The sequence below is a fragment of the Ambystoma mexicanum genome, chromosome 6q (assembly GCF_040938575.1).
Source record: "Ambystoma mexicanum isolate Mex_15411 chromosome 6q, UKY_AmexF1_1, whole genome shotgun sequence".
NCBI classification, from domain to species: domain Eukaryota; kingdom Metazoa; phylum Chordata; class Amphibia; order Caudata; family Ambystomatidae; genus Ambystoma; species Ambystoma mexicanum.
Genome location: NC_090937.1, coordinates 194048457 through 194120545, shown reverse-complemented (window position 1 = coordinate 194120545; position 72089 = coordinate 194048457).

Here is a 72089-nt window from a genome sequence, read left to right as displayed (position 1 = left end):
GCTGCACCGGGGCAATGAGGGTGTGCTGACACTCCTCCATGCGTCTGAGAGGTGCATTAATTTCCCTGACAGAGGGGTAGGGCGAAGGCTGTGGGCTTGTGGCTGAATGGCTCCTCGACATCCAGGGTGTGATTAGTGTCACCCCCTCCCCCCCTTCTCCAGCTGCATGCCCATCACTGGTGTCAGTGCCATGGTAGTCAGGCTGCTGGGGTGGTGCTCGTCCCCATGCCTTTCCCCTTGTGTGTGCTTGTGCGAAAGAGGCTACTACCTGGTGGTCCGTGGCAGCTGGGGTGTCCTCCACAGGGGATACCTGTTGCACAGTGGCAGCTGGGGTATCCTCCACAGGGGCTGCCTGTTGCACAGTGGCAGCTCTGCTGTACAAACTCCCTCAATCCCCTCCATATGCAGCACACTGCTGCACTTCTCCTCCCAGGGCAGCAGCTTGATGGGGGAGAATGGTCCGCCACCTGTACCCGTGCAGTGCCTGCGGTGTGCAGCAAGGAGGTTGCGCACCCTCAGGTGCAGGTCGTCCCAGCGCTTGTGACAGTCCTTGACACTGCATAGTGTCACCCCTACAGCAGTCACCTTCCAGGCAACTTCCTCCCAGATTCCCTTCCTCCAGAGCTGCGCGCTGAGGCGCTGGTGGCAGAAAGTAGCTCCCCTGTATGCGCCACAATGATGTCAACAAGCATGTTGAGCTCAGCCTCACCAAATCTTGGCTTGCGCCGGCGGGTTTTCGGGATCCTTGCTGTCATGTTCCTTGATTGTTTCAGGCACTCTGAAGGGGTGGATGGCTTCCAGTACAAGCAGATTGCAGTGGATTGTGATTTTTGTAATGGCCGCCGGCCTCTTTCCGGTTCCGGAGATCACGTTATTTCCGGTTCTGGTGTTTCCGGCTACGTTTTCATGGTGCCACTGTGTCCGGCATGCACGCGGCAGAAGTGGATGCACCACCCACCTTGGTGGCACTGCACCCATCTCCGCCGGTGTTACCGTGATGGAGGTGCCACCGGTTCTGTATATATGGAATGCGCACGACCGACAAGGCGTAATACTACCTTGTTTCCATTGGAGCGCGTTGGCTAAACCGCCATCACCGTAAAAACACAGTTTTTCTGCCGAACTCGTAATGAGACCCACTGTTTCTTGGGACTTTAGACTTGGCCCCCTCTTCATCAGTATCCCTCCGCCAGGTTCACTCTGGCCAACTTTCACCACACCGTTCACTATGGGACTTTTAGACTACGTCCCTTTTCATTAGCATCCCTCTGCCGGGTTCACTCTTGCAACTTCACATTCACATTTGCTTTCAATGTTTGCGGGATTCACTTCCCTTGCTTTCTCTCGATGCAGGATTTACTTCCCTTGCTTTCTTAACAGTTTGTAGGATTTTGCTAGACCGCCTGTATGACCACTTTGACCTTTCTTGGTGCTTCTTCTACCGCCTTCTGGTATCTGTAGTTTCATCAATATGGGATAAACCCGGGTTTCTCGAGACAGCACCCATGCGCTGCCGGTCCCGTCTTCAGCTGGTCTTCCTTTAACAATTTTACAGTTCTTTGAACTTCTCTCAATATGCCACTTTGCGACTTTCATTCCACATTGCCCGGTTCTTATTGATTCTCCCTTCGACTCACCGGCTTTGATGAACTGCTTAGCTTTCCTTCTATCTGGAGTCAAGGCCAGTACCATGGTAGAATGAGTCTCCCTCATTCCGGCTTATCGGCATAGGCATGCTCTGTGTACCATTGTCATCTGCTGAAAGACAGTATAGCTATTGTTCTTGGGCTTATGTTTTCTTCCTGGAAGGTTTCGCGGGTTTGGGGCGGAAAGGCCAAGGTCGTTTCTCTCCTTGCCACCCTCTCGATTCTCGCCGCCTTTCTCCTTCGCTTGAACTGCCAGGCTTTCTCAGCTGTGTTTTGAATTTTTTTTTATTTGTTTATACCGCGCCGTAAGCCCACAGGCATTGGGGTGCTAACATAAAGACATAACACAGATGACAGACAGACCACAGGACAACATTGTTTATAGATATACTGTCAGAGGGGTCATAGGACTAACTCAAAGAGAACATTATCTGAAAACGTGGGTCTTGAGTTTTTTAAGAAAAGTGGTGTATGAAGATTCCAGTCTTATCTGTAGAGGAAGGTTATTCCATTTGGTGGCGCTTTAATATGAAAAGCTTTTCCCAGTCCATTAGTTTTCTTGAACTTGGCTATCTCCAGTTGGTCCTATGATTCTGATCTGAGAGTGTGACCTGGCACATACGGGACCAGTTTATTTTTAAGGTAAGAAGGAGCTTTCCCATGCAGGCACCTATGTGCCATAGTCAGCACCTTAAACTGGATTCTATCCTCCACGGATAACCAGTGCAGATTTCTTCTATCTTCGCTATGTTTTCTTTTTTTTTTTTCTTTTTATAATTCTCACTGCGCTGTTCTATATTATTTGACACTTGGCAATATGACACTAACAGAGCACATTCTCGTAATCCAATCTGGACAGTATGGTTGCTATTGCAATTGTAGAGCAATTTTCCTTACTCGGGTAAGGACAAATTCTCCTGAGCAGCCGTAGAGAGTAGGAGCAATTCTTGTTTAGTTGCATAACAAGCGCCTCAGCACTTAGGGATGCTTCCATATAAATCCCCAGTGTTTTAACTTTATTTACAACTTTTATTTGGGAGTCATTGATGTGTAAGGATTCATATTGGTGGTTTAATTTGGCCCTAGCATGGTTCGTTCCGAAGACCATTAACTGTCTTCATGGCAGTTAAGCACAACCAATTATTGTCCATCCAGATCTCAATTAATTTGTAGAATTTCTCAACATTAGCACTGTCCTGGTTACTGGGAATATTTTCCACTTAGTTCAACCACATTTGGCAAGGACCAGACAAAGGAACCTGATGTATAGGTTAAAAAGGAGCAGTGATAGGCTTGCCCCTTGTGGTACTCCACAGCTGATGGTCTCTTCAAACGAGAAATTGTCCCCCCAGTGAACCTTCGATTTTCTATCTGAGAGGAAGGAAGTTAGCCAATTAATTACCTCTTTAGAACAATTTGCACCCTTCTCAAGTGTCAGTTTGAGCTGATTGTGATCAAGAAGATCAAACGCAGCACTGAGGTTGAGTAGTATGAGTAGCCCAGTTCTCCCCTTTTCCACTATGCTTAACATGTGAGACTGTAAATCAAGCATTGCCGTTTCGATACTATGTGCCACACGAAAGCCTGACTGTTGGCTATGTAGGATCCCATTGTCTTCTACAAATGTCTGAAATTGAGAGGTGGCGATCTTATCAAGAACCTTTAATATGAAATTGCAATTTGTGATTGGTCTTAGATTTCCCGGGTGCCTTTGATCTAGTTTTTTTTTACCAAAGGTTTGATGGTAACCGTTTTGATGTTAGCCAGGACACATCCGTCACGAAAAGACACATTCATCATCTTGGTAAGTAGTGGGGCAAAGATGTTTACATTCTCTAGGATGAGTTTTGGGGAAAGATGTTTTCAGCATATGTGGTCGGTTTCATCGAGTTTAGGCTTCTTGTCATTTCTTCTATGGTGATTTTATGGAAGTTGAAAGGTGCCTGAATAATTGAAGTCTCAACTCCTAAGGATAGATCTGCTTGGCCTGATGGTACTATTTGAGCTTCCCTTAGTATGTCCCTAGCTTTCCTAGTTTTTTCCGTGAATGCTGTTTGTACTTTGTCACAGTCTTACCCGGAAAGTGAGAAGGAGGGACTAAAGCTTTGGGCTTTTCAATTGCTTTAAGAATTTCAAACAGTCTACTGGTCAAATATTCTGCTGACTTTATTTGTTCATTAAATTGTTCATTTTTGTATCACAAATGCATTTTCTATAGATTTTTTCACTATCTTTCCAACTGTCTTTATTACACTGTGATGGGTCCTTTAGCCATCAGTCCTCTCTTCTCCTTTTTTCTTTTTTCAACTTAAATAGGGTCGAGTTGAGCTATTTCGGGTGATTGCTATTAGGTCTTAGGAACTTAGGGCTTTTAGCTCCACCAGTTGTTTGGTGTGTGATAGAAATGTGCGACCAGTTCATTGCAAGAGTCTTCCTCTTTTGAGTCTTTTTATATTCTGTCTATGCATTGCTCCAGGTGTACTGGCTATATTCTTTTTATAATTCCTACTGCTGATGTTTTTGGCTCATTACCCTTATTCTTAGTGGGAGTTTGTATGGTCAGTGTAAATGTCACTTTGGAATGATCAGACCAGATAAAAGGCTTGGTTACAAATCCATTGGTCTCAAAATGATTTGTAATTACCTAATCCAGTTGATTACCATTTTCTATAGTGTTGTCAAAGTTCATAACCCTAAAATCGATGTTGTTTAATGTCTTCTCTAGGTGAATAGCCTCCTTGTCCTTTGTGTTCCCATACCATCGATTGAAGTCTCCTAATACTAGTGTAGTGGTGTTAGTACCTTTCAACGAGTTTAGTTGCTGGGTGATATCCTCATTGAACTCTTAAATGAGAAATGGGGGTCTGTATAGTAGTATGATATTAATACAGCTATTTTCTGTAGGGGTGTGTTTCAGATGTAGTATTCACAACCTATACTTGTGGTGGTAGATGGGAACATGTGAATAGTGTCTCTGACTATCATGACAACCCCCCACCCTATGCCTGTCTTTGTGTTAGATCACATAACCATCTGGGACTGACATGGAGCATGTGGGTCCTATAGGTTCCTGATGCCATGTTTCAGTGATACAGGTGATGTCTACAGCTTCTTCTAATATTAGATCATGCACATCTTGCGCATTTTTATTTAAAGATCGAGTGTTCAGTGCGCAAACTTTAAGTTGTCTTGATTTGCCACCGCTATCTATCCAAGAGATTTTACTGGCTCTCGGCCTTCTCCTTAAGAGTGTTTCGATGGTGACCATACTTCTTGTGAGAGCTTACTCGGGGGTGTTGTTCCTGCAATGATAAGTTGTAAATCTTTTCCCTTTCTAGTTTATCTCCTTCCATTGCCCGTAGCACGAAATTTTGTGCTATTTCCATATGAATGTGATGTACAGGATCAAACCCCAGGGAGTTTAAATATTTTTTCCCCATTCTTACCTCCTTACCAGGAGATTTCAGTCAGGAAGAAAAGAAAACCAAGGTATGTAGCCATGTGACGCCGTGGACTCGTCATGCGGGCTGCCTTGCTTGTACTGTGCTCTCTTGCTCCACCTTTTATCCCTATGGGGAAAGAAGAGGGCCGTCAGGTGTGTGTGATTTTGGTAAATTGCCTGACTTTGCCTGACTCCTGTGTCGGGACATGTCAGGTAACTAGGTTTCACATTAGTCCGTTATCTTTGGTGTGCAAAAGTGGGGTAGTGGGGTTGGAGTGTCAAAGTATCCTACGGGGTAGGATGGGGAAGAGGCATTATAGGGAATGACAACCCTCATATCAGGAAGGTTGATGACCTTAGAAGGGGAAGATTGGTAGGGTTTGTGAAACAGATGGGAATGATCAGGATTATTATCTTGAGACGGTTAGGGGGTTTTGTGGGGATGGTAGTGTCTGGTTATGGTAGACTGGGTGTTTGAAAAAGAATCATCAGAGGGATGTGGAAAAGAAAGATCGGGAGTATTGGGTATGTAACAGAAAGACAGGGATTCTGGGAGATGTAGTTTCCCATTGCACCATGGTTTGGGTTCTTACAGGGTTTACGGAAGACGGATGGGTTATTGGCTTTGGATAAAGGAGATCCATTGGGAGGAGACGTTTTAGAATTGGAGTATCCTACAAAGGTCTCAGGGATCTCATCCTCCTCTTCTTCTTTTCTTCTTCCCCCGGTAAAATACTGCGTCTCACCTGGGGCATTTCCCAGAGCACAACCCCGGATCCCCTACCCAGGTGACCTTCCCTCACTCGTCTGCCCCCTGGGTTGGGATCTGAGAGCGTCAGCCCTTCCCCGGCCCCCTGAATAAGGAATTCTTGAGGTCGGTCTGGGAGAATACCCTCAGGTTTCTCAAAGTTGCCTCTAGACTTATGTTTTGGTATATCCACAGATGGACCAGACAGCGTGAACTACACCATGTATGGGAAGCCGCTCAAAGGCCAACTAGAACAAGCCCCTCAGCTCACCCAGGCTGCTGCAGAGATGACTGTGGAAGGACACAAATGCTGCTATGATGCCACGGTCAAGTTCCATGCTCTTCAGCCTGGCGATTCTGTATTGATCCACAGCCTGAGACAGAGAGGACGGAACAAGCTGAGCGATACGTGGGAGTCACAAACATTAATTATAGAGGATTAGTTAGGAGAGCTCTCTGTCTTATGACTGTGAGAGGAAGGACGGCCAAGGAAAATCAATATTTTTCACAAGGACCAACTGCTCCCAGTTGGGGATGAGGTCGAGTAAATAACTGCAGAGATGGAAGAGGTATCATCCAAAGCAACTTCTTGCTGAAAGGTCAGAAGAGTAAGACCCTTTGTTGGCTCAATCCCTGGAAGCTCCTCAAGCTACTGCGACTGTGAGATCAGCAGAAGGCCAATCGGAAGCAACTGATGATGCGCACACTGAGGGCGATCAGCTTGGCATCTACCTCATCCTTTTTGTGGCTCAGACATTACTGTGGGTTCCTACACCCATGCGTCCAGATCCCACTCCTAGAGAACTTGATCCCTAACCGGAAAGTGTTCCTCCTGAGATGGATCCTGATCCTCCTCTCATCACTTCAGCTATGGTGGACGTGACAGAGGAACCCTTACCCGTTCCACCACTGGTAGATAGGGGCTCTGACTCGGTAAAGTGTAAACAGCTGGGTCAGGGGGAAACTCTAGATGAGGCCCAGCCACTCTTTGTCGTTCCACTAGGTAGAGCAGGGCTGTTATGAAATTAACATATAATTTACTAGGGGTCCCGTGTGAGTTTCCCATTGGCTGTTCCTCACAGCTTTCCATTCCTCCTTCCTTAGAACAGATTCCTGTGAGGTCAGGGGTACTGTGGGAGGTGCCTGAGATTCAGGGTTGCGGGTGGCAAATGATGGCCTTCAGATCAAAATCATGACTAAATCGAATCATTGACCAGGCCAAGGCTATCCTCAGGAGGAGGACACTCATAAGGGAGTGAAACATGTAACCCATGTATGAAAAAAAATGGAAGAGTCCCACTGTGTGCATGCCTCGCAAGAGACCCTTCAAACAACAATAGAGACTATTGGGGTGGAATGAGCAGACTGCCATTAAAACAGTTTGAAAATGCTGACCCTCACACCACCGGGTCGAGTTGGCACTCCGCTCTGTGCCTCCAAAAATGCCTATTCCTCCCCCCTGCCTATTGCTGCTATCGTGCCTGGCTGACCCTGGGATGTGCAGCCCATCTTAAACCCCTCTACACACTGCTTCTGCCCCTGCCTTTTATAAGACATAGGAGCACCAGACATAACCTGCTGCAGCAGAAAGGACTTTGAGACAGCCCGGTTCAGGCTTTCACCCAAGTAAGACTTTCTGCATATAGTTTGAGAATATAAAGGGCACTTTATAAGGGCTTTTTTTTCAGTAAGAGGCAGGTTAAATATTTTAGAAGTTAAAAAAGTGTATTGCCTTGCCTGCCTATATCTATCTCCCACCAAGTGTGTTTGATCCATTCCCACCGATATACAATGGGCCTCATTATGAGTCTGGCGGCACCCCGCCGGTAGTTACCGCCAAATTCGTAACACTGTTTCTGCCACCTGAGATACCGGTGCCACCGGGATATTATAAGTCCTGGCAGCCCAGGGTATAAGGCGGCGGAAAGTGTAAGTCCCATTCCCATGGAGCCCCATAGGACTCCATGGGAATGGGACACGGAAGCACCAGGACCGCTGCTAATGGTGCAGGTGTTTCCGTGACAACTCTGCCTACTGGGGCCGTTGCGCCCGGCAGGCCAGACATGCCGGGCGCAACGGCCCAGGAAGGCAGAGTTGCAGTTGTAGGAAGGCAACGGGTGCTGGAATGGTGCTACAGGCGCCCTTATTTCCAGACTCCCACACTTGTAATGAGGTCCAATGATTCCAGCCAAAGCATTGCCGGAACGACATCACAAAGAGAAAACACATCACGCATGCACCAATGGGTAAAATGAGGTTGCTGCATATAACGCCTGCTCCCAATGAGAAATGAGAAGCCATAGTAAGCACAGCTATGCGTCTTCCATCCAGCCTGTGCACCCAAGCAATGTACCAGAGTCGTAGCAGTGCCAATATTGCAGGGAAAAGAGGCAGTTGAATAGCGACAGCCTCCTAACACTGCCTGAGCTCCGATCTGAGAAAGCGCTCCTGTGTAAACTGCAGCTACGTTAACGGTTGGGTACAAGCCAAGTCGAAGTTAGGTACTGAAATACTAGGGAAACAAGTTAGCTACTGAAACGCGAGTAAGACACAGATAGACTTAACTTGGCTTTGGCCGCAGCAGCAGAGGAACGGAAGTAGCTAGGTAAGCTGGTATTTATAGTCTAGTCATTCTAGACAAATGATGGAGTGCTTTTCTTAGGTTTTTTCTTAAAACTCCTTCATGGTTCTTTGCTGCTGGCAGTTAAGTAAATCATTCGAATGGAAAATCACAGCCTCCACGGCTTGCCCTAAAATGTACCCCTTTAGGTCAGTCTACTTCCTCTATGGCACTGTGTGTTTGTGTAAGTCAATTCAGCAGGCCTGTACTTAAATCTCAATTTTGCCCATCCGCTGGATCACTGGAACCCGTCGGGTTAAAGCTAGTGGCATTCGAGTCCTTCGCATTCCCCCTCGCCAGTTGTATGGGCTGTTATGAGGCCAGCCAGTGTGGCCCCATTGTAGTGATGGTGCCCTAGGACGCAGGGCGGCCCGGTGGTGCCATTGCGCAGCCGGCAGCTCTGGGGCTGAAATAACCACACCGACACAGGGATGGTGTGGCTGCAACTGCCGAGCGGGAAACCGCTCGCCCTTTAATTAACTGGGTCACCAGGACATGGGTGCCAATGTCAACATCTTCTTATAACAAGCTGCCTTCAGATGCAATAAAGGCTTCCTAACATGCCCCAGTGGACAGAAAATGGTTGCATACCCCAAAAACACACTGGTGCCAAAGACCAGACAGCAGAACTTAAAAAGAACAAAAAGCAGAAAAGGGGCTCTGGGATAAATCAGAAATACTATATTTACGGAAGCAGATTTTCTGTAAAATAGGAATATGTTTTGTTGTTGGGTGCTTCTACTTGTCCCCTGCTCAATTTAAGCCCAACACCCCACATCTAATAACAGTTGATGTTCTTAAACTGGGGTATGGTGCCCAGAACAGCTTGCAGACCCAGCCCGCTCGCTCTTGCCTCCACGCTCAAACCCCCTTTAAGGGTAATGGGAACTTGTGAGAAATGATGAACCAATATGTTTTCTTGCTTCTTTCTGCAAGGCCTGCCACCGGGTTGTGTCATTTTTCCCGTACACCAGATTGCTATTTTTACATTTTATTTATTTACCTTAAATGTGTTTTTGAGTGGCACAGTTTGTTTTGTGTCTATTTCAGATCACTTTTCTGCTAAATTGATATTATAAAGATGGGCATACGGGCAGCGGAATAACACGTCTGTTCTGTTTGTCTCCTGATCTTCAAGCCCCAAAGAAGGAGGAGATGGTTGAGGTTGGTCTCAAGCACTGTTCACGCGTGACAGCAGAGACAGGGTAGGGCCCTGTTTATGCCTCTGTCAAATCTGTCAATATTCACTCAGCAGCGCTGTGTGGGCATTTACAGACGTTAATGTCTCTGTGGTGGGCCCAACTACATTATCTTCAGGCTAATCAGACAATCCCGGCCACACCTCTGCCCAGCAGCAGGGCTTTGAGCATCTGAGGCCTGCTACAGAGCACTGTGCTGTTATGTGAGACCACCAGAGCAGCAGGTTTAAAGAAACAGACAGGGGTCGACTGGCAACCAAAGAGGCCCTGGAAATAATGTTCAAAGTGGCCCTGTGTTACACATTTTCAGCAAGCCCAACCCTTTTCCTATGAGAAAAGGTGGAAATAGAATAGTTTACCACACAAAAGTGGCCCAGGGTGCAGTGGCCTACCAGGAAACATCCAGAGTTCCCTATAGGCCAGTCCACCCCTGGAAACAGACCTGTGGCTCCTACACTGCTATGGTGGGCCACCACACTCAGCAGTTGGCCTCTCTGTCTAATGTATGCTGCCAAACAGGGCATCGCTCTAAACATGTGAGGAGGGTGGCAGGATGGCAGGTACACGTTTTGTTTGGTGGGGGAGGAGGGTGGTGACAGTGAGGCAGGTGTGAATGGGTATTATTCCAGGTATACCTTATCTTGGAAGATTGTGGGGACATTATGGGGGAGGTTGGGGAGGATTGTAGGATGATAAACCTTTCCTTGGAGAGGGCAGGACAACAAAGTGGGAGGTGAGTTGAGGGTGGCAGGACACGAGATATGTTTTTTTATTTTTTCGGGATAGTTGAGGTTGTGCCACCATGAGGGAGGTTAGAAGAATGGCAGAACGACGGGTACGATTTTACGTTTTTGGGATGATATGGGCAAGGCTACCAACAGACATTCGGGGGAGTGAACCGAAAAGGCAAAAGCAAAAACATTGAAAATAGAAACCCTTTACTAAAAGGGATATATTCTACCCAAGGACTCTGGGACACAATAGAAAACTCAAGCTTTGTTCTTTTCTATCTGATGTTATTCAGAGCCCGCCAGTGGAATAAAGCCCAACCTTTTAGGTTTTAATAAAATGAGGTAGTGTCATAATGTCCAATTGATGTGGAGTGGGGTGGGTGAATGAACAGGGGGAAGGCTCCAGAGTTTATGAACAATACTTCCCCCAATAGATGCTTTCTCCACGCCTGTATGCCACTGGACCAAGCGTTTATTATTTTTCATTAAATCTTAGTAGACTTTGGTTCAGGGTCCTTCATGAACTTTTGGCTAGTGGTAGTGCTTGTGAATGACTCTTCACCATTGGGCATGCGCCATGGGAGGTTCTGAGCTTGGCATCTCTGGGACTACTGGAGTTAGTGGGTGAAGGCTGTTTAGCCGCCATGTTTGGGATGCTCCAGTTCTAGCAGGATGGAACAATGGGACTTTCATGGAGGACCGGATATTCGTCAGAGGATTGATGACCAACGCACCTCGCCTGAGGAGGAAAGGACCGGAAATCAATGTGTTTGCTCAGCTGAACCGGAAGGGCAAAATCAAGTGACGACCGAGGAGTATGACGATAGACGACAAGCTTGTACACTAAAACAAAGGATTCTCCTTGTTCTGGTGAGGTGGGAATAGCGTACCGGAAGGCCTATGTAGAACACTTTGGAGACATGGGGTTGAGTATTTAGAGGGGTGTAGGGGCAGGTGACCTAGCGGGCATAGTGGGTTCCTTGGGTCTGCAGGATTAGGATGGGATGCTTCCCACTATCTTGTACGATAATGTGCTAATAAAGATTTGCCTGTTCATTCTCTGAGACTAAACCTATCTGATTTTCTTTTACCTAAACATTAGTTACCGATCTACACTGGGATGTTGTTTGGCGTCCAGGTCAGGAGATTTTTTGGCTAAAACTAAACCAGAATAACTTAAAGAACATTGTAAATTGGAGACTATAGACCGAGTCTTTTTCTAACCAGACTGGTGCTATCTGGAATTTGAGCCTCAAATCAAAAAATTAATACATGATGTTTTTTGAAAATAATGGCATTTACCACTGAATGCTATAATTAACAAGATGGTAGTTATATCACCCGACCAGTTACTGTATTGATACAGTTGACTATGCTAAAGTTCGGACGATTTCTCTGAATTGTGAGAAGAGGAAAAAGGCAGGAATCTTTAAAATAACTGGAATCTGCCTATTAAAACCAGTCAAGGTGTAGACAAGACGCAGGGATCTTCAGCCTACGAGTCATTGAGGGTACCTTATTTTGGGTTTTCAAAGAAGAACGTTTTTTAACAAAACAGACTTCATACACAAGACAATACATGCCCCTGAAGAATGTCCTACATCTGTGTGCTTTACGGACAAAAACTTGTACATGTCGGGATACTATGAATTATAAGTTAACATACATCAGCCGGAATTGGTTACGGCAAATAGGATCACAGTGTGAATGAGTCACACGTTAGACCTTAGATATACTATAGAATTATTAGCCATTTATACTTGTGTTGATATGTTTTTTGGGCTTTGTAAAGAATTTTATCTTATGTGATATGATCATTTTTATGATTGTTCTTATCAATACGTTTTGGCTTGTTTATGTGAAATTATAAAATTTGTTTTTGGAAAAAAGAACATATAACTGTGATTTGGAACTGTATGATAGGATACCTAGTTATATAGGCACTTTTATGATATTCAACTTCTTTTTGTAGAGTACACACCATCTACACTTCTACATATCACAATTCAGTGTTCAAACGATCCACCAGTCTTCAATTGGTGGTGCCTCGTTCCTCAGCAGAGTAGGCTGAGGATCTTGTTCACGTCAGCTAGGGTGCCGAAGACTGCCTCAGTTCCTTAGCCGCAAAAAGGGAAAGCACCTAGAAATGGATTAGTTCACAATAATAAGTGTGATTAAGCAGCTAGGCTTTAACGCCACATGCAGTGTCATGTGCCCAGCTACAACCATCATGTTACGTTATCCATTTTTATAATGCACACGTACGCCAGAGGCATCTTGGCACTGGAGAATACAACCGGGGAAAAAGGCAGCCTATAAATGTAGGTTTTTAGAGCAAGTCGGAAGGCAAGATGGTCTTTCGTAGCTCGCAGGATGATTGGAACAGAATTCCATAATTTAGCTGCCAGCCAATCGAAAAAAAGAGCGGCCACCCACCCTCTCCAGACAATAACGAGACATGCGAAGAAGACAGGCGTGTCGAGAACAGAGAGGCCGTGTCGGCAGGTGGGGAGGTGGGGGGCTATTTTTCCTGCAAGCACTTTGCCCCTTGGCCGTAGAAAACCCAGTGGACGATACTGAGAGATTTAAACCAGACTCGTTGGACTGGCAGCCAGTGCAATGAATGGAGGACTGGCAAGATGTGGGGGCAATAGGGGGTGTCAGTAGAGATACGAGCCGCCACATTTCGAAGCAGCTGCAAAGGATGGAAGAGATAGAGAGATTGAGTAAGGACTAAGGAGTTACAATAATCCAGGAGGCTCAGAATGATGAGGGAAGCCCCTATGCGAGGACGCAGCTGGACAGGGAGGAAAGGCAGAACGTTACGGAGGACCCTCAGTTGGAAGAAACCAATCTTGCAAATAGAGCTGACCTGTGCTGAGGTAGATAGAGACGGCAAGAACTTGAAGCCCAGGCTCGTTATCTCAGACAGCGGTGAGGGGCAGGAACCAAGCTCGGAAGGCCAGAAGGCAGAGGACCAAGCTGGGACAGGAGGAGAGGGGCTAGAGTGCAGACAGTGACGGTCTTGCATTCAGTGACAGTCTCACTTACCCATGTACGGCCGTCAGATGCCAACTGAAGCCTTATTTGGCCAGGTTCTGCCTTCATAGAGCAGGGGCAGCCATAGGTTAACATGTACAGCATCACACTGTTAGATACTGCAGCCAGGGCTTTAAGTGGGCCGGGGCCTGCCGGGGCTGGGCTCCGGCAGGCTCCGAAATTTCGTTTTGAGGCGGGGCCCTGCCGGGGCCCACTAATCTCCCCTGGCAGCCCCGGCCACTACACGAAAAGGCATTTTTTTCTACAGCCTGAAGCTCTCGCTCGTGTGCGAGAGCTTCAGGCTTCAGAAAAAATGCCTTTCAGCCATAATGGTGGCGCCGCACCTACGAGGCATCCCTTTAATCCAGTGATGCACGAGGGCCGGCGCCACCATTATGGAGAAAACTTGAGGCCGCTGAAAGCAGAGGCCTTGCTTTCTAAATACTGAAACTCCCGCGGATTCGCGTGAGTTTCAGTCTTTAGGAAAAAAGGCCTCTGCTTCCAGTGGCCTCACCCTTTCAGCCTTGATGGTGACGCTGCCCCTCCCCAGCTGGCGAGGGGCAGCGCCACCATTAAGGCTGAATAGGAGAGGCGCTGTCCCCTGCCAGGCAAGCCTATAGAATAGAAATGCAGAGATCAGCACCCTCTTCCCCAAAGCGGAGAGGGTGCTAATCTCTACAAAAGGCTGCCTGGCAGGGGTGCCAGTAGCCCATTGAGCCGGGGCTCGTCAAGGGGGCGTGGCCTAACGGGCCATCAAGGCCCCCGCTGTTAGGCCACGCCCCCTCGATGAGCCCCGGCTCGATTTGTAGTGCCACTTAAGGCACTGACTGCAGCCACACGCCACCTTTCAGCATCACATGCTCCTGTGCTCTCACCACATGCAAGGACAAAGACTCGTCTCATTCGGCACAGAGACCCCACAGGACAGCATTTCCCAAAATACCTTCTCCCTAACTCATTGCAGAAGCGCCAAGGGAACAACACAGTCCAGGAATGCACTACCTACTCAGTACAAAGCTGCCAATAGGCATTTCCCAGAATCTTGATTCCACTTCCTGTCAGAACTAAGCCTATATGGAAGGGCTCCCACTGTTATCATTTGAGGGAAATGAGCCACTCTAAGATTAGGTAATTTTCCTGGGATCACAGACCTTGTTCAAGCAGGGAAGCTGGTTCTGTATTTGGAACCTGTTCACCAGGACACACACCTGAGAGCTCATTTAGAGTTTGGCAGAACGTACATTCCGTCAGTTTTCCGCTGGCAGAAAGCTGGTGCAAAATCCGCCCGTTTCCTTGCTTTGCAATGGGGACGTGCAGATTTTCCTCAGGCGGAAAACCATTGTAAACCTGGCGGAGTGCTAACTTCAAAAAGGCTTCTTTCCGCCAGCAAAAAAAAAAAAACGGAGCATTTTGGCCTCGCCAAACTCTAAATGAGCCGCCTGGGCCTCATTACGAGTTGTGCAGTGTGGCAATACGGCGGTATACGGTAATGCCGCCAAATTTAATCCATACCACCCAACTGCACCCTACATATCTCAGTAGGACTGGGCACTACTCAGTAGAGATTTCCCCCCCCCCCCCACCGCCCCCTGCACCAAACTGCGCTTGATTCGATTCTCCAAAGTAAATTCTCCCAATGGACTGAGAACCGATGTCTACAGAGGAGGATGTGTCACTCATTGCAAATCCCAACCCCAAAGTACATGTTACAGAATGCACTGTTTCACTCACCTTATTCAGTACAACTTCTGTCGTAATACTATGCAGCCCATCAAGCAGTCTGTCTCTTCAGTACGCAGTCTTCTACAGGACTTCAGGTCACAGGAGTACATCTGCTTTATCACACAGGGCTGCACTCTTCTCCTCGCTCAGTACAAAGACCCCCAAAAGACTACATACTGAAGAATGCACAGGGTTTCTTTAGGACAGACCTCGCAGTTTCTCATTTCCTAGCGTGCCCTTTACCTTTCGCAGTGCAGAAGCACCCACAGCACAACATACCCGCGAATGCCCTCTACTTGACTGAGCTGAAACGCCTGCACAGCCCTGCCTGTCATAAGGCCCACACGGGACTACATGCCAGAGCCCATGACACTCACAGGTGCCGCAGAAGGTTTGCTTATCCTTTATGTGCTCGGTAGAGATACCCACTACATGACTGTACGCGGCATGATGCCCTTGTTTCACAGGGGAGAGGGCAAACCTGGCAGGCCTCCCAGCCCTGCCTCTATGCGCCCACCCGATCATAATATTAATGGACGCCTGTTATTGGGGAGGTTTGCAGGGGGACAGAGGAGTAGCAAACCTTTGGGGAGGTCGATGGTTGGGCACCACCTCTTTGCCCTCTCCCCCACTCTGCCGCCATGGGCTACTTCAAGGAAGGAGATCCCCTGATCCAGCAATGGACTGAACAACCTAAGGAAACATCAGCCCTGCCTTTGACAGCATGATACTGCCTTTTGACCTGCCTGAGACCTTCTTGATGTGTTCCTTTGCCAGTCCGCGAGCTCTGACCGCAAGCTTGCTAGAGCGACTTAACACATAGACTTATCTACATTCAACAGGTCGAGAGGTAGCAAAAAAGGCCACATACCTCTCCCACCCAAGTCTTGCTCTATTACCTTTCTGTGACTCGCGGGTCGGAGTTCTGAAATTGAGCTTCGCCACTGCTCTGATATTGGCCAGAACTGGGAGTGGAATTCCCCCTTCTAACCTCTCCGCCCACAGATGTCCAGGTTGTGTAGGCAGAGTGACTTCATTGCCACACAGGTATCTTAGGTGAGGGTGGCCCTCTGGCAGCTGGTTCTTCAAATGCAATACGCTGAGACTGACAGCTCCTCTGGGGTCATGCTGTCATTCTCATGTTTATGAATATGGCTGTGGTGACCCAAATACCACAAAGTAGCAAGGACAAATTAATCTCCTACAAAGGTTAATGCTGTAGTGTGAACACTTCATTGTCTTTGTTCTCTTATTGTTATGTGTACTGTAATCTGACACCCCACGCTGTTCCGCTGAAGCCCTGTCCCACTCCGCACACTCACCGGTCACCTCCCACACTTGCTTGTGCATGCGCGTTCCTTTGGAGCACTTGCAACAGCGACGTCCAGGTAGGGCACCAACGGCACAATGGCGGTGCGAAACGCTGGCTAGTGGCAAGGTGAGGACACTATACCACCCACCACACTATGGAGATAAGGGCATGTGGGAAGGGTGGCAAGTCAGAATGAGGACCCAGACACTTTGAGGACATTTCCAGCATGTGACTATTAAATAATAATAATAAGGCCTACATTTCTCAATCACTAAGGGGTATACCTAACTATTTTACTAACTAAGGTGCTCGTTAGTCATCAGTAAGTGTCCAAAGGAATAAGTCTGCTGTCCCAAACTAATGCTAACTCACCCTACTACTATTCTAACAAACTAAGGTCAGGAGAATCACTCCCTTCTCCTATTGGGCGCTTCTCTTCTTTAATCTTTTGGATTTCTTGGTAATTATTGCATTTTCAAATATTGTCTTGTTGCTTTCTGTAACTAATTCTTGTAGTTCTCTTTGCAGAATTTTGGCTTTCCTTTCGTCTTTGATTACTTTCTTTGGTTTTTGTCGAATCCTTTGATTCGTGCCAATATATTCTGGGTAGGTAACCGTGCAACGTGTCTTTTCCTATGTGTTGTTAACAATTAGGCTTCAACTTTTCTTGGCATAGTCTGACTTGTATATCATTTGTCCTGAGGCTTCTCTGCCCTTCACTTTATAATATTCTTTCTCTTAAGTTCCTCGAGGATGTTTCCCCCTCTTTATAGGATAATTTGACCCACGTTCCATTGATTCCCCTCACAGAATTATTTATGATGCTTCTTCTTATATCATCACTGTGCAAGTTCATCAGATTTAGTTTTACAACTTCATCAATTGTACTGAGACGAGTCTCTGTGTTTGCATATTGATCCCTGCTCGGCCTCCTGGTTTCCCCATTCTCCATGTTACCGTTAGTCTGTCGGGAGAATGTTATAGGGGCCTGTACTCGCGTGCAACCTTCTCCTTTGCTCGGTTTCTCTGTCGGCTCTCTTCCGTCAGCGTCTTCTCCTTGCTATTCTCTCGCTCTCTCTTGGCATCTCAGTATCCCGACAGGTGACCAGCGCTTTTGTCAATTCCTGATCGTTACAGTGTCAGCGTTGTTAGATGGGCAGCCTGCTCACCACGACGTCCTCATGTTTTTGCCAAGCATCTTACTTTGGGCTCCACTCGCCTCTGCTCCTCGCTTTCTGCAAACTCTGGGCTTCCAGCGTTTGTTTCCAGTGTTCATAGCACTTATGAACATTGCGGGTTACGCAGCTTTCTCCAGCTCCACCTTCTCCAACTCTTAAGGGGGCCTCCTCTGCCTGCGTATGCGTTCCTCTCTCTCAGCTTCGTTCGACCTGCACTGTCTCTTCAACCTCCTCGTCTAAGTTGATAAGAGATTTTTATTTAAAGTGCCTTTTTTGTTTTCTTTGTGGTGATAGCATAAAATAGCTTTCTCTTCCGCCAAGTCTCAGGACTTGACACTACTTTGAATATTAGATAGTCCCATGCATGCCATCATGTGACATGGTTTGGGGAGTTCCTCACAGGAATGGGGAGTTCTTGCCTCCTAACGGGCAGTCTCTCCCAGTGAGGTCACACTTGCCTCTACCCCTAGGGAGGGAATTTGCGGCGCAGGCTTACCTCCCTAGCCTCACAGGTGGAGGCTCCCCTCAGGTGAGAAGGGACACACTCCCTTAATTCGTCACAGAAATCAATAAAGTTCACAATCTTAGTGCCTGTGAAGAATTGCCATCTGGCAAGGGTGTAAAAGCCCTGGCGTTCTTGATTTGTATTAGTTAATTAAATGATGCAGGCAATTCCGTCTCCGAAATTGATCAGATTCTCCTTTCATAAGCTCCAGGCCAAAGGCATAGTGTGTACCTGTGCCCTGCTGCATCAGTATCCTGATCTGCAGCATCTCCTCTACCAGTGGCACAGAGCAGGTGCAGAGGTCACAGGTGTCCATTTGACAGCTGTAGTGGCAGTCACGTTTCTGCAGAGCGGGGGCTTCATTTAAGACATGCAAACCTGTACCAAAACCCTATAATTATGTGTTTACTGTCCTGGTGACAGATACATCTTTAAATATAAGCCATTATTGAGTTGTGGATGCTATTTCTCATAATGATTACAGCTACAGCGATTTGATATCAAACATGTGCCAGCCCTGTGAGCCTAACTCAGCTATGAAAGGATTATGTGTATTCTCCCCAGACAGGATTGTAGCCTTGGGGATGGCCTCTCTTTGTTCCTTTATGAGGGCAAGTAACACCCTCCCCAGAGAGACAGCCACTTAACCGTAAACTGTCCAGGTAACAGGAATCAAAGGGCCTGCCCATTCACAACAGGTGTAGTCTCACACCACAGTGTTGCATACCTAAGAGCCTTTGGTCCTATTGAGAAGGGAAGGGATCGGATTTGTGTAGATAGAGGTAGCATAAATCAATTTTGGTTGTGAAGACAGAAGACAATGTCCACTTGTTCTAAGAACAGGGATTGGAACCATAAATTAGGCTCACTTTAGTCCAATCACCTGTGGGCTTTGCTTTTAAAAGAAGGGGTCTCCTACTCCATCTTCAATTAATCTCTGAACTGCAGTCCTTAAATACTAATTCCTTTGGTCCCTGTTGGGAGAGAAGTCCATTCCAAGGTCCTTCATTTGTGAGGTGAAGACATGTAGTCCAAGGCAGAGGCAGGCTCCCTAACTATACCCAAGGAACATTGTGCTTGACCTTCTGCTGGAGCAAGACCTGCTTCCCTGCCAGCCACAGCGGTACCCAGGACCTCACCGTGTGTAAGGACTCCTGCAGTTGTGTGCCAGCCTCCCCATGTTTGGGAGAGTGAAAAAAGGACTAATCTTGTCTCCGAGCCCCTGGATTGGGACTCACAGCACCCTGAGAGCCAAGACAGCCGGGTCCTAGTGTTTTTCACTGTTGAACTAATTGGAGCCATGTTTCAAGAGCCCTCAACACATGTGAACCACCAGGACCCTCTGGTGCTGTCTTTTGTACTCTCCTGATCTTCAGATCACTGGCACAGTAACAAGAAGTCTTGTTCGGTGCTGCCGGACCACCAACAAAGATATTATTGACTGCTAACTGCCCCCAATGTCCATCCTTGGGCTCTAGACACAGGCTACATTTTCATCACTTTTGGCATCCAAGAACATATCTTTTTAATGAACATTGTGGCTATTGCTTGCCTTACACCCATGATTCATTACTGAAAGTGCTGCATCTTGCTATATTTCCTCAGGGGTGGGTTTTGTGTAGTGTTTTTCAAACGAGTTATTACTGTACGTGTTTTTAATTAAATGTTATATATTTTTATCAACCTTTATTGGACATTCCTTTCTTTTTTACTTGTATACTTCGCTGTTTGGGTTGCTACTGAACCACATTCACACCCCTCTTGAGAGTGTAGCCTTCCTTCGGTCCGCATTACAATAAATGTCGAAAGAGGTATATCACTTAATTGTCCCTGTTTTAACTTCATGATAATGTTGGCTCTTGGTTTGTCGAGGTGTGAGGGCTAAGTAGGTTGTGTGTTTAGCCACTACTCACCCTTGCACTACTGCAGGGCAGAAGTCAATTATCACAGTGCCACTCAGGTGTGGCCTTCTTTCTGGTGGTTCGGCTCTTGGTTTTGCTGATATTTGAGTGTGCCAACGTTTAGTCCTTTGGCTTGTGGGTTTCTGAGTTTGTGTTTCATCTTGATATGATGGTCCTTCCCCTTTTTCAGATGCTAAATCTCTATTCTGTTTTTTCCCTTGGGATACTTGTACTTTTTTGTAAATTATTTTCCTGAGACATCTTTTTTTGTTGAAAAATATCTGATGGCATGCACCTTTACACCACACAGAGTCTATTTAGGTTAGCTATGGTGTTTCACAATGTTATCACCTTCCATTATTGTATTGTGGTTACTGAGTGGTCTGACATTCTCTTCTCTTCCATTTTTAGTTGTCTTCTTAGCATTCTGTTCGTTTTTATGACATAGGGCCTCATTACAAGTGTGCAGGTCCGGTATCAACGGTGCCGGTAAGCCTACCAGCACCGTCGTTACAGGACCGGCACACTACGAGTCTGCGGGCAAGTGACATCCCGCCCGCCAGGATCAGACTTGGCAGGTGGAACGGCAACCATCCGCAGAGTTATACGGAAGCACCGGCACCTTTAATAACGGTGCCGGTGCTTACGTGGTCCCCATTCCCATTGAGTCCTATGGGACTCAAATGGGAATGTGGATTAACAATTACTGGCGCCTGACTTCCCAGAATGCCGGGATTGTATTCCCCTGGTGTTTCCGGCAAGCCAGGCGCCGGGAAAAAGTGCATGTTTGGCAGTAACCTACCGGTTTTACCGGCACGGTTAGTGCTGGACTTGTAATAAGGGGTATCAGGTAATATTTTCGCCAGCAAAAATATCGCCGAACATATGGTCGTCGGGAACGGGCATAGGCAATATTTTTGGTGGCGAAAATATTAGGTGCAGGGGTTGCGGGGGTGGCCCCCGCAGGGTCCATGTGTTATTTTCGCCGCAAAAATATGGCGATACTTTTCCCGGCGAAAATATCACATGGAACCTAATGAGGCCTATAGACTTGCTCTTCATCTTGTTTCCATTCACACTTTGGAATAATTCTCCGAGAGGCTGCTTATACACTCATTAGTTAAAAAGGTCTAACCTCTGTAGTTGAATGATGTGTTGAAGAGAGGGTCCCTGTAATGCTCCTCTCTGCCCCTATAAACATGACAGCCCGAAGAGCCAGAGATGCAAGATGTCGGTTGCTGTTTGGACAGCCCCCTGGAGGACCAGTGACAAATACATATGCGAACGGATATTCTCTCAGACAGCCATTCAAACCTTATCAGCTAACGTCATCATGGATACAGGTACCCCAATACTGATCATGGACCCAGGTGCCTCGCTGCACCTGATCGACTAATAACAAAAATCTAACTGTGCTGACGCCATTAGAGACACCACAACATAGTAACGTTAGCCATCAAGCAAACTCGCAACCATTCAGGAAGTTACACAGACATACATATGCACACACGACGAACATGCTTACACAGTTCTGTAGAGGACAGATACATATACATACTGTCGAAAGAATTTTTTATTTTCTCTCATTAGCCAAATGCAAAAACGCAGAAACGCAAGGTGGCAAGAGATGCAGAGCAAGATTGCAGCAGCTTATTGCAACTAAGCATATGGAACTACAGGATCGTATAAGAGACCTGGAGGGACCATATACTACTAAACTATAAGAAGAATAGCACAATATAGACATATGGCAATTATAGCATAACTATAGCAAAATGACATGAAGCCACAGGCCTCAGAACGAGAGGCGAAGAAAAGCAGAATTAGGCTACATGAAGCACAAGGCCAGGGTTCGCGGCCAACTCAGAGACGATTAGAACATTCCTAACCCCAGAGACAAGGAGCCACTGTCAGCTGTACTCCTACTTTCTTCTAACTTCACCCCTGATCCCCCTCTATCTTCAATACCTTCCTGCTCACCTTGGGGTATCCTTTCCGGTTCAGCTCCGAATCTCCTTTTCCAGACTTCCTGTTCTCTGGTATGATGATATGACCTACCCCGAGAGGAAGCCACCCTGCCCCTCAAACTCGGGGCAAAAAGGGGGCCCCCGGACCGGGGTAGACCGGTGTAGGGGAAAAAGCCTAAAAGGCACAAAAAACCCCTTCTTTGCAGGTCAGTAGTGGTTCTGGTCTGGACTGCAGGGCATATCAGGAGTATGTCGATAGCGAAGCTTGAGGGGTCCGCTTAAATAGGGCAGAGGCAGGAGTGTATACCTAGGAAGGCAGAACGGCAAGCAGAGAAAGGAGCCAGTAGGGAACGCGACACAATGAGAGAGCATAAGAAGGGGATCCCAGTAGTCAATGAGGGAGAGAAACAAAGGGAGAGGACGAGGAACGGAAGGAGGAACAAGAGAGGGAGGAGAGAAGCAACAAGGGGAATGCGGTGGCGACAGCCACGGAAAGGAAAACTGCAGCGTACCAACCCGGAGCCTGACGCGAAGGTTGCAACGCGCGGGCTTCCGGGTTGGGTGACGTTAAATAGGCTCCGCCGGGGAAGCGCGGAGAAAACTAGACCGCTGGATGTGGACGCCGTCAGCGTGACGGCCAATTCAATGGCCGCCCCATCGCCAGCGTCTCCACAGCCGCCAACGGCGGCCGAGCGTGACAGTATGCCCCCCTCCAAGGCTGGTTCCCCCGGGCTTACCCGGATGAGCTCGGTGAAAACTCCTGACCATTCTGGGAGCATGAATATAGGATTTAGGCCCCCAGGAGTCCTCTGAACTAGGGTAATTCCTCCAGGAAACCAGGTATTCCAACCTGCCTTTGCGATATCTGGAATCACGAATGGCTGATACCTCATATTCTTTGGGCAGGTTCTTGGCATTATTGGACAATCCAACAGCCTTCTTAACTGAGATATGGGGATCAACAGGCCGAAGGAGGGATGAGTGAAAGACCGGGTGTACCCGGTGCATGGATTTGGGAAGCTGTAATTTATAGGCCACAGGATTGATCTTCTTGATGATCTTATAGGGCCCTACAAATCGGGGGGTCAATTTGGTCGAATGCACCCATCTAGGCAGGAATCGGGTTGATAACCAAACTCGATCACCCTCCTTCCAATCAGGGCAAGGCAAGCGAGACCGATCAGCAAAAACCTTATACCTATGCCTAGTGGAAGCCAAACTCCGTCTAGCGGTGGAATGTGCGGTAGTTATGCGATCCAAGGTAGATTCAATAGTAGGTATATTAGAAGGTGAGGGAAACACAGGAAGTATACTACGAAGGTGAACCCCATAGGAGCAGAAAAAGGGGCTAAGACCCGTAGCCGAATGTACTGTGTTGTTGTAGGCGAATTCTGCCGTGGGCAGAAGGCTAACCCAATTGTCCTGATTCTTGTTGATGTAACACCTGAGGTACTGCTCGAGGGAGGCGTTAATTCGCTCCGTCTGGCCATTGGTCTGGGGGTGAAAGCCAGATGATAAGGCCCTTTCTATCCCTAGTCGGTGGCATAGGGCTCCCCAAAATCGAGATGTGTATTGAGTGCCTCTATCAGAGATTATCTTATCAGGAAGACCATGGAGCCTGAATATGTCCCTAAGAAAAACTTCCGCCATCTGGGGGGCAGATGGTATTCCTGGTAATGCAGAAAAATGTGCCATCTTAGTAAACGTGTCTATGGTAACCATGAGACAAGTCGAACCCTGGGACACTGGCAAGTCTACAATGAAGTCTGTAGAAATTTGAGTCCAGGGTCTGTTGGGTAATTCTGGTTGAGTCAATAACCCATAGGGTTTGCAGGTGGTATTCTTATTCTGTGCGCACACCATACACGTTCTACAGTGCCTTCTCACATCCTGAGATAGTGATGGCCAAAAGAATGAGCGAGAGATCAACTCTGTGGTTCCTTTAACTCCTCTATGGCCAGCTGTCATATGGTTATGGCCCCAATCCAGTACCTTCTGCTGTAGGATTTCGGAGGGAACATACAAGCGCTGTCCCACTAGCAAAAGTCCTTCCGACCAACCTATTTGTGAGCGCAGCCTCCCAGGTATTGAGGTGACTAAGTCCGGTCTGGTTACCATCTTGATTTCTTGCAGAAAGGAAGAAACTAATCCCACAATCCTGTTTCGAGGAAACAGAGGGTTTCCGATTGGGGGGGTGAGATGCTCGAAAGACTGTCTTCTGGATAGGGCATCGGCCAAGCAATTCTGAGTGCCTGGTATGTAGGTTATCACAAAATCATACTGGCTAAAGAAATGCGCCCACCGGGCCTGCCTGGAGTTGACACACTCCATACTTCCGAGTACCTTTAGGTTCTTATGGTCCGTGCGTAACACGAAAGGATGGGTACCGCCTTGGAGTAGGTGTCTCCATTCTTCACAGGCGACTTTGAGGGCCAAAAGTTCTTTTTCTATCACAGAGTAATTCCTTTGACTAGCTGAAAGGGTTTTAGAGAGATAGGCTACGGGATGCTCTGTGCCATCCTTAAGTTGAAGGAGAACAGCTCCCAATGCGTGGGCCGAAGCGTCTGCCTCGACTATGAAGGGCTGGTCCTGATCCGGTTGAGACAGAATCGGAGCGGAGCAGAATCTTCCTTTCAGATCTAAAAAGGCGTGGTTGGCCGATTCCGACCAAAAGAAAGGTTTGGTATCCTTTTTCAGGAGGGCGGTGATTGAAAGAACTATCTGTGAGAAGTGAATGATAAATTTTCTATAAAAATTAGCTAACCCCAAAAACCGTTGGACGTCTTTTTGGGATGCTGGAACTGGCCAATCCAGGATGGCAGATACCTTCCTGGGATCCATACTGATTCCTTCTTGAGAGAGGATGTATCCTAAGTATGGAATAGAAGGTTGGTAGAAGAGACATTTCTCAAGCTTGACCAATAGCTGTTGCGAGCGTAGTCGCTGGAATACTGTCCGAAGATGATACACGTGTTCGGAATTGGTCTTTGAAAACACCAAGATGTCATCCAAATAAACTATGACACTACAATATAGCAGATCGGAAAACAGGCGATCCATAAAGCGTTGGAATATGGCGGGTGCGTTTACCAGGCCGAATGGCATCACCCGATACTCAAAAAGGCCAAACGGGGTCCGAAAAGCAGTCTTCCATTCATCCCCCTTTTTAATTCGCAGGAGATGATAGGCACTGCGAAGGTCCAATTTAGAAAATATTGTGGAACCCTGGACTGCTTCCAATATGTCAGCTATCAGGGGCATTGGGTATCTGTCTCGAATTGTGACCTTGTTCAGGCCCCGGTAATCAATACAGGGCCTTAGTTCAGAAGTATCTTTCTTAGGTATGAAGAAGAGAGATGCACCTGCCGGTGATTTGGAAGGTCGAATAAGGCCATTAACTAAATGGGAATCCAAATATTTACGAAGGGCCCTCTTTTCCGTAAGAGACAAGGAGAACATGCGACTGAATGGCACCAGGGCATCAGGTAGCAACTCGATGACACAGTCTTCCGGCCGATGTGGGGGTAGTTCCAAAACTGAGTTGTCCTTGAAGAGGTCAGAAAATTCGGTCAATTCTTGAGGAACTTTACAAATCTCGTTTACCCCTTGTTGTAGAGGAGTAAGGACCTGTACCGGCTCTTCTGCGGGATGGATACCGCAATTGTGTTTACAGTATGAGGAAGTGAAGGCCAAAGTGTTCTGTGTCCAATCTATTAGCGGATTATGCATCCTCAGCCAAGGGATTCCAAGTATTACTGGGAAATGTGCTGCTCGAATTAAATCGAACTGTAACTGTTCCGAATGGTGAAAGATGCGAACCATCATGGTTTCGGTGGAGTGGGTGATAGGACCTGATGAAAGCGGAGACCCATCGACTCCTTCCACCTTCTGGACTTCCTCCCTTTGTACAAGTGTTAGCCCGTGTTTGTGTGCCCACGTAGTATCCATAAACACTCCTGCAGCGCCACAATCCAACAAGGCCATGGTGGTAAGGACTTCCGTCGGGGTAGTCAATTGGATGGGAACTGCCATAAGACGTGAGTCCAGCGTAGTTGGATGTGACGTCACTGTCACTGTAAGATAGGGACTAAAAGTCCGACCTCGTTCACTCGTCCCCTTTAGCTCCGAGGTCGTTCGTTTCCCGACCGCCTTGGCGGTACTTCTGAGCAATTTCGAAGCAGGTGGGAATCCGAGCCACAATACATACAAAGTCCCAATTCTCTACGGCGTCTTCTCTCTTCAGATGACAAAGGAGTTCTGGTAGACCCAACCTGCATAGGTTCTTCCTTGTTGCTGGGGTGAGCTAGAGAAGGTACTGAATGGGTGCCTTGAGGAAGGGAGATAGGGGACTTATACTTCCTTCTCTCTGCCTTACGTTCACTCAAACGATACTCAATCTGGGTGACTATGGAAAACAAATCCGACAGGGTTGTTGGACGAGCTATTCTTGCCAATTCGCCCTTGATCTCCTCCTTCAGTCCACGACGGAACACAGTATACTGGGCCTGTTCTGGCCATCCTGCGGTGGAAGCCAAGCGCTTAAACGTGGAGATATACGTCAACAGGTCACTGGAACCCTGGTGAACATCCAATAGCTCTTCTGCTGCTACATGGACTATCTCGTCCTGTTCAAAGGTCTGGCGCAATAAGGTCATAAATCCACCAAAATTACTTATCACAGGATCATTGTTTGACACCAGGGGAGTGACCCAAGCTAAGGCGTTCCCTGTCATGTTGGAAACCATAAATCCCACCTTGGTGTGATCAGTTGAAAACAGACTAGGTCTGAACGTGAAATACATAGAACATGCTTCCAGGAATTCTTTGAGGGGCCTTGGGGTTCCGTCAAACTTGCCAGTAGATAAGGCCATGGGAGGCAAATCATGATCCCTGGGTTCTCGTGAAGTGATCATTTGTCTCAAGGTTAGATTATCAGCCTTAACGTTCTGTAGTTCAACGTTCAAGGCCTGAACTGCGGCCACTAACTCCTGTACCTGTTCAGGGGTGGCCATTGTTACTTCTTGGCGTTGCAATCTGTCAGCTGTACTCCTACTTTCTTCTAACTTCACCCCTGATCCCCCTCTATCTTCAATACCTTCCTGCTCACCTTGGGGTATCCTTTCCGGTTCAGCTCCGAATCTCCTTTTCCAGACTTCCTGTTCTCTGGTATGATGATATGACCTACCCCGAGAGGAAGCCACCCTGCCCCTCAAACTCGGGGCAAAAAGGGGGCCCCCGGACCGGGGTAGACCGGTGTAGGGGAAAAAGCCTAAAAGGCACAAAAAACCCCTTCTTTGCAGGTCAGTAGTGGTTCTGGTCTGGACTGCAGGGCATATCAGGAGTATGTCGATAGCGAAGCTTGAGGGGTCCGCTTAAATAGGGCAGAGGCAGGAGTGTATACCTAGGAAGGTATTGAGGTGACTAAGTCCGGTCTGGTTACCATCTTGATTTCTTGCAGAAAGGAAGAAACTAATCCCACAATCCTGTTTCGAGGAAACAGAGGGTTTCCGATTGGGGGGGTGAGATGCTCGAAAGACTGTCTTCTGGATAGGGCATCGGCCAAGCAATTCTGAGTGCCTGGTATGTAGGTTATCACAAAATCATACTGGCTAAAGAAATGCGCCCACCGGGCCTGCCTGGAGTTGACACACTCCATACTTCCGAGTACCTTTAGGTTCTTATGGTCCGTGCGTAACACGAAAGGATGGGTACCGCCTTGGAGTAGGTGTCTCCATTCTTCACAGGCGACTTTGAGGGCCAAAAGTTCTTTTTCTATCACAGAGTAATTCCTTTGACTAGCTGAAAGGGTTTTAGAGAGATAGGCTACGGGATGCTCTGTGCCATCCTTAAGTTGAAGGAGAACAGCTCCCAATGCGTGGGCCGAAGCGTCTGCCTCGACTATGAAGGGCTGGTCCTGATCCGGTTGAGACAGAATCGGAGCGGAGCAGAATCTTCCTTTCAGATCTAAAAAGGCTTGGTTGGCCGATTCCGACCAAAAGAAAGGTTTGGTATCCTTTTTCAGGAGGGCGGTGATTGAAAGAACTATCTGTGAGAAGTGAATGATACATTTTCTATAAAAATTAGCTAACCCCAAAAACCGTTGGACGTCTTTTTGGGATGCTGGAACTGGCCAATCCAGGATGGCAGATACCTTCCTGGGATCCATACTGATTCCTTCTTGAGAGAGGATGTATCCTAAGTATGGAATAGAAGGTTGGTAGAAGAGACATTTCTCAAGCTTGACCAATAGCTGTTGCGAGCGTAGTCGCTGGAATACTGTCCGAAGATGATACACGTGTTCGGAATTGGTCTTTGAAAACACCAAGATGTCATCCAAATAAACTATGACACTACAATATAGCAGATCGGAAAACAGGCGATCCATAAAGCGTTGGAATATGGCGGGTGCGTTTACCAGGCCGAATGGCATCACCCGATACTCAAAAAGGCCAAACGGGGTCCGAAAAGCAGTCTTCCATTCATCCCCCTTTTTAATTCGCAGGAGATGATAGGCACTGCGAAGGTCCAATTTAGAAAATATTGTGGAACCCTGGACTGCTTCCAATATGTCAGCTATCAGGAGCATTGGGTATCTGTCTCGAATTGTGACCTTGTTCAGGCCCCGGTAATCAATACAGGGCCTTAGTTCAGAAGTATCTTTCTTAGGTATGAAGAAGAGAGATGCACCTGCCGGTGATTTGGAAGGTCGAATAAGGCCATTAACTAAATGGGAATCCAAATATTTACGAAGGGCCCTCTTTTCCGTAAGAGACAAGGAGAACATGCGACTGAATGGCACCAGGGCATCAGGTAGCAACTCGATGACACAGTCTTCCGGCCGATGTGGGGGTAGTTCCAAAACTGAGTTGTCCTTGAAGAGGTCAGAAAATTCGGTCAATTCTTGAGGAACTTTACAAATCTCGTTTACCCCTTGTTGTAGAGGAGTAAGGACCTGTACCGGCTCTTCTGCGGGATGGATACCGCAATTGTGTTTACAGTATGAGGAAGTGAAGGCCAAAGTGTTCTGTGTCCAATCTATTAGCGGATTATGCATCCTCAGCCAAGGGATTCCAAGTATTACTGGGAAATGTGCTGCTCGAATTAAATCGAACTGTAACTGTTCCGAATGGTGAAAGATGCGAACCATCATGGTTTCGGTGGAGTGGGTGATAGGACCTGATGAAAGCGGAGACCCATCGACTCCTTCCACCTTCTGGACTTCCTCCCTTTGTACAAGTGTTAGCCCGTGTTTGTGTGCCCACGTAGTATCCATAAACACTCCTGCAGCGCCACAATCCAACAAGGCCATGGTGGTAAGGACTTCCGTCGGGGTAGTCAATTGGATGGGAACTGCCATAAGACGTGAGTCCAGCGTAGTTGGATGTGACGTCACTGTCACTGTAAGATAGGGACTAAAAGTCCGACCTCGTTCACTCGTCCCCTTTAGCTCCGAGGTCGTTCGTTTCCCGACCGCCTTGGCGGTACTTCTGAGCAATTTCGAAGCAGGTGGGAATCCGAGCCACAATACATACAAAGTCCCAATTCTCTACGGCGTCTTCTCTCTTCAGATGACAAAGGAGTTCTGGTAGACCCAACCTGCATAGGTTCTTCCTTGTTGCTGGGGTGAGCTAGAGAAGGTACTGAATGGGTGCCTTGAGGAAGGGAGATAGGGGACTTATACTTCCTTCTCTCTGCCTTACGTTCACTCAAACGATACTCAATCTGGGTGACTATGGAAAACAAATCCGACAGGGTTGTTGGACGAGCTATTCTTGCCAATTCGTCCTTGATCTCCTCCTTCAGTCCACGACGGAACACAGTATACTGGGCCTGTTCTGGCCATCCTGCGGTGGAAGCCAAGCGCTTAAACGTGGAGATATACGTCAACAGGTCACTGGAACCCTGGTGAACATCCAATAGCTCTTCTGCTGCTACATGGACTATCTCGTCCTGTTCAAAGGTCTGGCGCAATAAGGTCATAAATCCACCAAAATTACTTATCACAGGATCATTGTTTGACACCAGGGGAGTGACCCAAGCTAAGGCGTTCCCTGTCATGTTGGAAACCATAAATCCCACCTTGGTGTGATCAGTTGAAAACAGACTAGGTCTGAACGTGAAATACATAGAACATGCTTCCAGGAATTCTTTGAGGCGCCTTGGGGTTCCGTCAAACTTGCCAGTAGATAAGGCCATGGGAGGCAAATCATGATCCCTGGGTTCTCGTGAAGTGATCATTTGTCTCAAGGTTAGATTATCAGCCTTAACGTTCTGTAGTTCAACGTTCAAGGCCTGAACTGCGGCCACTAACTCCTGTACCTGTTCAGGGGGGGCCATTGTTACTTCTTGGCGTTGCAATCTGTCAGCTGTACTCCTACTTTCTTCTAACTTCACCCCTGATCCCCCTCTATCTTCAATACCTTCTTGCTCACCTTGGGGTATCCTTTCCGGTTCAGCTCCGAATCTCCTTTTCCAGACTTCCTGTTCTCTGGTATGATGATATGACCTACCCCGAGAGGAAGCCACCCTGCCCCTCAAACTCGGGGCAAAAAGGGGGCCCCCGGACCGGGGTAGACCGGTGTAGGGGAAAAAGCCTAAAAGGCACAAAAAACCCCTTCTTTGCAGGTCAGTAGTGGTTCTGGTCTGGACTGCAGGGCATATCAGGAGTATGTCGATAGCGAAGCTTGAGGGGTCCGCTTAAATAGGGCAGAGGCAGGAGTGTATACCTAGGAAGGCAGAACGGCAAGCAGAGAAAGGAGCCAGTAGGGAACGCGACACAATGAGAGAGCATAAGAAGGGGATCCCAGTAGTCAATGAGGGAGAGAAACAAAGGGAGAGGACGAGGAAGGGAAGGAGGAACAAGAGAGGGAGGAGAGAAGCAACAAGGGGAATGCGGTGGCGACAGCCACGGAAAGGAAAACTGCAGCGTACCAACCCGGAGCCTGACGCGAAGGTTGCAACGCGCGGGCTTCCGGGTTGGGTGACGTTAAATAGGCTCCGCCGGGGAAGCACGGAGAAAACTAGACCGCTGGATGTGGACGCCGTCAGCGTGACGGCCAATTCAATGGCCGCCCCATCGCCAGCGTCTCCACAGCCGCCAACGGCGGCCGAGCGTGACAGCCACCTGCAAAATAGCAGAATACATACACACTAATTGCAGACCAGAAAGTGCATCTCACTCACGAATCGCTGCAATTCATGACTTTGCAGAATATGCTACTTATGGAGGTTGCAGAGGTTTACAGGTGTTCTTATATAGTGCTTTAAAATCCTCCTGCTTTTAAGTGTTGTAATATCAGGTATTATTATTATAAGTAATGGAGGTCAGTGTATCGACCTCAGATGGATGAAAGGCTGAGTTAGCCCAGCTGCAGGATTTGAATTTGCTGAGTGCTGGCAGGGTGGCCCCACCGTGAGATGTGAGCACTTCATTTGTGAGTGACCCACCCAGGCACTCATGGGAGCAGCAGTAGCCATGGCTCTGGCATTTGAATAACAAGTAGATACTTCTTTATTTTCATCCTTACTTCCTTCCTTTCATCCTTCTTCTTCATCTTCCTTCCTCAATCTCTTCACTTTCCTCCTCCTCCCTCCTTCCCTCTCACTTCCTTTTCTTCCTCACTTGTCCCCCCTTCTTTTTTCTTCCTTCCTTCATCTCTTTCTTCCTCCTCACTCTTGTCTCTTTTTTCTTCCTCACTTGCTTCCCATTCGTCCTCCTTCCTTCCTTCCTTCCTTCCTTCCTTCCTTCCTTCCTTCCTTCCTTCCTTCCTTCCTTCCTTCCTTCCTTCCTTCCTTCCTTCCTTCCTTCCCTCCCTCCCTCCCTTCCTTCCTTCCTTCCTTCCTTCCTTCCTTCCTTCCTTCCTTCCTTCCTTCCTTCCTTCCTTCCTTCCTTCCTTCCTTCCTCTTCTGTTTTTCCTCCCCCTTCCTCACTCTTTGGCCTTTCTTCGTCCTTCTTTCATCCCTTCATCACTCTCTTCTCATTCTTCCTCCTACCTTCCTCACTCTCTTCACTTTCTTACTCCTTTCCCTCCTCCCTTCTGCCTTTCCTCCCTTCCTCTATCCCTCTCTCTTCCTCTTTTCTCCTCCTCCCTTCCCTTCCTCGCTCTCTTCACTTTCTTACTCCTATCCCCCATCCCTTCTGCCTTTCCTCCCTTCCTCTATCCCTCTCTCTTCCTCTTTTCTCCTCCTTCCAGACTCTCTTCCCTTTATTTCTCTTTCCTTCATCCCTTCTTCACTCTCTTCTCTTTCTTCCTTCTCACTTCCTCACTTTCTTCCCTTTCTTTCTCCTCCTTGCCTTCATCTTTGTTCCTCCTCACTCTTGTCTCTTTCTTCCTCCACCCTTCCACACTTGCTTCCCATTCCCTCCCTCCCTTCCTCCCTTCCTCCCTTCCTTCCTTCCTTCCTTCCTTCCTTCCTTCCTTCCTTCCTTCCTTCCTTCCTTCCTTCCTTCCTTCCTTCCTTCCTTCCTTCCTTCCTTCCTTCCTTCCTTCCTTCCTTCCTTCCTTCCTTCCTTCCTTCCTTCCTTCCTTCCTTCCTTCCTTCCTTCCTTCCTTCCTTCCTCTTCTGTTTCTTCCTCCCCCTTCCTCACTCTTTTGCTGTTCTTCCTCCCCCTTCCTCACTCTTCTGTTTCTTCCTCCCCCTTTCTCACTCTTTTGCTGTTCTTCCTCCTTCTTTCATCCCTTCTTCACTCTCGTCACATTCTTCCTCCTCCCTTCCTTGCTCTCTTCACTTTCTTACTCCTTTCCTCCCTTCCTTCCGCCTTTTCTCCCTTCCTCTATCCCTCTTGCTTCCTCTTTTTTTCCTCCTCTCTTCCCCACTCTTCCCTTTCTTCCTCCTTCCTCACGCTCTTCCCTTTATTTATCTTTCCTTCATCCCTTCCTTGCTCTCTTCTCTTTCTTCCTTCTCACTTCCTCACTTCCTTCCCATTCTTCTTCCTTCCTCCATTTGTCTTGCTTTCTTCCATCCTCTTTCTCTCCTTCCTGCCCACCTTTTCTTCCTCTCTCCATTGTTTCCGTCCTCTCTCTACCATGTTTGCTCTAAACCTTTCTTCTGTACTTCTGTCCTCCTTCTTTTTTCTCTCTCTTACCATTCCTCGTTCCTTTCCTTCCTCTATCTCTGCATTATAATTAGCTAAAACGCATTGGGCCTCATCACGACTTTGGCGGTAAACCCTTAATCTGGCGGTAGCGCTATTACCACCAGATTTAAGGGCCTGCCAAATCAGGACTTTGGCGGATTTCGCCCCAGCTCTGAGCTGGGGGGGAATCCGCCAAAAATTCGCGCTCATACCACCGGCGGGAAATCCGCCGGGGGTATTAGCGCAAAATTTCCCCATTGAGCCCAATGGGGAATGGGGCATTCCCGAATGGGCTCAATGGGGAATGGGGATTAACATTACCGCCAAACTCATGATCCGGCGCTATTAGCGCCGGGGAGTTTGGCGGTAGGGCAGATAGCGCCGGCGTTACCGCCCAAGTCGTGATGAGGCCCATTAGCTCAACAAACCGTTAGATGAAATTCTGGTATATGAACATGTAAGTGATTTAGACTCGGCTGTCATTAAATGTCTTCTGATTTTTCTGCAAAACCGCAGCTTCATTTTCATTACAAAATAATGACTCCCTTGTGGGGTTATTTATTACAACAGCAAGGGATTTTATTGACAGCATTCCAAGCCAGCCATTGCCTTTCAGAGATTATTTGTAGGTCGACCGTCACAGCGATCATATGCTCAGTATTTCAGTGAGCTGTAATTGCAAGTTTTGCATAATTAATGTGCACCAGTGGTTGTGCTGGTGTGTGTTATGATGCTATCTACACCAAAGGAAAGTGTTATGGGCGGACTGGGGTGCCATGGTAACATTCTCTTGATTCACTCACAGGGCCTCTGTACGAGTATGGAGGTAGCCATGCCCTCAATAAGGGCATGGCTGCCTCCAAACAGGGTTCCAGCTCCGGGTCCTGTGAATGAGGAATAACCGGGTCATTCCAAACTTGGAGGACCCGGTATTTCCTCATTCACAAAACCAATCCCCATTCCCATTTGAGCCCACATAGCGCTTAATGGGAATGGGGAGGGAGCTAATAACAAGCCCGTTAATAACGGGCCCGTTATTAGCTCCCTGGTCCCCTTGCGGGACCCGTTAAGGACGCCTGGTAACCTCGTAATAGGACCGGTGCCGGTCCCGTACCGGCACCCTTCATTATGGGAGCTCCTGCCTCGTAATGAGGCCCATACTCTTTCTGCCTCCCTTCCTTCTTCCCGTCCGTGCCTTCTCTTTCTGGTCCCCCTTAAAGTCATACTCCTTCTTTTCTACTACACATCACCTTCCCCCACTTATCTTGTTGTTTCCTTATATTTCTTCCTCAAGTCTCTGTAGTTTCTTCAATATTTGCCGTGCTCTCTTGTCTCTCTGGTAGAATGCTATCTTGTCTACATATGATATGATATGTTTATTTATATAGTGCCTATACACAAAGGGGGTCATTCCGAGTTTGGAGCTATTAGCACCATGGCTGTGTCCAAACTCGGGTCTGGGTAGGCGGAATGGGGATTTACAGAGACATTCCGACCTAGGCGGACACGGTAAGTCCCCATGCCGAATACCATTCTCCATTCCCATTCGAGCCCCCATAGGGCTCAACGGGAATGGGGAAGGTGCTAATTATTTTCTCTCTGGTTCCCTAACGGGACCCGCTAAGGACGTCTGGTCTGACCAGACGTTTTCAGCGTGTCCCGCTCAGGAACCTCGGAATAGGGTGGTAAGGGGATACCGGTGCCGGTAACCCCTTACCGCCCACCTCGGAATGACCCCCAAAGTGTTTCAAAGTGCTTCACATCAAGGAAGGGAACAAGGCAAAAATACAAAACATTCTTAAAGGCCATGAACAGCAAGAATGTGATCTGCCCTCTGCAACGGTTCTGCACCAGCTTTATTCGATATCACCTGGTCCTCTTCTTCTAGACCGCCATCTTCTACGGCTGCTCTGTTTAGTCTTTTGATGGATAAATCATTCCGGGTTATTTCTCTCCCTTCAGCTTGCTCTCTGAACATGGGTCCTTTCATGCTGGTTATTAAGAACTGCTCTGTTGCGTATCTTGACTGTATTTTCTTGTGCTGACTCTGTTGGACTATCACTTATTCTCCAATTGCTAACTCTCTCTCCTTCATGCTCCTCTTTTTGTCTGTTTGTTCCTTCATCTGGCATTTCTTCTACATGTCTTTTAGGTATCAGGTAAAAAAATTGCGGCAAAAATGTCACTGGTGAAAAAAATCACAGCAAAAATGCTGTGGTTTGACCCGGTAAAGGTGTACCCCATTATACCATTTAAGGGGAGCGGGGGTTGCGGGGCAGCCCCCTGCATCCTTTACATGATTGTGGCGGCAAAACCACAGCATTTCTGCCATGATATTGTGTATTTGGGCCATTTTTGCCACGATTTTGAGACACGGAACCATCTTTTTCCCATATATATCTACATCATCGTCGCTGCTGTAGTACTCTAGTTGCATAAGACCTGTCCTCAGCTTATATCTAACCATGAGCTGTATTGGCGTATTTCCGGTAGCCTCATGCGGTGTATTCTGATAGCGGCGTAGCATTTGGCACAACGCTTGCTGCATTGGAATTTTCTCAATGATTGCTCTTTGTTTTGTCCTCTTACTGGAGGCAATGAATCTCTGCGCCTTCCCGTCTGCTTTTGGCCACAGCGGGGTAATTTTCAGATGTTTTAATCCCATTGAGGCTGCAAACCTTGTGAAACCATTCCATTGAAGGTGGTCCATTATCTATCTCTGTGACATTGGGGATGCCCCACTGGCTGCATTTTTCATCTAGTATTCCTGCCACTTGAGAGAAGGCTGCTGACTGTGTGGCCTTTACTGTGGGGAATTGCGAGCACTCGTCCATTGCCACTAGAAGATGACTTTCTTCCAAAAGTGGACCATACAAGTCCAACACTACCTGATGCCACGGACTGTCTGGCATGCGGGTGTCGTCAGTGGGAGCAGTGGTTCTGGTGCAGAGGTCCATTGGCATGCCACAAAGTGTTGTATCCCATCATCCACTATGTCATTCATGTCAGGGAACCACACCTGGTTGCGGAACATCTTCTTGCCCTTCACAATGCCTCTATGGCCTTCATGCACTATTTTTACCACTGTTTTCCTCAGTGCTTTTCGAATCACTAACCTGCATCCTCTGAGGAGGATGACCTGTTCTGCCACTGCTACTTCTGTGTGGATTTTTGCCATTCTTTTGAGATCCTTCATGCCACCCTCTCTGTGTTGTTTTATGTTTCTGTAGTTCTTCCATTTTTTCCCTTTTGTTAGGGATGCTGCTAAACTGGTTGTTGGATCTTCCATTGTCTCTTTTGTAAACGTTTTCATCGTCGGTGCTGTGGGGAGAGCATTTTCAGAAACGTATTGCACCTAGTTTTCTGCTTCACTTTCCAGGTTGTCGCTCGTCCTTGCCTTGGGGTGTGTCGTCATGTAGTTAGCTAGGTTGAGGTCACCACCTGGTTTGTGAATGATCTCGTAGACACATTCCTGCAATCGGATGCCCCGCCTCTTTATTTGCAGGGGCACCTTCGTTCTCGGGTTCCTTAACAGTGATAGCAGCGCCTGGTGATCTGTAATAAGTGTGAATTTATGCCCGACAAGAAAGTGGTGGAAATGTTCACAGGCCCAGACAGCTGCTAGGCTTTCCATTTCTGCCTTGGAGTACACTGCCTCCGTCTCGGACAGAGCTCTGCTGGCATAAGCAATGGCATGTTTGGCAGCCGCCTCTTTTGTCTTGTCTCACTCTGAGCCAAGATGGCCCCTAAACCAGTGGTCGAGGTGGACGGGAGCGGTCGGGAGCGATGCTCCTCTACTTCTTTTAATTTAGTTTTACCGTTCCTATACTTTTATTTTAAAAAGAAACTGTTCTGGAATGGTTTCGTTTTAAAATAAAAGTGTAGGAAGAAGTTGAAGCTTGCACTTTCAGTGCACTGCACTGAACGTTCCCTTAAACAGCAGGTTCAAGTGTTTTGGGGGTTTTATTGTGCATGGGAGGGGGCTTGGCGATGGGGTCTGTAGGGAGTGGGGGCAGGCCAGAAGGGAACATAGTTCCACTACTTCTTTTCCTGCACTTCGACCACTGCCCTAAACCCACCAGACTGGCATCTACTGTGATCTCTGTGCCAGGCTGAGTTGAAGTATGCAAGACGGCATGCTGCCACTAGAGCAGATTGTATTCCCTCAAATGCTTCTTGACACTGTTCATTACACTGGAAGGGGATTTCTTTCCTAGTTAGCTGACGGATAGGCTCTGTTATAGTAGCATACTTTGGCAGGTAGCGTGCGCAGTAAACTGTAATGCCTAAAAAAGATCTGACTAAAGCCACTTGTGTTGGCAGGGGTAGTGTGGTGATTGCGAGGACTTTTTCAAGACCTGGAATCATTACTTGGCCAGACAACATGTGTCCAAGGAATTTCAGGTGTATCTTGTTTATGTTGCATTTTGTTTCATTCGGGGTCAGGCCAGCCGACATGTAGTGACTGGCAGACTTTAAGCAATTTCTGGTCATGTACCTTTTGCAATGCACCGAACATGAGGATATCGTCATTGTAGTTAAATGTGGCCGAGATTGGCCGGAGGAGGCTTCTAATTGTTTCTTGGAATATTTCCATGGTGGACGATATTCCGAAGTTGAGTTGGAATAAACCATCATGGGTGGAGAATGTGGTGATGGATCTTGAGGAGTGGCGGAGAACCAGCTGACTGCACCCTTGATTCAGATCAAGCTTCAAGAACCAGACTGCCCTATTGTATCTGATGATGATGTCCTCAATATTCAGGCCCGGATCTCGTAGATGTGCGCTAGGTCTATTATTTCTTCTAGAGGCAGTGATTTCTTCAATAGGTTTTTTTGGAACGCAAATGATGTGCACCCTTTGATTATTCACAAACAAATCACTTCTTCATCTGAAAGATTTGCGAACTGACAGTATGTCATTTTTACTTCTAGTCTATAATGAATTTGTCGGTCTTCTCATGGGGTAATTGGTTACGCTGGTTGAAGGCGCATCCTTCATACTCGTGGTTTGGTTGCACTATTAGTTTCTTGTTTAGGGCAGTGACGGTTGTGTCGTACGATGTTCTTTCCTATGCAGGAATCATTTTTGAGGATTGTCTTGATCTCTGAAAAACAAAATTGAGGTGTGCCGGTGTGGTGAGGCGCTGGGATAGAACGAAATTTGAAAAGACAAACTAAAGTCAATGTGACCCTTACAAACCAAATAAGATTGGGGTGCTGCACGAAAGAGGGACCAGCAGTCACCTCAAAAACTGCTAATAGATACAAACACTTTAAAAATGTCACCCCTAAATGATTGCGCAGCCCTAAGCGAATGGTAAATATCCTATTCAAATTGAATGTGTAACTGGACAACAAATACAGTGAAACAAAGAGTCCAAAGCAATAGATTCTTCAGTCAAAAAAACACTGTTGAAACAGATTTTATGAGTTGATGCAAAAACAAGACTGCCGACACGTGTTTCGACCCAAAGCAACGGGTCCTTTTCAAGGCAAGACTGTGGTGTTGGTATGATTCATATACATTCCAATCCAGCAAAATATTATATAATCATGCCATAAGGATAAGAACATTTGAAATATAAACAAAATTAACCAGCAGAGGAAGAAGAGGGGGCCAGAGTTAAAGAAGAGAAATGCAACCAAGAAAGAAAAAAGCCCATATGGACATTACATCATGTCAAAGAGCAAAACAACCATTTCAATGTGAAACATATTCCAAGTAAATAAGGAATATAAATAAATAAAAAACATTTGATTTGTTACCATATGTTGTCGAGCCAAAAATCGCGGTCGAAGTGTCCACATGTGACTGTCCATATAATAAAAACAAAATAATATGTAAGAAAGAGAGAAAACACCATAAGCCTTAATCCTAAATGAATAAACAACTGATACATTTTAACAATTTATTAATCCCATCTGCACGCATAGTGCAAAGGTAACAGACTATTGTGCCAAGGATCAAAATGCTCAACCCTCATGCGCCTCATGGTGGTAAAATGTATTATTACATTGTCACCCATGTGTGATATAAATGTTAAAATAAATAAATGTTTTACCGTATGTTATTCAAACTGAGTTGGAAAACCCAAGCCCTCCTTAGGGGCAGATATATGGGCCAAGTAGTTGATTCTCCTCAAGAATATAAACGGCAAATAACTGAAAAATACATAAACAAAGAAACCCAAGACATGAGTTGTCTTGACAAGAGATCGACATATGACTTAAATGGGTTGTCAAAAATATCCAAATGCGTAAAAATAATGGACAGCGATACCTGACGCAGTCTCTGTTACTGATACATTGTGGTACATTCCCAGAACGTGGGAGTTCGTTCAAACGTTGCAACTGCCAAAAAATGACAATGCATCAAAACCCAATTCCACAGGTAGTTTGAATAACATAAATATTTATAAGAATCAGTCTAACAGTGAGATACTCTATAAGTACTGTGAAGCCCATACCTGTAAGTTCAGGGGGTGGTTCCCCAATGTGGCCAGAGTCCAAACGCTTCACGAAATCAGTGTTGTGCAGTTGTCAGGATTAGTCAGGCGAGTACAAAGGCAGCGAATATGGCAAGGGAAATGTGCACCCAGGAACTACGACTCAGGTATGCTAGAACCCAGGAGTGCAAATAGAGTGTGACATCAAAACCAATATATGAAAAGGGATGTGGGGTAAGCACCTGACCGCGAGGAAAGTCGGCAAGCGCCTTACCCCCAATTGCTGTTACAGGTACTGACAGCGCTAAACCCACGTGGAGGGCAAGCAATGACAGGATCTGTGTACTAACACTCTTGATGGTATTACATAAGGGAACTTAAGAACTGTACTCACGAGGACGAGATAAACCTCTTGAATGTCAGCTAGCCCACGAATCCTGTTGAAGAAACTGGGACCCCGAAAGGCTAGAACAGCAATGGAAGGAAAACTAAATACCTAAGTGGGAATAGTGTTTACAAAATAGTGAGGAAAACATAAGCATTCACACAGGAGCTAGCTACTACCACACACCACACCTAATAATCAAAGGGAAAATAAATGCAGAAGTGCAGTGGAAAACATGGAATGGATCCTCTAGAAAGTAAGGATCAGGAGCAGGGAAAAACGAAATAACCTATGCAAACTTCTCCCTACCCCTCCAAGGAAAAGACAGGAAACTAAACTAAGAGGAAGGCTAAGGCAAATGGGTAACAGCAGCAAAGGACAGAGTCAAAGAAATATAGAACACAGACAAACTGGGCTGCATCTAAAAGGGGAAAGCACTGAGAAATGCTGCCTGCAAACAGAGGAAGACAAAAAGGGAAATCAAGGGAGCAGAAATCAATTAGCGCATGAATCCGAAATTCAGGGCGGAGGAAACAAGAAAACAGGAACAAGGAAGTAGGTACAAAGGCAAGGAATCAGGAACCAGGGACTAGTCAAAAACAGGAACACTGCAAACGATGACCAGCGCTGGACTGAAGTAAGACTGAGGCTTTTAAAGCTGCTTAACGAGCACACGCCTCGGGTGTGCTGATTGCTGCACCTGCCGCCACAGCTGTTACCTATCCTCCACCCAACCTTGTATTGCAAGGGTGGAGGTGGAGCAGTGGGCCAGGCATTCTGGGAAGCATAGTCATTTGGTTAAAGAAGCATGCTGGCTGCCAAAAACCTGGAATGGATCCGGAAGGGAAGTAGCTGGGAAAATAGGGATTTAGCGCTCCCAAATCATCACAGCACTGTAGCATAAAGTTCGGAGGAAAAGTCCAGTAGGGAATAAACCCCAAATCATGCCCCCAAATGGTGGGAACGGGAGCGAAGGGAGCGAGTCGTGACAGTATACCCCCTCCTACGGCCGGCTTCGGGTGCCCGCCACCCGCACGAGACATCTTCTTTCCATGATGGGAGTGCTTTTTCTTTGGAGGTGGTACTGATGGAAATGGTGGCCTGTGGGCAAAGGCAGATGGACTTCCATGATAGGAGTGCTTTGTCTTTGGAGGTGGTACTGATGGAAACGGTGGCTTCTGGTGAGGAAGAGACTCATGGTTCGAAGAAAGGCATGAAGGACTTGCAGGACCAGAAGCAGAGTTGGAAGGTCCAGGATGCTCAGTCACAGGGAGTGGACCCTTATAAGTCTTTGAGGAGGGAGGCAGGCTGGTGCAACATGCCTTAGGCAATGGTAGAAGCTCTGTTAGCCTTTCTGCCGAGAGTGGACATGCGGGAGGTGAGGAAAATGCTGGCTTCAGGAAAGGTTTATGCTCAGCCATTAGAGAAGGTGATGGCTGAGGTAGAGGTTCAGATTTTCTTCTGTCATCCATCTGGGAAAAGGCTTGTGGTTGAAAGTGACTAAGGATTGACTGCACATGTTCTATGCCTTGGAGACCTGAAAGTCCAATGGGTTGTACAAGGCTAGTACTCCTGGTGTCAGTCGTGTAGCCACTTTGTTTCACGTGGGATACCACAGCAGGGATGTTTGGCATCCTGATAGGAGTGATAGACGCAGTACTTGGTATTTCAGGCAGACTCGCAGAAGGAGCAATAACAGACACATCTTGAACTGCAGCAGTCATTCCCTTCCTTTGGCTACTAGCACCCGACTGGTGCTTCTTGGCGGAATTCTGTTGCACAAGTCCTTTAGGTAATACGCCGGACTGCACCACCCCTTGTGCACACCCAAGTGAGTGGTTCTGACTCACCACTTGGTCCAGCTTGATGACTCTGAAGCGGGAGCTGGCAAAAGTCTCAAACTCTGATGCTGCATCTTTAGGAGGCTCTGATGCTAAAGTGAAGCAGTTGGGAGAATCGTCTTGTGGAAAAGGCAGGCATTCTGGTGCTCCTCCTGAAGCAAAAGAAAGGCAGGCTAGACGTTCATCGACTGTAAATGGTTGGGATTCAGGAGGAATCGCTGGAGCAGAAGAAAATACAGCAGAATCTGATGGTGTAAACAGGTATACCTCTGATATTGGCAGCGAGGCTATGCAGGATACAGGCGTCTCATGAACTGAAGGCAAATACTCAGTATACTCCGGGACTGAAGACATGCTCTTTTGATGGACTACCGGAGGCTCTAAAGCTGAAGGATGATCTGCAGGATGAGTCACTGTAGCTGAAGACAGGCAGGTCAGGGGAAACCTTGAGGCTGAGGGCATGCAAGCTGGAGCAATCTCGGTTGCTGGATACAAACATGTCCAGGTCTTTGGGACTGGCTCTTGAGTAAATGGCAGACATGGCAGCGGTTCATTGGTTGAAGATAGGTGTGCCAAAGATGACTGCAGGGCTGTGGATTGAATCATAGAAGAGTCAATGGTTGTAGGAGGACAGACAGAAGTCTCAGAAGTTGACAGACCCATCAGTGGCTCAGGAATGAAGGGCACCTTTAGGGCAGTAGACTCCTTGGCACCAGTAACCAAAGACTGAGCTGTACCCTTGCAGTCCCTTTCTTTAGTGGGTGACACAGAGTCTTTTTCTTTGTAGAAGTCAAAATCAATCAGTGGAATCACCATAGTAAAGTCTCTGTTAATCAGGATTTCGTCTATTGTCCATTCCTCTGTTTTAGCTTCTGAAAGAGGCAGATTATCAATCAACAGTTCAGGAACCGCCTGACGGTTCTTTGGTTCAGTATACTGTGGAATGAGTCCATCAGAACATGAAATCTGTACTGTCTCTGACTGTTCGTATTGATCAGAAGTGGCAGAAGGAAGAGTGAACCCAGAGGTAACATTGTTTTCCACATCAGCTTTAACATCTACTTCAGTCTCAGCAGCTGTATCAAGAGCAGGGCCTAAGCCTACGGTAGTGACTGAATCTGTGTATGCCACCATTGTGGATTGTGTTTGGAAATCAGAAGCTTGCATGTGTGCTAGCTCAGAATTATGACAAACTGCTACACAGCGTATTTTTGGTAAAGGAGTGGCTTGTAACTCTTCAGCTAACTGCAATCCCTGATAAACAGCAGAACAATTGTTAGAACCTGTGCCTAGATTAAGCGCTGTGCTAGACGAAAGACCTTCACTCCCAATAGATCTAACATATCGACAAATATCATGGTTTACCAAAGTCTCTGCACTCAGGGGCTGAACAGTGTTCACTTCCTCCACATCAACAGATAAAGTCTGAGGTGTATTCAGTAAAGAGTGTAAGGTTTTATTTTCCTCTTGTGCAGAAATGAGTTCTTGTCTTAACTCCTCAAGTTTAGCTCTTAGCATGCCCTGCATTAACTGTACATCACTATCAGTAGGCACAGGGGGAAGCATAGTGGCATCAGGGCTGGATCCTGCACTAGCAATCTGGATGTGCATCGATTGTACATTGTCCTCTACTGCTTGCAGGTTCTGTGATTTATAGTTTATCTTTCCAACTTGGTCTGTGTTTCCCTTAAACAAACTATTGACATTAGACCTCTTGGCATTAGGGACTACAGTATGTACCTGTGCAACAGAGTATGCGTTAGACTGAGGGTAGAAAACAGAAGTTATGCAAGAAACCCCTCCATTCTTTATGTTGGTATCATGAAACTGTTCTATCTGAGGTGAAGCACAACTGGAATCATGGGGTTCAACAACAGAGGTACTCTCGTATAATAAGTCTAACAGTGTGTTGTTTTCTGCGGCTAAGGCTTGTGCTGACATAGAATCGGGATCAAAACCAAAGATATAACTAGGATCAGGCCATGTAGGATGTGCCATCCTATGGGAAAAATACTTTGCACGTAAATGCCCATTCGTGACAAGGAGTTCATAGGAGTCAGGACTAGTGATTTGATTGTCACAGGTAAATGTAGGGGAAGCTTTCTGTACAAACTTGTTAGAGGCCTTGCTGCCTTTCTTTCTTAAACTTGCCATATTCAATGGGAATTTTAGGCTGGTCATACTGTCAGGATTAGTCAGGCGAGTACAAAGGCAGCGAATATGGCAAGGGAAATGTGCACCCAGGAACTACGACTCAGGTATGCTAGAACCCAGGAGTGCAAATAGAGTGTGACATCAAAACCAATATATGAAAAGGGATGTGGGGTAAGCACCTGACCGCGAGGAAAGTCGGCAAGCGCCTTACCCCCAATTGCTGTTACAGGTACTGACAGCGCTAAACCCACGTGGAGGGCAAGCAATGACAGGATCTGTGTACTAACACTCTTGATGGTATTACATAAGGGAACTTAAGAACTGTACTCACAAGGACGAGATAAACCTCTTGAATGTCAGCTAGCCCACGAATCCTGTTGAAGAAACTGGGACCCCGAAAGGCTAGAACAGCAATGGAAGGAAAACTAAATACCTAAGTGGGAATAGTGTTTACAAAATAGTGAGGAAAACATAAGCATTCACACAGGAGCTAGCTACTACCACACACCACACCTAATAATCAAAGGGAAAATAAATGCAGAAGTGCAGTGGAAAACATGGAATGGATCCTCTAGAAAGTAAGGATCAGGAGCAGGGAAAAACGAAATAACCTATGCAAACTTCTCCCTACCCCTCCAAGGAAAAGACAGGAAACTAAACTAAGAGGAAGGCTAAGGCAAATGGGTAACAGCAGCAAAGGACAGAGTCAAAGAAATATAGAACACAGACAAACTGGGCTGCATCTAAAAGGGGAAAGCACTGAGAAATGCTGCCTGCAAACAGAGGAAGACAAAAAGGGAAATCAAGGGAGCAGAAATCAATTAGCGCATGAATCCGAAATTCAGGGCGGAGGAAACAAGAAAACAGGAACAAGGAAGTAGGTACAAAGGCAAGGAATCAGGAACCAGGGACTAGTCAAAAACAGGAACACTGCAAACGATGACCAGCGCTGGACTGAAGTAAGACTGAGGCTTTTAAAGCTGCTTAACGAGCACACGCCTCGGGTGTGCTGATTGCTGCACCTGCCGCCACAGCGGTTACCTATCCTCCACCCAACCTTGTGTTGCAAGGGTGGAGGTGGAGCAGTGGGCCAGGCATTCTGGGAAGCATAGTCATTTGGTTAAAGAAGCATGCTGGCTGCCAAAAACCTGGAATGGATCCGGAAGGGAAGTAGCTGGGAAAATAGGGATTTAGCGCTCCCAAATCATCACAGCACTGTAGCATAAAGTTCGGAGGAAAAGTCCAGTAGGGAATAAACCCCAAATCATGCCCCCAAATGGTGGGAACGGGAGCGAAGGGAGCGAGTCGTGACAGCAGTTCATTCCTTCCATGTGTTTAGAGAAAAGAACCTAAAAATGTGTCACGTGACTCAGTCATGTGGTTAAATTTAGCGCAAGGAATTATGGTAATGGTAGTCCTTGTATTAAGTAAGGCAAGCGCTTGCATCTTGTTTGTGCCCTAGAAAATGTCTACATGTGTTAACACAACTATTAAATATTAAATAAAAGTCTAATGCATAATAAGCTGTAATGGCAGTGTGCATGCAAAATAAAAATTAAAAAAAAATAATAATAAAAAATAAATAAAAATAAAAAAAAATAAAATGTTTTAAATTGAAAAAATTGAAAAATCAAAAATCTCTGGAACGTTTAATGACGGCAAGGGACGGATGAGCAATTTGATACTGGTAAAGATTCCTGACGGTCTTGGTTGTTTAAATTTGACTAGATGTAAATACATGAAAACAAACAAGGAATAATGAAAATGCAGTTGCTGCAAGTATAGGAAATATGCACCAGCATTTGTATAAAGTATTACAAAAATACATTTAGTTCCGTGTCCGTGTTGAGACCAAGACTGGTACAACGAAGGTTGGTGATGGTGCGTGCCTCAAGCTGACGTAAAAGTAATTGACGGTCCCGCCTCTTGGGTGGGAATGCGCTTGAATGAGCCTGATGAACTTAAGATCTTTTACTGAATCCATTTGATGATTCTGTTGCCAATGCAGGGCAAGTGGCAGCTTCGGATCTTGGCTCTTCAGGTGTGCAAAATGTTCTCGAATGCGGACTCGCAGTTCTCTTATAGTAGAACCAACATATAATTTGCAGCATACACATAAAATGGCGTACACCACAAATTTCGATTTACAATTGATAAAATCAGAAATGTGAATTGACAAACCATGGTGGCAACCGAATGTATTTTGGATAAGAGCATATTGGCAAAAATTGCATAGACCACATTTGAAAAAACCAACAGGTTTGGGTGAAAGCCAAGTTAAAGGCTGTGTATGAGTAGGCTTTGGTTGTAAGAACGAAGGGCAGAGTTTGTTGCGCAATGTTTTGTTACGAGTAAAGATGAGTTTGGGTGTAGCCGAGACATAAGGCAAAAGGTCTGGGTCAAGTCTCAACAAATGCCAATGTTTGCTTAACAGGCGATAGACCATGTAATGGTCTTCTGAATATTTTGTTATGAACTGTACATACTCCGGACTTGGTCTGGTGGGTTCTGTATTCGTAACCAACGTCTGATCCTGAGTGAATGTGTTGATACGGTTGAACCCTTGCTGAATGCATTGACTACTATATCCACGTTCATGGAACCTCTGTCTAATCATGCGACACTCGTGTTGAAAAGCCATGTCAGTACTGCAATTACGTCTCGCACGATAGAATTCTCCAAATGGGAAGTTAGAGATGACAGATTTTTTATGGCAGCTGGAGGCATGCAACATAGCATTAACTGCGGTGGGTTTCCGAAAGGTTTGAGTTTGTAGTTCACCATTTATTTTTATTTTTATTTTTATTTATTTGTATTGCGCCGGTAGCTCGCAAGCTTCGGGGCGCAGAGACAGGAACACGAGTGACAAGTGACGGTTAACCTACACGAAGCACAAGACAGATATAGAAGATAGAGAATTGGGCCAGAAGTAATTATATGTTTTACTTAAAGATGTGAGTGTTCAATTGTTTTCGGAAGCGCTGGTAGTTCGCTTCCATCGTTATCTGGCCCGGGAGGTTGTTCCAGAGGCCTGCTACAGTGACAGGGAAGGATTTGCCCGCTCCGTTTTTTGAGTCTGAAAGGGGCTGTCGTAATCAGTCCTTGTTCAGCTGATCTTAGCTCTCTGGAGGGCTTATATGGGATGATTTTACTTCTCATGTAGCCTGGAGCTTTGCCATATATACATCTGTGTGTGAGCGTGAGCGACTTAAATTGGACTCTTTCTTCGATTTTTAACCAATGTAGTTCTTTCCTAGCTTCGCTAATGTGCTGATTCCTAGGTATTTGTTTGATGATTCTTACCGCATTATTTTGCAGGACTTGGTAGCTGTGGTAACAGTTTTTGTTAGAACCCAATATTAACGCGTTGCCGTAATCGAGGCGAGATAGAATTGTGGCTCTTGCGATCGAGGCGCTGTTTTCCTCCGAAAGGTAGGGTCTAATGGCTTTCAATAAGCGGAGGTGGTAGGAGCATGTTTTTCTCACATAGAGGGTTTGAGCCTCGGATCCCAGGGAAGCTTCTAACATCATCCCCAAGGTTTTAACCTTGTTAAGGACTTTTATTGGAGTGTTTTTGATGGTAAAGGTGTTATATGCGGGGTGGAGCTTGGATCTGACCAAATTGGAACCAAAGACCATAAGCTCGGTTTTATTGCCATTTAGACACATCCAATTTTGGTCCATCCATTTCTCCACTGCTTTATACACTGTGTCGAGTTTTTTGTTGTCCTTTTAATGGTCTCCACTTAGTTCTATTACCAGCTGAGTGTCATCAGCATAATTGGTAAAGAACGTGTTGATGTTATCAAGGACTATACATAGAAATCTGAGGTATATGTTGAACAGGAGTGGGGACATGCTAGCGCCCTGGGGGACTCCGCATGTAATTTCTTTTTCTATTGAAAATAGATTTCCCCAATGAACTCTAGATGTTCTATTTTGTAAGAAGGACATGATCCAGCTTATTGCTTAGTCTGAGCAGTTTGCTGTTTCTTTTAGAGCTGACTTAAGTAAGTTGTGGTCTAGTAAGTCAAAAGCCGCGCTCAGATCTAAAAGTATTAACAGTCTGGCTTTTCCCTGATCAATAATGTTAAGCATCTTGGTATGTAGATCCAGCATAGCTGTTTCTGTGCTATGTGCTGGTCGAAATCCTGACTGTTGATGATGGAGGAGATCAGAGCTTTCTACATGTTCCTGAAGTTGTGTGGTGGCAATTTTGTCCATGATTTTAAGTATAAAATTGCAGTTGGTTATGGGCCTTAAGTTGTTTGGGTCCCTTTGGTCTAGGTTAGGTTTTTTTACAAGGGGCGTAACTGTTACCCTTTTTATGCTTTTTGGTACATTTTGATCACGGAAGGATGTGTTTATTACTTTAGTTAGAGCTGGTGCAAAAATGGCTGGATGGTCTAGGATCAGGTTGGCCGGGAGTATGTTTTCCGCACACGTGGTGGATTTCATGGATCCTAGGGTTTTTATCATGTCATTGGTAGTGATGGGATGGAACTTGAATTGGGTCATCTGGTGTACACGTTCCTCTGGTGTGTCTTTAGTGGGTGACTTAGAGGCTGCTTGGGATTTGGCTATGATGTCCCTGGCCTTATTCATTTTATTAAAGAATGCAATCTGTGTTGCGTCGCATTCTTCTTGGGTGGGCGAAAAGGCAGGGGTTAAGATTTTTGGCTTATCTATCGATTTTAATATATTGAAAAGTTTGCTGGTGGAGTTGGCTGCTACTGAAATCTGTTTATCGTAGTATTTTTTCTTAGCCTCAATTATCATTCCTTTGTAAACCATTCACAATGTTAATCTGAAGATCAAGGAATTCCATAGACTGAGAGCTCACATGTCCAGAAAATTCTATGCCAAAATTATTACGATTAAGATATTCAGAAAAATCAGCAAAGGACGAAGACGTCCCATTCCAAATGACCAGGACGTCATCTATGTAGCGTCTCCATACTATGAGATTCTGTTTATATGGGTGGTCTGTGTATATGTGTTTGTCCTAAAAAAAAACATGAATAAGTTAGCCAGAGAAGGGGCATATTTCGCGCCCATGGCTACTCCTTTTGTCTGTAAATAATATTGATTGTTAAACAAAAACTGGTTATGTGCTAACGTGAAATGCAAGAAATCTTTGATCATGTAAACATGTTGACTGTCTGATGCTGAGTGGTTGCGAAAAGTGTAATCAATGGTTTGAAGAGCTAATCGATGTGGTATCGATGTGTAGAATGCTTTAACATCAAACGTGGCTAGAAGATAATTGGGGCACCATTTTAACTGATGTAAAATCTCCAATGTTTGAGTGGAGTCTCGCAGGTAGGCTGGTAATGCTGGTAGAATATCCTTGATTGTCTTGATCTCTGTTGCCACCAAAATGTCTAGTAGGGCCAGGGACTTGTCGTCCCCCATGGCTTTGATAAAGTCTGAAAAATCTTCTAGCCATTCTTCCCACCTTGGGCCTCTGTCTTTTTGGGGCTGCAGCTAGAATGGTAGTTGTCTTTCCAAGGAATGATGGCCTGGCTGCAGGTATCACCTGCACTAGACCTTGAACTGCTTGCTTGTCTTCCATATTGTAGGTCTGGGTGTGGTGACTCTGTAGTTATTTAGTACTGTTGACCTGGATGTGGTTGCACGGTGTGCTGGAGAGGCTTGTTCTATTCCAGGAGCTGTTCTCTTGCTCAGTGCACGATAGATTGAGTTGGCGCCACTTTGGGCCTTTTGCAGCACTTCACGGTGTACCGGACACCATCCCTGCTGAGGCAGAGACAGAGGCGGAATGATGTGCCCTCAGCGATGGCGGATGGGGCAGTCCGTGTGTATTGGAGGATGTGAGATGGCAGCTAATGAGTGTAAGCAATGGAGTTGGCTGTGTCTCGTGGAAGGTGTTATAATTGGAGCCAGTGGCAGCGGGGTGGCAGGTGAACACGCTGGGGACTTCATTGGTCTCACCTGGAGTGTATAGGAGCTCCCTCGTTCTTGTTAGGAGTCAACAGATAGCCAGGTGCCACGAAGCCTATAGCGCTGCTGGATCCAGCAGCAGCTGTGCAGCTGAAGGACGGGCCATGGCGCGGGGGCTCTCTTTGTGGATGCGGTGGCAACCAGGCAGCTAACAGGTGTGCCGTGCCATGGGGGTCTCTTTGTCTCGGACAGCGATCAGCCGGTAGCCATCGTTTCGGAGGATAGGCAGGGGTGCGGGATCGCCATGACCTTCATCGTCAGTTGTTGCAATGCTATCTACACCAAATGAATGTGTTCTGTGAGGACTGGGAATCAGATGGCATTGATGGTAACCTTCTCTTTATTTACTCATACCCTTCCTGCCTCTGCTTCACTCCCCCTCTTCCTTCTTCCTGTCTGTTACTTCTCTTTACGGTCCTCCTTAAAGTCAAACTCAGTGCTGCAGATACAATTTTGAAGTGGGAGTATTTTATTCCCTATTTTTTTTAAATTGGGAGTAAAATAATTTTTGGGGGAGTAAAAAAGTAATTCCCATTCCCAATGAGAGTATTTTCTAAGTAAGTAAATACTATAAAACAGAAACATTTTTGTAATAAATATATCTTTGCGCCTATTCATGAACATTAAAAGATACATTTTTACCCCTTCGGATCAGGCTGTAATAATAGAGTTTTCTTCCTGCTGCGCTATGTGTACTACTATTGCAAACATATCCAGCTATGTGAGTGAAACAGGGGGTACAGGCACCTTATTTGTCTGTTTCCTATTTTATTGTTGGGAGTATTTGTACTCCCTATTTTTATTTTTTGAGCGTATTTGCCGCTTTTTAGGGAGTAAAAGTGTCTGATACTTCCCTTGTCTGTAGGACTGGTCGGAATCCATCTTTCTACTACACAGCAGTGCATGGTATGATATGATATGATATGGCATTTATAAAGCGCCTATACACAAGTGTTTCAAGCGTGACGAGGCAAGGGAGGGTGAACAGAGGGAAGACAGAGACAGCGATCTTACTAGGCCAGGTGACATAGAGATTGTGGAAGTGCGGGGGGGGGGTGCAGGGGGAAAGGGGGGCAGTGCAGTACATAGGAGAACAATAAAATAAATAAAAGACAATAAATAAAAGTGCGGCCAGCTGGTGGCAAGTGAAAGGGTAAGTTAAGACATCAGGTGTCAAGAGCTGGAAGGAGGCTGTAGGGATACAGAAACAGTCCTGAGTGCAAGGGTTGCCAGGGGGACAGTGCAGGTGTGCAACTGGTGGGGAGGGGACCTGGGTTCGAGATCAGTGGGTAGCCATGTAACCAGTGTAGTTTCAGCCAGGAGATCAGCAGTGGAGAGGAGGAGAGAAAGCAGAGGCAAAGAGGAAGGTCTTGAGGTGCTTACAGAACCAGAGACGGTTCTCCTCAAGTTTCAGAGAGGCAGGGAGGTTGTTCCAGAGGGAGGCCCCAGCAGAAGAAAGAGATCTACCACCAACTCGTTGCTTGGAGAAGCGAATGACCCTGAGGGAGTTGGAGGCGGATAAGCGAAGAGCTTGGATGAGGAAGAGAGAGTTGAAGGTATTGAGGCCCAATGCCCCAGAAAGCCTTGTGGACAATGCAGAGGGTTTTGATCTTAATTCTCGCACCCACTGGGAGCCAGTGCAGAGATTTCAGTCCTGGAGAGATACAATCCCTGGGCTTGAGGCCAAGGACAAGTTTTGCAGTCCTGTTTTGGATGAGTTGCAGAGGGCAGAGATTAGAAGCATGCAGATTTAGAAAGAGGCTGTTTCAGTAGTCTAGCCTAGAGAGAACCAGGGCTATGGAGACAGCGAGCTTCTGGGGGAAGGAGAGGAAAGGAGGAATATCTCTGAGGAGGTGCAGCTGGTTATGTGACTTCTTAGAGACGTCAGAGATGTGAGGAGAGAAGGAGAGTGTGGAGTCGAAGATGACACTGAGGTTTTCAACCTTGCAGGAGGGAGCAGGAAGAGGGCCAAGAAAAGCCGGCTAGAGAGTGACAGGAAAGGAGGGAGCGGGTGTGCCGATGGGGAGAATCTCAGTCTTACTTCCATTAAGGCAGAGATCATTGGTGGCACACCACTCCTGGATAGCAGACAGACAGTCAGAGATGAGAAGAGGTGGCTGAAGGCAGCCGGAAAATGAGCTGAGTGTCATCTGCATAGCACTGAAAGTTGGAGCAGAGAGCGGCAATGCGGTGGGCAAGAAGTGCCAGGTATTGATTGAACAGCCAGGGAGAGAGGTTAGACCTGTGGGGAACACCGCAGGTAGAGATAGAGGAGAGGAAGGTACCCAAGTTGGACCTGGGAGGGTTGCACAGAGAGGAGAGAAGTCAGCCAGGCCAGGGTCTGACCGGTGACACCTAGGTTATCATGGAGACAGTTGAGCAGGATGGCATGGTTGACTGTGTCAAAGGCAGAAGAGATATCAAGTAAGATGAGGACATAGGGGTTGTTGGAATCAAGGTTGGAGAGCAGGTCTTCAAGGATGTTCAGGAGAGCAGTTTCCGTGCTTCTGGCAGCTCTGAAGCCAGGCTGGTGGTCATGGAGACAACCAACAGATTCAGTGTGAAGATTAAGCTGGGAGATGGTCAGCTTTTCCAGGAGTTTGCCCAGGAAAGGAGTGATGGAGATTGGGCAATAGTTAGCCAGGCAGGACGGGTAGGCAGAGGGTTTATTAAGAAGAGGGTGCACAAGGGAGTGCTTTAGGGGGGGAAGGAAAGACTCCAGTGGCGAAGGAGTGGTTGCAGAAGTCAGCCAGAGCAGGAGCCAGGGTGTCAATGTGGTCCTTGATGGTTTTGGAGGTGCAGGGATGAACCTGTTTTGACAAGACTTTCATAGATCGGACTTGCCTAGAAACCTTGTCTGGGGAGAACAGGGGAAAGGCAGAGAAGGAGGGAGGAGAGGTGTTTGAAGAAGGGCCAGAGGAAGAGCAGGGAGTAGAGGGAGGAGGGGGAGAGGAAGAGAGAGAGGACAGGATGTCCTGAGTTTTGGAGAAGAAATGAGAAGCCAGAGTCTTGTAGAGGGCCTGGGAGGGGACAGGAGAGGTAGAGACTGCAGCAGGATTGGCCAGCTCCTTGCAAATTTTAAAGAGTTCGGCCGAGTTGTTAGATGCCGCAGAGACACGGGCTTGGATGTGAGCTCTCTTCTTGGTGCAGACAGAGAGCTGATATTACATTACATTACATTACAAAGTATTTATATAGCGCACTGTGGACCCACAGGCATGAAGGCGCGGACAACAGAAAAAGAAACACAAGATCAAAGCAACCTATAAACCAGCTTAAACTCTTCTAGCGAACCATTAAACTAAAAAGAGAACTGGCTGTAAAAGAAATATGCCCACTCTGGCAATACCCCCAAGGCTACTCTCATGTAAAAAGAAAGGTTTTAAGATCTTTTTTAAAAAGTGCAAGAAGTTTGTGATATTGCCTTTGAAGCAGGCGGCAGGCCAGTTTGTGAGAGGATGTACCAAAAGCACGCCATTTCCTCTCAGCCACCTGCACTTGCGTTTCAGGGTGACGAGGTCTGAGTCATACCAGGAGTTGCACTTGGCTTTGGGCTTCAAGCGTATCCTCATGACAGGGGCAATAACATCTAGAGTATCAGATATAGCAGAGCGGAGCATGGAAAGGGCTGCGTCAGGGTGTGAATCAGCCAAAGGGGGAGGAGGTGAGAAAGTGGCAGCGAAAGCCTCAACTGACACAGGCTTTGTGGGTCGGATAACCCAGAAGGTGGGTGGCAGTGCGGAGGTGGCTTGGCCTGACGGCTAGAGAGGGTGAGCTAGGAGGAAAGGAGAAAGTGGTCACTCCAGGAGAGAGGAATGGTGAGAGGGACAGAAAGGGGAAGGTCTGAAGAGATCAGAACATCCAGAGTGTGCCCTGCGGAGTGAGTCGGGCCAGAGGGGAGAATAGAGTGAGAGAGAGTCGCAGAGGTCGCGAAAGAGTCCATAGGAAGGACAGGAAGCTTCCAGGTGGATGTTAAAGTCTCCAAGAAGGAGGAGTTGAGTGGTTGAGACCAGGAGGGAAGGGGAGAGGTCCGCCCACTCAGAAAGGAAGGAGGAGATCTGACCAGGTGGCCGATAGATTGCAGCCACGGTAAGGGAATGGCTAGGAGTCTGCAGACGAGGCATTTGAAAGAGGAGTAGGCCTGCGTAGGAACGAGAGAGGCAGGGATCCACTCAGGGAAGATCAGTGCTACATCCCCTCCAGGTCGGTTTGGATCTGGGCGCGGAGAGGATCTTGTAGCCATCAAGGAGGAGAGTGTCAAAGCTTGTGACAGCGCTGGCCGTCAACCATGTTTCAGTGAGACCAAGGACATTAAGGTCAAGTTCTTCCAGGAGACGGCAGATGTCAGAGGAGTGCTTGACAGCAGAGCGAGAGTTGAGAGTGGCAATATGGAGAAGGTTGCCATCCTTGAAAGACTTCGGGGAGGGGTACAAATCAGAGGTACGCCCTGCAGAGGTCTAGAAGAAGCCTGAGGAGGAGCAGAAGAGGAAGGAGGAGAGTGCAAGGTAGCCAAGGAGGAGACAGTAGGGGGAGGCAAGGAAGCTGTGGGGGAAAGAGAGGGGAGAGCAGGAGAGGAAAGGAAATTTATGAGGTGCGGGAAGTGTCTATCAAAGAGGAGAAGGTTGGCCTGAGGGCCTTGGACCAAGATGGTACCATTCAGGTAAACATTAATGATGATCTTAGATGAGTGGAAGGGGGCCAGGAGGGCCTCCCACTGGGTGCCTCGATTAATGGGAGAAGAAGAGAAAGGAGAACGGACAGAGACCATCTGAAGAGTCCATAGGTCTGGCGAGGAAACGACAAAAAGGATGTTGGTGAGGGTTTGTCTGGAGGAGGCGCTGGTATAGGTGTCAGTGATAGGGAGGTCTGGGTTGGAGACCAAGATGTCCTTTTTAAACTTCTTCCTACCAGATTTAGTGAGAAGAGCAGGATAGTCGATAGAGAAGAAGTTAGAAAAGATAGGCGAAACAGAGAGCACCATAGAGTATGTGGGGGGAGAGAGAAGAAGAAGGAGGGGGATAGGGGAGAACACTAGGGAAGGACACAGGGAGGGGCGCAAGCAGACAAGAAGAGGGAGACGAGACAATGGTAGACAATAGGACAAGACGACAGGAGCTCAGATAATGGTAGACATGTTTGCTAGATGAATGCTTTGCTAACACAGCAAGACCACAGATTGGCACTACTTTCACAATATAATTTTAAATACTTTCACAATGCAGTTTTAAATACCGGAGAAAACACACCTAAGTCTGAGAGTCCTGTATAGTGGGAAAAAAGGCCTAAGTATCACAAGGCAATTTTAAATACCAGAGAAAACACACCTAAGTCTGAGAGTCCTGTAGAGTGGGAAAAAAGGCTTAGGTTTCACAATGCAATTTTAAATACCGGAGAGAAGATAAGAAGGACACAGCTAAGTCTGCAAAGCTGCTATGTGGCCGGGTTTGCAGGGTAGAGTGAAGGTGCCTGACCTGGGCCACTCATACCTTACTTAGTCGCTGCTGGTTGACGGCTGGCAACTGGCTTCTCCTGCTGACACCTGCAGACATGATATGGAGTTGTCTCTGTTGGAACCGCCCTTTGCCTTGGGACCCTTATCTGCAGGGGCTGCAGGGGCTGCAGGGGCTGCATGGGCAGAGGGCTGCCCTGGGAAGGTCAGTAATGACCGTCAAACACACCAATCAGGGGTGGGGGGCGGAAGGGAAGCACAATGGGGAAGTGGATGCTTGGGGGAGGAATTACAGGGACATGCTGCACGGAGGGGCAGGGGGCACAGAGAGGACACAAAAAATGCACAAAGGCCCAGAAGTCTCTGGAGAGAATCTGCTCACCTGCATGCAGAATTGCAAAAGAAACAAGCATGGAGCTTGGCAGGTAGTTAGGCCTGGCAGTGGAGCTAAGGGCAGCCAATCAGGGGTGGGGGGGCAGACTGGGAGGAGGGAGGGAAGCACAATGGGGAAGTGGATGCTGGGGGAAGGGATTGTGGGGACACGCTGCACAGAGAGGCAGGGGGCACAAAGAGGACACAAAAAATGCACAAACAAAGTCCCAGGAGGGTCTCCAACGGGAATCTGCTCACCTGCTTGCAGAATGGCAAAAGAAACGAGCACGGTGCTCTGCAGGTAGTTAGGCCTGGCAGTGGAGCTAAGGGCAGCCAGTCAGGGGTGGGGGGCGGACTGGGAGGCGGGAGGGAAGCACAATGGGGAAGTAGATGCTGGGTGGAGGGATCGTGGGGACATGCTGCACAGAGGTGCATGGGGCACAAAGAGGACACGAAAAATGCACAAACAAAGGCCCAGGAGGGTCTCCGACGGGAATCTGCTCACCTGCTTGCAGAATGGCAAAAGAAACGAGCACAGAGCTGGACAGGTAGTTAGGCCTGGCAGTGGAGCTAAGGGCAGCCAATCAGGGGTGGGGGCGGGTTGGGAAGCAGGAGGGAAGCACAATGGGGAAGTGTATGCTGGGGGTAGGGATTGCAGGGACATGCTTCAGAGGAGGGGCAGGGGCACATAAAATGCACAAACAAAGGCCCAGGAGGGTCTCAGATGGGAATCTGCTCACCTGCTTGCAGAATGGCAAAAGAAACGAGCACGCAGCTCGGCAGGTAGTTAGGCCTGGCAGTGGAGCTAAGGGCAGCCAATCAGGGGTGGGGGGCGGTTTGGGAAGCGGGAGGGAAGCACAATGGGGAAGTGGATGCTGGGGGGAGGGATTGCAGGGACACGCTGCACAGAGGGGCAGGGGGCACAAAGAGGACACAAAAAATGTACAAACAAAGGCCTAGGAGGATCTCTGACAGGGATCTGCTCACCTGCTTGCAGAATGGCAAAAGAACCGAGCACGGAGCTCGGCAGATAGTGAGGCCTGGCAGTGGAGCTAAGGGCAGCCAATCAGTGGAGGGGGCGGGCTGGGAGGTGGGAGGGAAGCACAATGGAGAAGTGGATGGTGGGGGGGAGGGATTGCAGGGACACGCTGCACAGAGGGGTAGGGGGCACAAAGAGGACACAAAAAATGCACAAAGAAAGGCCCAGGAGGGCCTCCAACGTGAATCTGCTCACCTGCTTGCAGAATGGCATGCCCACCTCGCCTCCTCACGTGCAAATTCTATGGTTTCCTCTCCTCGTGAAGGTTCTTGCAACATCTCTAAGTGACAGGCCTTACCTGAAGGGTACCTCGGGAGGTCTTAGGGAAGAGGAAAGGCCTGTCTCCCCAAGAAGCCACCTCACTGTCTGGGAATGAGACAGAGGGTCGTAGGCTGCGCCAGGAGTGCTGGTCCAGAAAGGCGGAAACCCAAGGACTGGGAGGAAAACGTTCCAGTGTAGTCAGGGAAACTTGCTATGCAACGTACTTGTCCTAGTGGATTGGATACTTCCATTTAAAGCAACATGTTCTCTTTCTTGATGATAATGACATCTATTGAGGTTTCCTTCATCCCAGTCTTGCTGTTAAAAAAATGTCTCTGCAAATTGGGGGAATTCTGAGGAAGAATCCTAGAGACACTTTCTGAGGTAATTGACACTACAATAGACCCTGACCCACTGGGGATCCTGTTTGAGGTGTGGAAAACCAACAATATTAAATGCATGGCTAAATTCCTTAATATAAAATGCATGGTGGCCAAGAAATGTGTACTCCAAAGCTGGAAGAGCCCCTCTCCCTCGACATTTCAGAAGTGGGTAAGCTTGTTTACGTGGTCTCGAAACTGTGAAGAACTATGCTCCCTACTCATTCCCGCCCCAAGAACATATATACTGCATTCAACAGCTACCATCAAGAGGAGAGAACATCTGAGAGTGGCTCGTCCCTGGCCCCATTGGAAAGTACTTGAACATCATGAAACATTATACTTTGTTACTTCCCCACGTGTCATACTATTGCCTTTGCAGTTACTGCACTACTGTTCACGTGTATAATGTATGCATCATTCGCTTTGACATGTGTGTTTGTTGTAAACCTCTGCCAATAAAAATAAAGGTTAAAAAAAAATGGCTCTGCTATTTTAGAGTATCCCATATAGGCTATGGTGTGCATAGCTTTAGGGAGTTCCTCACAGGGACAGGAGTCCTTGTCCCCTAAGGGGGAGTATTTCCTGGCGAGGTCCCACTTGCCTTGTGTTAGGGAGAATTCTCACCAAAGTGCTAAATTCCCTCTACCTTAGAGCCCTCCAGCTCTTTTGCTATATTTTGGGACTTTGAACTTTTCATTTTCACTGTGTTTTACTTTTGTGTTTTTTGGATATGGAGTTTTAAAACAACTCCACAGGCATCATATTTTTCTGAGTGTCACACAGCACCTTCAGTGCAGTGGAACAGGGGTGACTTTCAGACTCCCCAAGGTTTAAATACCTTCTCTGGGACTGACTACTATCTCCCAGAGCATGTAAAGTTAAATTGACTTTACTAGTCTTTTTAAATTTACAGACCCAGCACACACCATCATCCTATAGAGTGCTGGAGGGGTTGCCTAGCTTCCCCTGAGTCTAAACACTCATGTAACAGCCAAATGTTATCCTTTCCCACTGGAGATGGCTGGTGGCAGTGGTTTAAAACAAACTACCATGATTTTTTCCGACCGAGAACACCGGTAGCTAAAAATCGGGCCAGCCATGTTTTCCAATATGGCGGCCAAGACCTATCTGTAAAAACAGACCCCGGTCAACTTTTTTTGCCATTTCTTTTTGGAAAGGTCCTTCTTGTGTTTGTCTCTGCGCGCCAAATCAGGTTTGGCCCCTTTGTTCGTTGACCATTGGCGGGCTTCAGTGCTGGCGCCTAAGTGCCTGGGGTGGACAGGATGTGAGGGAGGTGCCCGGAACTCCCTGTGTTTAGTCTCCTAGGAGACCTGAATGCACTCTGGCGTGATTGGCTGGCTGGCTGTCTGGCAAGGACAGCCCCCCTGCTGTGTGAGTGACAGCCAGGCTGGAATGAATGGGGGAAAACTATTTAAAGGCAGGTCTCTGGGACTTGGAAAGCAGAGTCGACCACTGGACTAAAAGAACCGAAGACGAGCTGAAGGAAGACGACTGCTCCAACTCCTGGTCCACCGGTGAAGTCCTGCTGCAGGTCCGAATTGCCTGAAACTCCATCAACAGAGAAGCCCTTCAAGGTTAACTTCTTCCCTTGAGTTTGGTGGGAACAACCAACTCGTAAGCCACCTGGACACCGTGCCCAACCTGGTCGAATTTTCTTCAGAGTGCTGTTGAAAACCAGATGGCCAGGTGGAAGGAAACCAGTTTGTGGACTTTAAGGCACTCACACCTTAAACCAACGTTTTGCCAAGCTCGTGGCCTCTTCCCTGGGCAGTGCAGGAACCTCCCGACGTCCTCCTTCTTGTCCCTACGACTGAAGCTCAAGAACAGCGAGATCTGCAGGAACTGCCAGGAACAACTGCCTCAGCTACAGCTTTTCTTCACTTACAAGGTACTGTGTAAGTGCAGTGCAGAACTCTGTTCGGCCACAGTGAAAGTTTGTGAAACTTTCCCGACTTTGAAGGCGTGTCCTTCCCTAAACCAACATCTAACTTTTCTTCTGACCAAATTCTTCTAAGATCCGTGGCAAAGACTTAACCGTTTACTACCAGAACTGTGTTCTCCTATACAAGACTCTGAACTATTGACTTTGGCCCAGGCCTATTGAATTGAATTGCTGGTTGTAGTGAACTGAAACCCTTTGCCCTGCCTATGAAAGTATTTGTGCTGTTGATTCTTATAACCTTGTCTTTTTACCCCTTTTTAAAGTAACTGAAGTGCCATTTTGCTCCCACTTCAGGGGAGCTGAACATGTTCAGAAACTGATTGTTGTGTACTGTAGTATATTCGATTGTGATATTGAGCATCCTCTTACTAGTGGAATGTTTTCGAAATGACTGTGTAAATAAATATATATTCTTTTACCAAGAAACCTTGACTAAGTGTTTGTTTGAATCACTGTTTTTGCTAGTCCTTTGTGTAACCTGTTGTACTGCTCACTTTACTCTTGAGATAAATCTGGCTGCTCAGCCACTGCTACGACATTACTGTGTATTACAGGCTTGTACCAAAGGTGAAATTGTGCTTACACTTGTAGTCTTAATTGTGTGTAGTGTTCCCAAAGGGTACTGCATATGATTCTGCCTAACACCTTGACCCCTAGTGAGGGTGCTGTGGAGCAAGTTCACCTCCCTAGCCTCACAGGGGCGGCTCCCCCTTAGGCAGAAGGGAGGAATTTCTTTGATTCTTCACACATTCTAAATCAATCTCACTTTTATAAGAGAATACATCAAATAGCAATGGTAAAATGCTGTCATACAATGGGACCACCCAATGTCTTTCATCAATCTGTGACCAAGGGATGCTTTCATATTGCGAGTGAGATGCACTACTATTCCCCACATAAGCGCCAAAGGCTTTACACTCCAGTGTGAGGGTTGGTGGATCATGATCACCCTCTATTCTAGGGTCGATAGAAAACTTCAATACCTGATGCCACAGAGTTATATCCAAAACAAATGTAATCAATGTGGCTAATCCCTAGAATAGAGCGAAATGCTAGTTTGGCTGGAATGTCATTTATAAAGCATCCATTGCATGCCCAAGGTCAGAGTGGGCTGTACAAACTGTGATTAAATAATATCAGTGGAAACAATATATGTGTATTTGTCACTATACCTTTCAGATAATAACTTTTGAAGTAACACTTTTGAAGTAACAAATGTTTATGGCGCGTTTGACCACATTCCCAAACCAATTTGTATCTTCATACTAAATCTGAGCCTTTTTAGGGTAGGCTCTGTGGGAGTGTCCACGCAGCAGGCCTTTGTTCGAGCTATGTTTCTAAGGTGGATAATATAGCACACAGGTACCTCCTGTCGAACCCTTTACCGATAACTCAGTTCAGAGTTAAAACAGATAGACCCTGGGCATACTTATTATATCTCTTAGTTGAGGGTGCAACAGTTCCGGGGATTCCCCAGATCTCATCTATATCATGGTAAAAATTGATCTCTTCTGCCTGAGGTTCAAGTTGGGCATTGACGTACCGCAGCAACATGTTCCAGCAATTTGTTTTTACCCCAGGATATTGCCCAGTTTATCAACAAATGTGGTAAATATTTCCATAGATTTGTGACCAGGCCTACAATGTACAATGGCAACTGCATCGATGGTTTACGTCAGATGGTTTGCTGCACTAATCGCAAGTTGCTTTGACCACTTTATGGACGCTGCCCTGATCCAAACAGTCAGACCCCCTGCTAGATCTTCTGTGAGTGCTCTTAATTGCCATTTAAGTGGACTGGATTGCAGGCCCTTGTCTCCTGGAGACAAATTATGTCAAATTTGTTAATATACAATTGCCAGTCATCGCCTCATGATTAATAATTTGTGATGCCTGCTATGTTCCAGGAGATAAGACGCAGCTTCCTATTAAACTGAATTTTGACTGTCTTGGGACCCGACTCCCATCTCCCCCTTCAGGGGACTGATTGCTTCTACCAAGGTTTGTTAAGGTCCCAACTATCAGCTGTATTTGTAGAGTCGAGTTAGACACCTCCAATCCCTGTTCCTCTAGTATTTTTGGCAGAACCAACGGGCTCGGGTTTCCTGGTTTAAAGGGCAGGGCATTGCCAAAGGTTCTTTCCAATGGATGTTGCACTAGCTTGATCGCATTAGGGGACTTGTGTGTCTTACAGTGGGCTTTGCTCTCTGATACATCCGTAGGATATAGTGGCTTTCGGGTTTGACCCCTTAGCAAGCCTCTTATTTGGATGTTTTTGTGTAGAGGAGGTATCAATCTGAACTCAGTTGCAATGAGACCCTCAAAAGCGATTCAGTTGGCAGTCTTACTGCGTTGGTTTTGTAATTGGGATCGGATTGGTCAGTAATTCGTTTAGTGCCGAGAATGTCTGTGTGAATAATGGAGCGGTATCCACGCACATGCCCAAACCAGTGTCAACATTTATTGGTTAAAGAATCGTTATGTTCTCCTATATTGGTGTTTAACTTGGTTATACTAATTAGATTCTGCTGGACTTAATTCTTGTGTCTTCAGTTGGATCTGTGTGTTTAATGGGGCTGTTCTTGATGGCATGATCTCCTTATTCATTCCTTTAGCTGTACCCTTGGGTCTTATTTGTTGCTTGGGCATATCGCCTGGGGCCACCTTAGCATGTTGGTGTGCAATGTTCTGTACTCTTTTGCCAATACTTATTTCATTCATAAATAGAAGGACTGCAGTAATTGGATGATGCCATCATTTTTGTTTGGGATTGTGATGAGGGTAAGCAATTGAGACAACTTGTTATATATATCCTTAACAGCTGTGGACACAAATGCAACCTCTAGTTGTAATGAGTTCATATGACTATGCACCTCTTTGCCTTTGGGTGTACACACCCATTGCACTGGGGGTTAGTTTGAGTCTCATCCACCAATTTTATGCTTTTTGTAATCTTTTTGGGAATTGAGAGACTGATTTCAGAACCTTCATCTCTGCTCATATTAGTCGCTCCCGACCCCATATTTTAAAGGGTGTCGTATATTGCTATTGGATACATCTTTTATACTAGAGGTGCCTGCTAGATTGGCTACAAATGGATCAAGCCCAATGTCTATTACCTCTTTGAATTGTTAGGGCACAAATCTGTTTGCACATTTGACACTTTCATGAATTATGCACATATTAGTGTTGCCAATTGGCTTGTGACAATTCTATTGGGATCCTCGTTGTCATCCATGGCATCCCTCATTCTACCTTCATGATTGTGGTTGCCACAAGGCGAACCGGAATCTGAAGTGTTGAAAAAATTGAGTAATGCTCTCCCCTCTCCCTGGCTAAAGGGTTTCAATAGAGCATGGTTGTTGTATAAGGGCAAGTATCGGTATTTACAGCCTCCTTCGTATTCAGCATTCCGTGGCCTCTCTTTAAGTGGTGTAAAACTGGTATAGCAGTGCTTTGTGAGTATTTTGTTGATGACCCCTCTCTATGCTGTCCCATGGCGTACATTCATACCAGTGTCCATTTTTGAAGGGCGTTGAAACCACGCCACACAACAGAATTTCAAGTTCATTCATCAGATCTTTTGCATTAGTGGATGTGCTGGTTCTTCTCTTCGCTGACCTGATTGGGGCGGCACAAGCTTCTCCTCGTACTTAGAAATAATATTGGTATTTGTAAATTCTCTTAACAATCAAGTAGATTGAATTTTCAACCGAAGGCAATTTAAAACATCTGATTTGATAACCAGCCTTAAGAATAATCATAAAATCTAAAATGTAGAAAAAAGATATTAAGAGTTATAGAACTAACAATGCAATCTGATGTGGCATATATAACACTACAATTTCCAGACACCATCTGCTCGAATAATTATCCAAAAGAAGTGCTGCAGTCAGAATAAAATATCTATGCAACTTTGCACAAAGCAATACATTTTACGAATTCTGAGAGTCATAGGGTGCTGAGGTGCTTAAAGGTGCTAAATTGCCAAAATGCAGGACCCACATAATGCTTTGCATATTCTGTAGAGGATTGCTAAAGTCCAGGGTTGTCCGTAAAGAGGGTCCTCTGGAGATAGAGTGACTTTTGGTTCTTGCGTTTTTGTAGTCCAATAACAAAACCAATGTCGGTACCAATATCACAGGAGTCCTTGGCAATATAATTACATTTCAGAATACAATAGTTGCTTCTTCATGGATCAACTGGGCCCTCAGGGTACCTCTTCCACATCTGACGGCCATGCTTTAAGCAGTGAACACACCGCTACTGGCTGCCCTACTTCTTTCTTGATGGCCAGTCTCCACCGCTTTCTGAGAGGGCGACTCCTAATCAGGCTGCAGTCTTGGGATCTCGGGAAACCAAAGGCATCTAGGGCTACTAAACGGATTATTCATAGGAAGAACAAATATATTGCTTTTCGTTCATGGTACAGAGAAAATTAAAAACCTTAAAAGTTACCTCCAGGAAACAATGCATAGCTGTTAAACAAAAGTATGAAATAACAAGAAATATTGTGAAAGAAACAAACAACATTGACTTATCATAAAGAACTGACACCCTAACTAACGAAGATTTCACTTTGATGGGGAGCATGTTTCCCTACACAAGAATGGTACTGGAAGGACCTCATTGCGTATGATGCGACAGTCTGGAGAAGACCGACCTCCTTCTTTAAGCCGGGAAAAAAGGGCAATGCCGTATGTTATGAAGAAACCAAGATCTCGTGTTTCCCTGCCAGACCTACAAATTACTGATAACTGCCAGAAGGTAACTGAGAAAACATATAGGTTTTGTAATTTGTTAACATGGACAGGATCCCTCCCCTTGTAATTCGTTCCAAGACTAGAAAGACTGAAGGCATGATCATTGAAGCAAAGCAATTTTAGGTAGACCACTGCAATGTGAGATTCTAGGAACACATACATGGAACAAGAGAAACATTGAAAAACCTCCTTAGTACCATTGAGGAAAATTCAGGGATTATCTTTTCCATGATACATGTTAAATTACACGGAAGGGACAACTTCTACTCTCCTGGAGTGTATTAGAGATATAAATGGGACTACTTGTGAAAAACAAGAAGAACCGCACCCCTGTAACCTCTTAACTTAAACAGGCATTATGAAACAAAAGCTATACCCCAGGTACTAACCAGGTAGCCAAATTGGGAGTGAGGGATAATACTTGCTTCTGTATCTTTAATATAATATAAACCCCCATTCACAATAGTGAGGGGTATTAGCCATTCTATGTCAAGACCGGATGCTTCATATTATGCAAGTTTAAAGCATTATTATAATCCCCAAGTACGGTGAGGGTGTGTTGGAGGACTAACACTACAAGGAAAATATATCACACACTTATGCCTTCGGACAACATTCCAGATCTCTCTTTTAAACAAATCTGATATGTTGTGACATAGTGCCCCCCCCCAGATACTACTATTGGGGAAACAGATGCTAGAAGGGAAATCTAAAAGATGGCTCTGTTTCGACCCTGCAGAACAAAGGGCGCCCAGTGTAAGACAAAACACGAATGCCTAATACACAGAGCTTCAAAAGGGTCTTGAAAGCCAAATAAACTCTGCAATATGAGAAACCTTCCAATTGAAGCAGGATCATAAGAAGTTGGGAGCAAACTAGTCAGCCAAATAATCAAAATTGCCTTTGAAACACCATAAACTTCTGTAAACGGTTCCACCCCTTGCAGGACTTGACTATTAAATGGAAGGCTTAATACCCTTAACTGGGAGGGAAACAAATGACTATTGGATATCTTGCAAACTTGAAGACGGGTTATTAATGGGGTTACCCTTTAATGAGTGACAAAAAAGGGGCAAGCATACTGAGGAAATGGCCTCATTAAGATTTATGAGGTTCTACTTTGGATAAAGGACCATAGGGCCTATGCCTAGTAACAATATGACAGATGGTCAGTAATACGCCTACGTTTCAGCAAGTCAATAAGGGGAAGAGAAATGTATCCCAGTAAAGGAGGCCAACATATTGCTCCATGGTGCAGATGACTATGCTCAGAAGCCTGTTGCACTTCAGTGTCAAAGACCCTGTTATAGTGGAATGGCAGTGAGAGCGCAACTGAATAGACCTAACTATGGAACCCCGAAACTTAACATCATGTTGCGTTGCTCGCATGGACGTTTGATCATTACCAGGCAGGCAATGCATTCATGCAGCCGACACCCAAAGGACGCAGATGTCCAAAACATTGCTGGTAGAATACTGGATAATGATGAAATGCAATGCATCATTGGGTTTTGTGGTGGGCTCCTCCAACTCTAGTTCATATTGGAGCGCTGATTATTGGCCAGCCTCCCTGGGGCCTTGTCCTATTCCTGCTGAATCAGTTAAGAGCCTGGGGTTTAAACTTCTCCCCTGCGGTTCCAGAGAAGCTAAAGTCTCCTCTGTCTGCCATGCTGGCTTTGCCAAATTGGAAGTCCTGAGGAGGATTTTGCCTTTTCTCCCTCCCAAGTCTTGTACCATGGTAGTGACCTCCTCCGTTATGGGGTCCTTGGATTCCTGCAATGATATCTACCTGGGCCAACCATCTTTTCTGGTCCAACATATGCAGATCCTACAAAACTTGGCAGCTTGACTGGCTTTGGGGACATCGAGGCACTCTCGTTCTCAGAGTCTTCTACGTCAGCTCCACTGGCTTCCTCTGAAGAGCCGGATTGATTTTAAGGTGCTTTGTATCACGCACTGTGCCATTCACAATGCTGGTGTCAACTATCTTTGCTGCAATCTGACTCCTTACTGGCCGCCAGAGCTCTTCGCTCGTCTTTACAAATGTTGTTGAGAATGACGAGATACCACAGGACTCGGGCAGGGGGACGTTCTTTCTCGGTCTTGGCCCCCACTCTGTGAAATTCTCTTCCAGCCTATCTTCGAGATACTGTAGACCATCTCCGATTTTGCAAGCTATTATAAACTCATCTTTTTTTATTCTAGTTGTCTCCCTAACTACCTGCTTTCCTAGCGCCTAGATGCCTTTTGGCCTTAGCTCGCACTCTATACATTTTTTACCATACCATGCATCATTGGCCGTATTGGGGCCAGTCAAGACATTTTAACCACACCAATTGCAAGCCGCAAGCAAAAATAATCCAAACCTTTAAAAATGGTTCTTCCTCTTTTAGGCTGCACAAGAATACAGGTGAAGAAAACCCGACATGCAATCATCATTGAAGGATGTCAGCAGGGCTGGACTGGTAAGCGGGGCACTGGCTGGGCTGTTGCCCCATTGGCCAGAGCTCCAAAATGTACAAAAAATAATTGAAAAAGATAAATTCCTTCAGAATCTAGCCTGCCGCAAAGTAACTGAGTGCTGCTAAACCTGCTCAGATTCTGTGTAAGTAGGGTGAGACATTAGACTTCATTTCATTAATGTTGTAGATGTGCCTGGGTGACCCTGACACATGGGCCATCACAGTGAGTGAGAGGGGGAAGAGTCTAGGCTGCAGGGGCATGTTTATAGTGCCCAGTGATAATCTAAGTATTTAAATTCTGTGACCCCGGATGGGCATGTTGGCACCACTGCTCCCCATACACTGGTGGTCTGTTACAACCACTGCATAGTGTCATGACTCATACTTGCCAAGGAAGCAATGGTCCATAGATTTTTAGAGTTTTTCCTTGGCTTGATTCTGTATGAATGCTTCCCATATGTTCTGGTGAATTTTTTGAGCACCAGTGTGCTCATACCAAAAGAGTTTAATAGCACCCTGAACATCACAGATGGATGTTACTTATATAGCGGTTATAGAAATTGCTGTTGGACTGTTTATGGTATTTCCTTTTGGACAGTTGAAACACACACATAGAAAGATGTCATATTTAGGCATTCATTATTAGAGAACTACAAACTAAGAGGGTCATTCAGAGTTGGGCAGATGTTTTCAAACCACCAAAGAAAGTTACCAGCTCCATCAGTGGGATTTCTGAAAATCCACCCTACTCAAAGCTTATCACCAGCAAATGTGGTGTTTCTGGGATATCTCTGATACTATTTCAGAAATACCACCTCAGATGGTGGTAATGTAAAAAGGTTTCTAAACAATTGGTTGCTGCCATTTTCTGCATCGATGCGAATGGAGAAATGGAATATGTACAGTAATGGCTCATATCACTACTGTGGATTTTCATTATGCATAACAAGGTCAATTCTGGTTGTTTTATGCATTATATGGGTAAGGTGGTTAGAGCAGGCAATGTAAGATGCCCACCTGTTTGTCCCCTCAACATAGCCCTCTGTAAAATTGAGGTTTGGGGGCAATGGAATGTCTTTGCTTTTTGTAGGCCACCTAAAATCAGCCGGAAAAAAATCAGTCTTTTTGTTAGGCAACCTACAGAAAGCAAAATGATGAGATAGAGCCCTGTGCTTCCCTCTGTACAATAAAAAGAAAGATTTAAAAAATGTGGGGTCAGTTTGGATTTTTTAACTACACCTTGAAAGTGGAGGTAAAAATAAATGGATTTTCCATAAAAACTCCACCTAAAATACCACAGCCGGTGTTCCCATGGAATGCCATCAATGATATTTGATCAAACTCTGAATTGGGCAGATGGTAAAATCAATGTGTTTTGCCAAATACTGACAATTTCATTGTTACCAGACAACTCTGAATGACCCCCTACATCTGTAATCGTTTTTTCATTGTCTTGTCCAGAACACTCTTCTCTTAAGTGACCAATAAAAGACACACACGTAAATCAACACCAGATTCAGATATATAGATACAAAGTCCCATGAACACAGATACATCCTTACCTATACTTTACACTGACACCAATACACTCAAACACATTAACCTAGTCACAGAAATTGAAACACACACACATTCCACTTTATTTGAAATCACACAAAAATATACCAGGCTGCTCCTGCTCACTTTCCATTTCCAGGTCCAAGGCGTATTCCAATTGCAGTTCTCTCTGCTTCCGTGAGTTAACATATGCAGCTCACTTTCCAAGAAAGTGAAACTGTGGAGCAGAAAAAAGCCACGTCTCCTTGCTGCCTTTTGCTCTGCATTGTCGAAGTGCAGACCCCATAGCCACAAGTACCAGCAAGATCATGACCACTGCTTATTGTCATACCTGGCAGAGGCTGACTGGCACATCAAGGTTGTCTACTGTCTAACTGTAAGCCAGGGCAATTAAAGGGCGTGAGTGGCAAGGAATGGGTGACTGCGCAATGTGGCCAAAGGATGGAGTTACGTGCAAGGGAAGGGAAGAGGACTGAGTTAATAGTTAAAGGATGGAGCTAAAGGGGAATGGAGGTCTGCAAGTTAATTGTAAGAAACAGGGGGGCACTGAGAATGTGTTGCAAGGAAAGGACACTGGAGGATGATGGGTAAGGAAAATAGGGGAAATGAGACAGAGATACACACCTTGAACGGTAGCTCAATAGGTTGACTGTTGCTGAGATCTATGTCCGACCTTCATGCCATTTCACCCGACTGTGGGGCTGGCTTGACCCCCTTTCTTTTTTCTGAGTAAGTGATGCATACTTGCTTTATGAACATATGTTTCAACTAGTTCTCTTATATTTTTTTCAGGTTGCTTTATCATGTGACTTGGTACTTTGAAAGTACACACAATTGTACAGACTAAGATTATAATTATCTTAAGTTTTTATCATAATTATAATCTTAGTCTGTTTCTCTGATGTATTTCAGATTGTTACGCTCACCTGACTCCCACGGAGGCGCTGGCCTGGTTCGCGCTGCTGTGACCTCTTCTAAGGTGATGCGCAGGGTTCGGAAGACGGACTGGACCGGGCCCCCAAATCTGGCTTGCCTGGCTCGCAGAAGTATCCTTCTTAGGGTCTGGAAGGACGAGCTCTCCATCCTGCTTCTGATGCAGGGGCGCGTTGGTATCCAGTTACTTCACTGTATTTTCGGATTGGTGAGAACCAAACTTTCTTGGCTTCCAGGTAAGTTTTTTGATAAGAGGTTCCCCTTGTGTCCATGCATTAATGTACTATTGCTAGTGTCTTTTTCCCCATAGGGGCCGGGGTACAGAATGCCAGGGAACAGGCACCGACCCGAGATGAGAGGTGAAATCCTTGTAGAAATCAGGTAAGTCTTTAATGAGCGTTTTTTTGGTAATGTCTTTTCATTCGCTCATTAACGCTGATGTCTCTTTTTCCCCTTAGGGGCCGGGGTACGGAAATGCCAGGATGCGGCGCGGACCCAAATGAAGAGGGAATGAATCAACAGGTAAGTCTTAACATGGAGATTTAGCTTTCCTTATTCCCTTCTCTCTCTCACCTTTTGTTCTGGTCTTTTTCTCCCTAGGCGCTGGGGCATGACTGCGAATCCGGATGATCGCTGCTGAACATGGAGGCGCCCTGTAAAGGTGAGTGGAATGCGGCGCTGCAGCAATCGACGCAATGAGCTTTTAAATTAAAGTCTTCCTTTTCAGGATTGTCGGCGAGATGTCTTCGGGATGCGGATTTAGCAGGTAAGGACTTTTCCTTCTTCTGTTCTCTTCTTCTCTTCCTTTGCAGGTGATCCAGGATGCTGGCAGGCGTGGCAGAAGTCAGGATGCAGGAGCAGACACGGTGAGCGTCCAGCTGCTAGATGCAGAACAACGTGAAGCACGTGTGGCTGTTCGGGTGGGGTTTAAATAGCCTTGGAAGAAGTTCCAGGTATGTATCCTTCCTCCAATCAGGTATGTATCCTTCCCCGACCACGCCCGGATGGTAAATTAGTACCACAGGTAAAGTAGTTCCTTTCAGGCCTCAAGGAGGCCGGGATCCTGCAGCATGGTCTGCATCAGGTAAGTGCACCCAAGCACTCCCATAATGAGCCTGGCACCTATGGCGCCAGGACTGATGTCTTTTATGAGCCTGGCGCCATAGGCACCAGGACACTGTCCAAAGGGCCCCTCTATGGGGTTGCTGGGTCCTTCCTTGGGGACTGGATGTCCGCTTTCGGGGACGCAGGGCTTGAACAGGCTGCCCGGGAGCGGGCATCATGACAGCACTCCCCCCCAAGGTCCCTCCCAAGGTTGTTCCCTCCGGGGGTTTTGGTTTGTCTGGGAAGAGTCGGTGGAATTTCCTGACTAATCGAGGTGCATGCACATGGTCGCTGGGTTCCCACGACCTCTCCTGAGGTCCGTACCCCTTCCAATCAATTAGGTAGAACAGTTTTGACCTAAACATTTTTGAGTCTAAAATGTTCTTCACTTCGAATTCGGGCTCCCCATCTATTAGAATAGGTTCTGGAGGTTTGAGTAGTCGGGTTCCGGGTACCACTGGTTTCAGAAGTGACACATGAAAAACAGGGTGAATTCGCATACTAGCTGGTAAATCAAGTTTAACAGCCACTGGGTTAATTATTGCCGTAATAGAATAAGGTCCCAGATATTTTGGGTTAAAAGTTCGAGGCCCTTTGAGTGGTAAATGTCTGGTAGCTAACCATACTTGATCCCCAATCTGATACGGAGGTGCTTCACTCCGATGTAGATCAGCATTCTCCTTGTATTTTCTCTTGGTTTGTGGTAAATGCGTAGTTGCCTCTTTGAAGGCTTGGGTAATTGTAGAATGCAGATGTTCTACTGCAGGCATTCCGAGGTTCTGAGGTGAGTCAAGGTTTGAGGTTCGAGGGTGATGCCCAAAAAAAGTATAAAAAGGACTGTTGCCAGTTCCAGAGTGTACCGAATTATTATATGCGTATTCGGCTATCCAAAGAATGTCTTTCCAGTTACTTTCAGATTGCTGTAACATACACCGTAAGTACTGTTCAAGGGTCTGATTTGTCCTCTCGGTCTGACCATCGGTCTGGGGGTGGTGACTGGTCGATAATCTTACGCCGATATGCGCCATTTGACAACATTTGCGCCAGAAGTGGGAAAGGAATTGGCTTCCCCGGTCAGAGATTAGTATAGATGGGAATCCATGTAGCCGAAAAATATTTTCGAGGAATTCTTTGGCTAGGACAGAAGCTGAAGGTAAACCTTTCAAAGGAATAAAGTGGGCCATTTTGGAAAACAAATCCACAATTACCAGAATAGTTTTGTACCCCGAACAAGGAGGCAGGTCCGTAATAAAATCCATTGATAGGGTGTGCCAGGGTGCTGGTGGTATGTCTAGAGGTTGAAGGAGACCGGCTGGTCTTTTCTTTTGACTTTTATTTTGGGCGCAAACACCACAGGACATCACAAAAGATTTAACATCTTTTCGCCAAGAGGGCCACCAAAATTGTCGTTTCACCTTTTCCTCTGTCTTGGCAATACCGGGGTGTCCCTCTATTAATGTATCATGATAACCGGAAATAACTAGTTCGTGTAATTCCTTATGTGGCAGGAATAAGCGTCCTTGGAAATAAGGTAAACCATTATCTATGGTAAAGTCTGATCCCTTTTGTATCCATTCCTGTAAGGTTGTAGGGTCCAGGAGTTGTTTCACTCTGGCTTGAATGTCTTCAAGCGTCTGTAACAAAGTGATGCCTAGAATCCTCTGTTCGGGAATTATTGGTACTGGTTCTGAGTTTGTATCAGATTCTCCCATTCCAATTCGGGATAAGGCGTCTGCTTTGCCATTCTTGCAGCCAGGTCGATAGGTAATCACGAAATCAAATTCAGCGAAAAACAAAGCCCATCGGAGCTGCCGTGATGACTGAACCTTGGCGGTTCTCAAATACTGTAAATTCCGGTGATCAGTGATCACTGTGATGGTATGTCGAGCGCCAAGCAGATAATGCCGCCAGGCTTTAAAAGCA